The following is a 72,089-nucleotide window of genomic DNA, read 5'->3' as shown; positions in this document are numbered from 1 at the left end:
GTCAGATATTCGTTAAATATGTTTACTTTAACGTCAATGTCGTCAACTGTTAGTATATGGTGTCATGGAACATCTAGTGCGTCTTCAGTGAACATACTGTAGTCAATTTTAGAGAGATCTCTGAATGTAATAGTCCTTGGTTTTGTCTTTCGGGTCTTTAAGGAGTAGGATATGTATATTAGGTCATGAGCTGAAATTCCTGGTACAGATGTCTGTCCGTGTTGTAGTACTTTGTCTGTATTCTTGACAATCATTAAGTCGATAGTCGTGTGTGACGTGGCGGTGTGGTGAGTAGGGAGTGTTTGCAAAATGCTCATATCGCAAGATGTAGTCATGTTTAAAAGCTGCCGACATTCGGCATTGTTGTTTCCGGTGTCTGTGTTAAAGTCGCCCATGACAATTACATGTTCATATTGCGGGAGTACGCGTAACAAAGCATTTTCTACGTCCTCCAAATGTCCAATCGCAGGTGGCTTGTACACCACACAGACAGCACATTTCTGATGGGCTACGATTATTTCCAAGAGCAGGAACTCCGGTCTTCTATTGTATTCGCTATCTGAACATGCAATTATCGTAGGCTTTAAACTGGTTTTGACTATCGCTGCTACACCTCCTCCCCTCTTTCCAGCTCTGTCGTTCCGAAGTAAACAGTAGCCGGGTATGTTGAAAGTCTTCGAAGGGATCAGATCATGAAGCCAGGTTTCAGTGAGAAGGCAAACATCAAATACGTCCGGGACAAGTTCTTTAAGTTCGTGGAAATGGGCAGACAATGAATGTACATTTAGATGGGCTATATGGAGACCTTTCGGGAAAGAGGAAACTTTAGCTAGTAGCAGGTCTCTAGTTGAGTGAGAAGGAAGGGGGGTAATTCCAGGAGGGGTCAGTGGACAGTTGTCACAAGGTCGTGTTCTGTTTGTGGAGAGTGGAGGGGTGAGTGAGGCCTTAAACGGGATTGTGGCTGGGAAGGAATGTCCGGTACTGTCAGAGGAGAGTAACCCATTAGTTCTTGTAGCCACCTTATGAAAAAGTAATAATTATGCGAATGAGATAATCTAACTAAAGTGAGCTAATCTAATTACCTTATGAAAAATTAATAATTATGTGAATGAAATAATCTAAGTACAGTGAGCTAATCTAATTAAATTACACTAAGGTGGTATTTAAATAAAATGAAATATAGTAAATAGAGATCAGAACAGTCAAGTGAATTGTCCGTTTAGTTGCTATCTCTATCCTCCGGTAAGTCACACAGCCGGTTAATGCGCACTTTGCCCCCATCGGGTTTCTTAATGATGATATCGCCGTCTGCAGTCCAACAGTTCGCTACATGGAAACGGTGAATGGCAGCCTTCAGTATGGAGAGTCTAGCGGACGTGAGATCTTCGCGGATGGTAACATGAGTGCCTTTTAGTCTCCTTTTGTTACGGAATACTTCTTGTCGTGTACGATAGGAAGTAAACTTGACAATGATAGGCCGAGTTTTCCCTACTGATTTAGGCCCAACACGGTGACTTCTATCAATATCATTGATGTTTATATTCACGCCTATATCTCTGAAGACGTTTACAGCAAGTTCGTCAGTATTTTCTTGTGAGCTCTCCTGCACTCCAAAGATTCTAAGGTTATTTCTCCTACTATATTGTTCGAGAGAGTCGCTTCTAGCTTCGTATTCTGACCTAAGTGCCTGGATTTCCTTGTCCCGACACTCAAGTTTCTTCTTTAAATCCGCTACAAGTTCAGCATTGAACTGGAGAGATTTCTCTAGTTCCTTAACGACAAGTGTGGTCACTCGCTCCGATATCGCCTCTATAATTCTGTCCAGAAACTTACCCGAGCTGAGGGTCTCATTCAGGATCCTCGTGACGGTCTCTTCCACGAGGTTGGCACTACCGTTCGCTTCCTTGCTGTTGCGCTTGTTACTCCTGGTCATCTTGTTTTACAATGGAATATTTTAATGAACTGATAAAAATATGACCACAACAGGGAGACACTTTCAAACTATGTTTGCACACTTTAACACAACGTTTGATTATATAACACCTGCTAATTCACTTTGACTGAGGAGCTGATCTCAGCCATTATGGAAGTTCTATGTAAATCTCGCTACTGCACACATCACCGAGCAACTGGCCGCGAGCTTGTAACTGGTCTCGAACCCCACTGTCGGCAGGCGGTTTTCCACTTTCACACCATGCAACTGCTGGGCCTGTACCATAATTAAGACCACGGCCGCTTCCTTCCCCCACTCCTAGCCCTTTCCTATACCATTGTCGGTGAGACGTAAAGCAGATTGTAAACATTCACTTCTCTTAGGTTTCTTTCATCATTTCGATCTTAGAAAGGCTAAATTTATTATCATACTCTTTGTAGGGGAAGATTATAGAGGGAAAAATTATTGTAATGATGTTTGTGGATGACATGATCTGGGGAGAAAATGAGATGAAGGTACAAAAACAGCTGAATGTACTGAATGGAAAGACTGAACAATGCGGACTGGAGAAGAGAAAAACAATGGTGATGAGCAGAGGAAGTAAATAAGGAAAAGGGGATATCAAATTTTAGACAAGGGACTGGAAAAAGTAGAACATTCCAAATACTTTGGGAGTGAACTGAAAAAAATGGAAGAATGTATATGGAAATTAGTGAAAGGATACAACTGGGGAGTACGGAGATTAATATGGAATAAGGTTGTGCGAATGGAGGACAAAAAAGAAATGTACAAGAGATATTACTTACCTATAATTACATATGCAAAAGAAACCTGGACAGTGACTCAGGGGCAGCTGATATGAAATTCTAGAGGAGTGTGGTACAGAATACAAGGAGGGACGGAGTAAGAAATGATGATATATGAAAAGAGCTAAATGTTCAAGAACTGGAAAAGAACAGGTTGAAATGGTTGGGACACTTCAAGCGGGTGAAAGAAGAAATGCAGGTGACAGGAAAGGGAGGACGAGGAAAAACAAGATTACGAAGAACAACGGAACACAGTGTTAGACGAAGATAGGACTATGTACAGCTCGAAAAGGGGAAATGATGACCATGATGATGCATCATTGCACCTGTCTTCAAGTTCCGAGATATCAGATACCAGGCTTTCACCACAGTTTCCCATTAAGTCGGAGTAGTCGGCGTAGGCCAAGCTGCTTACTACATTTCCACCAAACTTAATAGATAATAATATTAATAATGATCATCATAATGGGAAAACATGAAAAATACACCATCTCCCGTACGCAAGCTTACACGGATCATGTCGCACATGTCACTTCCGTCTGTTCTCAAATTCTCTTCGACCTAAAATAAATGTAAGGTTACACTTACTTACCTGGGCTCGATTCCCGGTACGGCCAGATATTTAGGAATGGTACATATGTTGGGGTGCTCCTAGGGCCCTGATTGGTTGGGTATTTTAAGGTTCATCTGGTCCAGGAGCTGTGATAATAGGTAGGGCCCCATCCTGACAGACGCGCAGATCGTGTATAGGAGCTGCACTAGGCTAAACGGCAAGAAAAAAATGAGAGATGTGTGAGGACCTTTAGGCTCTTGTTCGTCTTTTTCCCTTGCATTCTGATAACATAATAGCTTTCAGTTTGAGCATTGAAAATGAGTTTCAGAAACAGTCGCTGTAGACAAGCCAATTTCCTCTGTTAATGAAAGAGACAGCAAGGAGCAGTCTCATAGATGAAACAATGCTCAGTTATTACTACAATATGTCAAAATATCGCTTTGCAGTAGTCAGGCATGGCCGTGCTTTGAACCCCACCCAGAGCCCGGTTTGGATTTCACCACGATATCTAGCCCCAGGAGCACTATATTCTCGCGTGGCCGCTACAGTCCTACGAGTAGTTCTCGGAAGTTGAGGGAAACATCCTTTTCTTTTCTTGGGTGTGCGAAAATGATGTTCATTGTAGGCCAGAAAATGGTGGATATTGAAATTTTCTGCCTTTTCTTTGCGTTTTCTGCTTTACTAGAACATTTTAGCCTTGTTTACAACTAAACGAGTTCTTTTACAAATACATCTCCTTTCGACTAAATGTTTATTGCCCATCATCATCCATCACGTCTAGTAAATACAAATATTTGAGCCAGAGGAAATGAAATGAAATGATACTAATGCTTAAAAACAGGGGTATGTGCAAGATAAGTGAAATGTTGAGTGCTTTTCGAAAGAAGATGTCACATACTTTAAGTATTTAAGGGTTCTATTATTATTAATATTATTATTATTATTATTATTATTATTATTATTATTATTACTGCAATTAGTATTACTATTTACATTTGTGTTTGTATTTATGTACATGTATGTTCTTCTATTGGTTAAGTGCAAGAGAGGGCCTTCGCCACCAATGAAGGTATTATCTATCTTAACATGTGGCGAGAGTACTGTCTGATGCTTCACACCTGAGAACCTGGAGATGACTGTTGTGATACACTACAAGGCCAACAAGGAAGTTTCCGAATTCCATTTTCTGTAACCCTAGTGGGGTTAAGCCAAATTTGATTCCAATTATAATTATTTCAATTTCTTCGCTCAATTAATTCTAGGTGGAATAAATATTTCATTCTAAATTCTGCAAGTAGGCCTACTGTTTGTAACAAGCACAGAATTCCTTCTTTAAATTATGTTAATCTAAAAATATATAAAGACAAGACCCATTTCACTGATATACCACAAGAACTGTTAAATATATTCCTTCACTGAATATGTAATTTAGACTTTTTCACGTCCGTTTTGCTAGTTTTAGGTCCTCTTTAGTATATTTTATGAATTGTATAGGTCTTTTTTGGGCAATTTCTAGATCTTCAAGCTCCGAGCCCGGGAATGCCGGGGCATCAGACATTCCCAGTTCCGCAGCCAAGAAAATGTACTTTTTATGATTAAAATCCTACAGCCTAGCCGGGAATAGAAACAGAGCCTTATCTCCCAGCCATGGAGTTTGGCCCTATGCTTTACGGTTCATTTTCCAACCATGCAAAAGTATGACAGGTAACCTGAAACGCACTTTTCTTCTATTACTGATGTCGATCTTAAGGACAGTACTGCATCTCATTTCTACCTACTCCTATACACTTCCCAAGATATGAATCAATGTTGAAACCAGAGTTTAAAAGCTTTGCAGTGAAATTGCAGGTGAAGTGCCTGATTCTGCTCCAACTCTCCGCCTCCCTGCTTCTCACCACAGATTCTGATAACATGGGTAACGTTAAGCCCTTTTTCTCCCTGAGACGTCCATTGTTGACATACTCTTCAGATTTACTTTGAATAAAATGTATTCTACTTTCATCATAAATTGAAGTTGCGTAGATTGATTTAAAAGTAGTAAAACATGAACTTATCTCTGAGTAGGAGAGCCTGGGGTTACTTGAAATTGACCGCAGACCTACAGCACTCTCAAAGATCCCGGGAGGGTGTGATGTGTGTGATACTGTATAAAAGTGTGTGTCCCCCAGAGAGGCCTGATGCAGGTCTATAGGCAACCTTCGCGTCTGTGAGGATGGATGAAGTCTTAACATTGAAGCCAGCTCCCGGACCAGAAAATTAACCGATGAAGGTTAAAAACCACTGACCCATCCGGGGATCGAACCAAGGACCAGTTTGAGCGAAGGTCAGCATGATAACCATTTAGCCATCGAGCTGTGTTTCGTGTGGTAAAGAAATTCCACTTCGTTTGCATCTGGTGAAGTACAGGTAAGTCATTCTTGATACACCTCACCAATATAGCCTCAGATATTCACTGCTAGTGTGTGTGGTGATGTGGTTTCTCCTGTTCCTCTAGTTTAGGCAACTTAATTAATTAATTGCCGGTACAATTTCAGTGCGTTTATAACATTCATTTTCTTAATTCATGCAAACTTATCAACAGCATGAGCTAAGCTCAACTCAAACAATATGGAAAATCATTCATGAAATGAATTAACTAATTAACTATGGCTAGTATTAAATGAGGTGGCCCCGCGGTGTAGGGGTAGCGTACTTCTGACCCGGAGGCCGCGGATTCGATAACCCGGCCAGGTCAGTGAGTTTTACCTGGATCAGATGCTGGATCGAGGTCTACCCACACAACGTGATTTCAACTGAGGAGCTAGCTGACGGTAACATAGCGGTCCCGGTCTAGAAAGCCAAGAATAACGGCGAAAGGATTCGTCGTGCTGACCACATGACACCTCGTAGTCTGCAGGCCTTCGGTCTGAGCAGCGGTCACTTGGTAGGCCATGGCCCTGCGGGGCCTCTCTGCCATTCCGTTTGGTTTATTAAACCTTAATATTAATTCACAGAACAGGCGCTGTTGTTAAGGTCATCAGTCCACAGACTGGTGTTCTTACCGCCTAGAAAACTATCTCTTCTTCAGGTCAAATTTAGCCTGATTTATCTCCTGTCACCAATTTGATTTACTACCTCTTTATTTGGGATTCGATCTATCCCTGTCACCTTCAACATTCATCTGTAACACCACATTTCAAAAGCTTTTATTCTCTTTCAAAGTTAGAAAATTAACTTGAACTCCCATATGAGAACCCAGACTGTTCCTGTGATTATTACCAACGCATTTTTACTCGTAGGTGCTGTTCTCTTTCTATGTTTTTATTTTTTCTGAAAATATTTCAGTATAGCAAAAGTTTACATCAATTTATTACGAGGAAATCTTTAACCGGGTGTTAACCACACGCCCAGGGCTTCTACGAGAGGTGGCTTTCTACTTGATGCCAGGTTTCCAGGTTTCCAGGTGGCCAGGTTGCCAGGATGCCAGGAATGCCGACGCTGCCACCCAGACGTCACAGGAGTCATCTACGAATGATATGCAGACTGCCAGAACAATAGGTGGGCACGAAGCCACGCTTTTGGCTGCCCCAGTGCAGAGGACTGAGCATGACGGTGACGTTCCCGAGCGACGACCCCGGTCGAACTGCGGTACTATTCGAAGTACAAGCAGACCAACAAAGCCGCGAACCAGTAACGTCCGCTGTCTGCCAGGGCTACGCAGGGAAGATCCACCATCCGGGCGCAGACCAGGAAGGCAACCCGCCCCCGGCCCGGCCTGCTAGCGCCTCATTCATGGCACAGACATCCACGTGAGCCCCACAGAACAGGGAATGCATTTAGTTGCCAGGGAGCAGGGCCGCCAGGACGAAGCAACATCCCCTGACGAGAAGAGACCGCCACCGTCAAGAAGTAGAAACCGCCTCCAGACCAGGAGGAAGAAGATGACGCCGGACCATCAGTAGGTGGCCAGCACTGCACCCAGGACAGCAGTCGACTGACGAGCCAATCATGATAGGACATCAGCGTGTAGCGGCAATCAGGTGAGATCTGAACATCCCCCTCATCAGCTCTTTTAGTGTTTCCACTGTTTGAATTGGGGCCACCGTCAGGATAAATGTGGGCTCCTAGTGAGGTGCCCACATTGTGGGGCTGATCATCACTACGCGGCCTGCGTAGCACTCAAGGAGGCGCCAGTGAGAGCCGACTACGCGGGGAGCTACCCGTCCTTTAATCGTAGTTGCCCGGTTTACCAGTCCATGGCCCGAGCAGAGAAGGAGGAGGCCAGGCGTCATGTTCCACCCCCATCCAGGACGCCCCCGCCTTGGTGAACTTGGCCTCTTTCTTCGGTATTGGACATTGCGTACGAAGGACCCCAAGGCCGTCGGGTGATGCGACAGGTCCTAGTGACTATTGCTGCACTGGTTTGGGAACCTCAAAAGTCCGCGCTAGTCACAGCAGTGCTCGGAAGGACTGATCCCGTGAATAACTGAACAGGCAAGGAATAGGCTAATGACTTCTGCATGATACACATTCTCAACTAAAGTATTTACCTGGACCTTTCCAGAACCACATCCTTGCATGTGCTACTTACAATATGTCATGTTTTACATTTAGCCATCTTTCTATTTCCGCTTATGTGGTCTTGTCCTGGCCCTTATTACCCGATTTAACCGCTATTGTTACCCACCACCACATCTGGCCTGGTAGCATACTGAGCATGGGGACAGGCAGACACTCCTGTAGTACCACACTCCCACTCGTCTCTGCTATTTATCTCTTCTTAGAATTCATAGCATGTCGGAGGCGTTCTAGAATAGAGTCGATCGCCGCGCGGGGGGCACGAGCTTCGGGGGTCCCCCAAAAACAAGAACTCGCACTCTCAATTGGAGGTTAGTTTTCGTTGTGAATACATCGTGGTCAGTTATATAGAATAATAAATTTAAATTTGATAACGGGAAAAAAAATTTGATTAGGATTCAGCATATTACAAATAGGTAATTCTACGTGAACCTCGGAACGCTGCGACCGTTACAATAAAAGACAGCCTACCGTCAAATGTTTTAATCGAAGCGAAAAGCAAGTTCGAGTATGAGAGAAGTCTCAAGTAGGATTTCATACCGTTTTATTATTAATAGAGTTGGCTTACTCGGGGAGAGGAATTCGCGTCTTATGTGACATCAATAGGTACGGATATTCCTGGAGTAAATATTTTGGTAGTACAGCTAAACGATCGGACACCGTACACTTAGCGTGGAGCCTTGCAATGCAGTCATGGCAGGTGTCAGCCCGCGGGCCACTAGTGTGTGTATGTTCGGAACGCTGTAATAAGGGGCAGTTAAGATCACAGATAAGGGAATGCAGTGTGTCACGCGTGGTAAATTTAATGAACCTGGCCGTGCTTTAAATGTTTCTGGCACGGACTTACACCCGAATACGGGAAATATACTTTTTTGTCCTACTTCTTCAATTACTAGGAACATTGCAAGTCATAAATCCCATGTTTGAATCCAGAACGGTGGTTATGCCGTGTGAAATAATCCCAGGTTTTTCACACTCCATCCAGAAAAAAAACTTTAAATAATATTTTAATGAATTTGCCTGGGAGGATGAGAAAGGTCCTACATAATTTAAATGGACTTGAAATCATCAATTATGATTGTGCCTATTATTATTTTGACTATTATTGTTATTAAAACTAATAATACACATGTCTAGGAATATGCTTACTAAATTAAGATGCTAATACTTCAAGGTAGTAGGTGTGGTGAAATTAGTCAAAAAGTGACATTTTCCAAAATTTATCTCTGATATATGGTCTCTCTTCAAAAATTTGATGTATTATTTGTTGAATAATTTGCATTAGAGAGCATCATTTACCATTTAGAATTTAATAGTGCAAATATAATCAAATCCAGTCGTTCTGCACTGCCTTACATAAATATCTCTTTCTCTGGAAGTGCTGGTATTCAATCCAGAAGGCTGTGGTTTTCAGCTATTTATTCACTGATTTCCTGTTCATCTTCTCGTTAAGAGATTGGAAGGGCATGGCACATTCATCTCGTGGTTCTAGCGCCTTGTCGGATTTGAATTGTAAACAGAGTAATTTGGCGTTCAACATGACAAAAAGGAAGGCTTGTTTTAAGAAACGACGTTTTCATGGAAATCAGTATACAAGTACATGATACTTGTGCTTCGAAGACGGAACTAGGAAAACATTAAGATTTATTTATACATGAAGAGGATCATACCGTAGTTTAGGAAATATTATATTAAATTTGAGAGTGTTATAAAACGTTTTACAAGATACTGTGTCTGTGGTGTACAAATTAGCACTCTGAAGGCACACGGGTATCATTTAATGAAAACGCCTTTTTTTTCATTTGACACATCTTCTCAGGAACTATTGCACATACAGTATACAGTATACTGCATTCTTTCTTTCTGCCTTTCCTTCCTTCATAATCAGTTTACCCTCCAGGGTTCGTTTTTCCCTAGGACTCAGCGAGGGATCCCACCTCTACCGCCTCAAGGACGGTCTCCTGGAGAGTGAAATTTGAGTTGGGGGATACAACTGGGGAGGAAGATGGGCCTTGTGGGGCTGGGGGATAGACAAGGAGACGGGCGGTATACCACCATGGCTGAGGTGGGAATCGACGCCCCCGTCCCTCCTTCTAGTCAGTTGACCTTCTAAGGCAGAGTGTATCCCGTTGCAGCCCTCGCACCACTTTATAAATTTCGTGGCAGAGCCAGGAATCGAACCCGGGCCTCCGGGGGTGACAGCTACCCACACTAACCACTGTACCACAGAGGCCGACATATACAGTATGTACGTTATTTTACACCGTGTTAGTAGGAGAACAAGGGGATTCTAAACCATGGCGTCAGCATTTTTCTGTTGAGCCAGCACCCGAGGTCATTGACCCCTAGTACGATACTAGTAGTAGACAGTCACCATCTTGGTGGGACCTGACCTCACAGGGTGTAGTTTTACGGGAAGATGCCCTTCCCGACGTGACCAGTCACCATCTTGGATGGGCCAAACCTTACTTTAATGGCTAGATGCCCTTCCCGGCGCCATTATGAGTGGTAGGGCAATGAGGATTCTCGCGACGCCATTTTTAGTAGCGGGGCAATATGGATTCGCTATCTCCCGAATACTGGATACTGCATCTATCGAGCTCGGTGATTAGCGATGTTACTATGCAAATGCTATCTCTTTGTGTTAAGGAGATTGAGTTGCTACTATTTACGGTATGAATAATAATAATCACAGATATGAAACACACGTAACACTATCTTCTAACTTAGTGAACGGCTTTTATCTTCCACCTCTGTGTACTCACCTTCTTACGGTAATCTTTGCACTGAGATGCTCTAGTCTTGTTTTATCAAGTGAATGCGCGTGGCTCCGTCCCAGCTTGCAGGCGTTCCCAACAGGAAACGAGGCTTTTCTAAAATTGCTCTAGGGACAGCGGTTACGCACTGTCCGCTACACCTCACTCCAGGCAGCTATTATTATTATTATTATTATTATTATTATTATTATTATTATTATTATTATTATTATTATTATTATTATTAATTAATTAATAATAATAATAACAGTATATATATTTGGGAAGTCTAGAATGACCTTCAATTTCGTGGCTGTTCAGCCCTGAACTGGTTCTTAGGGTAAGAGGTGGGCAATAATAATAATAATAGTATTATATTTGTGATTCTATCCCCCAACTAAATACCGCACCGTTACAGCCATCTAGCCCGACTATTATCATTATTATTCGACTCGTAGCTCATTAGACAGCATTGTGGCATGCGCTTCAGATCATCCCTGGTGCAGGTCGCCTACGTGAGTCACTTCAGATATAAAAATTAAGTTATAGTCTCAACATATTTTGTCTGATGAGAAAATGCGCAACCAAGTAAACTATCTTTACGGCTTCTAACATGGCGAGGTTTCTATAGGGTGTAGCTCTATAGGTAAATCGTTGGTTTTTAGATGTTTTTATTATCTCAACCCCTACACCACTAACTTACACTGACTGACAGAGCAAATGCAACACCAAGAAGGAGTGGTCAGAACTTTATGCCAATTGCAGGGTAGACTGACGTCACTGAGGTATGCTCATGATGTGAAATGCGCCGCTGTGCTGTGCACGTAGCGAACGATAAATGGGACATGGCGTTGGCGAATGGCCCACTTCCTACCGTGATTTCTCAGCCGACAGTCATTGTAGAACGTGTTGTCGTGTGCCACAGGACACGTGTATAGCTAAGAATGCCAGGCCGCCGTCAACGGAGGCATTTCCAGCAGACAGACGACTTTACGAGGGGTATGGTGATCGGGCTGAGAAGGGCAGGTTGGTCGCTTCGTCAAATCACAGCCGATACCCATAGGGATGTGTCCACGGTGCAGCGCCTGTGGCGAAGATGGTTGGCGCAGGGACATGTGGCACGTGCGAGGGGTCCAGGCGCAGCCCGAGTGACGTCAGCACGCGAGGATCGGCGCATCCGCCGCCAAGCGGTGGCAGCCCCGCACGCCACGTCAACCGCCATTCTTCAGCATGTGCAAGACACCCTGGCTGTTCCATTATCCACCAGAACAATTTCCCGTCGATTGGTTGAAGGAGGCCTGCACACCCGACGTCCGCTCAGAAGACTACCATTGACTCCACAGCATAGACGTGCACGCCTGGCATGGTGCCGGGCTAGAGCGACTTGGATGAGGGAATGGCGGAACGTCGTGTTCTCCGATGAGTCACGCTTCTGTTCTGTCAGTGATAGTCACCGCAGACGAGTGTGGCGTCGGCGTGGGGAAAGGTCAAATTCGGCAGTAACTGTGGACCGCCCTACCGCTAGACAACGCGGCATCATGGTTTGGGGCGCTATTGCGTATGATTCCACGTCACCTCTAGTGCGTATTCAAGGCACGTTAAATGCCCACCGCTACGTGCAGCATCTGCTGCGGCCGGTGGCACTCCCGTACCTTCAGGGGCTGCCCAATGCTCTGTTTCAGCAGGATAATGCCCGCCCACACACTGCTCGCATCTCCCAACAGGCTCTACGAGGTGTACAGATGCTTCCGTGGCCAGCGTACTCTCCGGATCTCTCACCAATCGAACACGTGTGGGATCTCATCGGACGCCGTTTGCAAACTCTGCCCCAGCCCCGAACGGACGACCAACTGTGGCAAATGGTTGACAGAGAATGGAGAACCATCCCTCAGGACACGATCCGCACTCTTATTGACTCTGTACCTCGACGTGTTTCTGCGTGCATCGCCGCTCGCGGTGGTCCTACATCCTACTGAGTCGATGCCGTGCGCATTGTGTAACCTGCATATCAGTTTGAAATAAACATCAATTATTCATCCGTGCCGTCTCTGTTTTTTCCCCAACTTTCATCCCTTTCGAACCACTCCTCCTTGGTGTTGCATTGTCACTGTCAGTCAGTGTATATGTGATAAATATTTTCTTATAATTCTCAGTTCTGTATAGAACTGTATGGTAAGTGTAAAAGTGTTTCGTATGCTAAGTCACATCCAGTTATGCTAGCGACGTGCAGGCAGAAACTTGCGGTGTAGCTTGTTCATTTCTTTCTTTCGCTTCATGCCGACTACACATACATCCCTACATACAAAAATATTAATTAATCTTTTCCCTCTTTTCACATGTCAGTATATCAGGTAATCGAAATTAAATACTAAATATGTAATTGATATATCTATAAATAAAGAGTGCAGAGAATTACAGCTCATGTGTTTCCACGTAATGATTAAATAACCGAGCTCGATAGCTGCAGTCGGTTAAATGCGGCCAGTATCCAGTAATCGGGAGATAGTGGGCTCGAGCCTCACTGTCGGCAGCCCTGAAGATGGTTTTCCGTGGTTTCCCATTTTCACACCAGGCAAATGCCGGGGCTGTACCTTAGTTAAGGCCACGGCCGCTTCCTTCCACTCCCTAGGCCTCTCCTATCCTACGTCGCCATAAGACCTATCTGAGTCGGTGCGACGTAAAGCAAATAGCAAAAAAATGATTAAGTATACTTGTGTAAGGGGCACAGCATTTGCTTGTCCTACTGATTGTTGTCTTAAGAGAAAGTACAACTGTACTTCTCCGTTTCCTTATACTTACAATATAACATTCAATTACGTTTTAAAGTGAGTACTGTGATGCGTCTTACATCTATCTACTATTTAGGTGGTAGTGATTATAGTTTTCTACAAAGATAAGTGCATGTATGTATATTTACTGCATTATAATCTGCGATTAAAATGGGTTCCGTGATCATAGTATTTTTATGCTGTGTACCTTTCGAGTTATAGCCATGTCAGAGTTTCTTTTTCACGGTATGCTATTCTAACTCACCTCTACCGAGCGAACTGTATACGCGGTTAGAGATGTGGAGCTGTAAGCTTGGCAATTAGAGTAATATTATTCATATTTTTATAATGTAAAGTTCAACTAGCATTATGTGTTAATGCCACTCCAACCCACGTATACCGAGCGAATTGGCTACGCGGTTAGGTCCTCCATTATTGTATGTTTCAATTTTGATAATGTGTTTCCGTTTTTTTCAATTCACACTTCAGGGATTTTTCCCTACAGATTTATCAATGGGAATGTCGAGAAGGGTTTCCTCTTCTTTTATCAAACGAAAAGGGTAAAGGGAAAAAGTGAGTAAAACTTATGCGGCATATCTTATCAGGAGGTAAAAGGAACACCAGTTTAATAACGTAAGTATATCTGCACTTTAACATAATATATTTTTGTGATGTGACGTTCAATTCTATATTTCATGTACTGTAATATTTTATGTAAGCTTTGATTGGTTGATGTTGGAGGGGACTTCCGTAAGCCGGGCCTAACAATCCCCGCAGTTTTCTTACCCTTTAACGTTCACACAATGTTACTGTTACGATATGAAAAATTATATTTTACACATACTAGAAGCCATCTAGCGCAGGAGGGCATCTGTCGGTAAAACTGAGGTTAGGCTCCTCCAATATGGCGACTGTGAGGTAAGGCTCGCTCTCTTATGTAAAATCCGCGTCAGGATGGGCAACTAGCCGTAAAAGTGATGTTAGGCCCCTCCAAGATGGCATCTGTGATGTTAGGCTCACTCTCTTATGCAAAATCCGCGAATCGACATTGCACAACCAATATACTACGGGTCAATGACCTCGGGTGCTGACTCAGCAGAAGAAATGCTGACGCCATGTTTTAGAATCCCCCTTGTTCTCCTACTCGTGTTACCTCTTAGTATAGTGCAGCTACTTAACCACGAACACATTTATACGTCTAGTGTTTTTATTACCGACAGAAGAACGGACTTTTTAGAAAATAGAACATAATTTTATAATTCATTAGTAATTAAAAATTTGTCTCTAGGTTCTGTTTGCAGTTCAGTAATAAGAAAAGAACTGATAAAATATTATTTTCCATCTTTTTTCTACCGCTTTGACCACATATGTGTGGTCGTGGGTACTAACTGAGTCGTACATGTCAATTTGGTCCTGTTCTACGGCCGGATGCCCTTCCTCATGCAACACTATATGGAGGGATGTAACTACTATTGCGCATTTCTGTGGTGATTGGTAGTGTAGTGTGTTGTCTGCATATAAGATGAAAGTGTTGGTACAAACACCCAGTCCCCGAGCCAGAGAAACTATTCCGACACGATTAAAATCAAGTACGCTGCCGGGAATCGAACTCAGGACACTCTGACCATTTAGCAAATGACGCAGACCAAAAGAAGTGGTGCAGTTGTCTACTCTATAAAATTTCAGATATCTTTCATCGACGTTTCTCAGCTAATGTGACTGTATGTCATCATCGTCATGCTCGTCCTTTACTTAGCTTTTGTGGCGGTCCCTAGTGCCCGCTCAATCTCCCGCAAAGCGTAATGTTGGGCTATTGGAAATATTTCAGTTATGTTTTCAGTGAATTCCTGAGAGATTGTCTTATGCTACATGCAAGCGAATACTATAGATTCCTTGCTGTAAATTTCGTGTGAATTCCCCCGCGTTTACTTATAATTATTATGTTACTCAATACGTAAGATATTTGTTCCAAGAGTACGCCGTCCGTATGTTTTCTGTGATTACCCGGGAAATAACATTCGAACACCTATGATAATAAACAAATAAACCTGATGACGCTACAGCGACGGGCCTTGGCCTACCAAGCGACCGCTGCAGATTACGAGGTGATGTGTGGTCAGAGAGATGAATCCTCACGGATCTTTGGCTTTCTAGAGTGGCATCACTATCTTACTGTCAGATACCTCCTCATGTAGGCTCGCTGCCCGCGTACTGAAACTTACGGCGGATGGAAGCTGTCTGAGCTGAGGAAATGAACACATCAAAGGTGTGAAAATGGGAAGCCAGGATTCGAACCAACCATCTTCCGAATAGAAGCTCACAGCTCTGTGCTGTGTGAACGATGGTTTAACAACGGACTTCTGAACAGAGTCATCTCGCACATTCTTAAAGCTGGAAGAGAAAGATGGAATATAAAAAATTGAGAATAAATTCCAACATTTTGTTTCGGTGATATATCAGAAACAACAGAGCTAACGGATGAAAAGTTCCAAGTTAAATCCCCGAGGAAGAGACACGCGCAATAAGCTCAGAGAGCAGAGAGAAAACTGAAATGTACGAAATGCCTCTGTGGTGTAGTGCCGGCTGGAACGGGGTCCACTTAGCCCTCGGAGGTCAACTGAACAGAGGTTGGTCCGATTGCCAACTCAGCCATCCTGGAAATGGTTTTCCGTAGTTTCCCACTTCTCCTGCAGACAACTGCCGGGATGGTACCTAACTTAAGGGCACAGGCGCTTCCCTCCCTCTTTTTTGTCTATCCCAACCAAACTTTCCATTCACCTTAGAAGACCCCTGTTCAGCATAGCAGGTGAAGCCACCTGGGCGAGGTACTGGTCCTGCTCCACAGTTTTATGCCCCGACCCAAAGTCTCGCGCTCCAAGGCACTGGCCTTGAGGTGGTAGAGGTGGGATCCCTTGCTGAGTCCGAGGGAAAAACCAACTGATTAAGGAAGGGGATACCGAGCTCGATAGCTGCAGTCGCTTCAGTGCGGCCAGTATCCAGTAATCGGGAGATAGTGGGTTCGAGCCCTACTGTCGGCAGCCCTGAAGATGGCTTTCCCGTGGTTTTCCATTTTCATACCAGGCAAATGCTGGGGCAGTACCCTAATTAAGGCCACGGCCACTTCCTTCCAATTCCTAGACCTTTCCTCTCCTATCGTCGCCATAAGACCTATCTGTGTCGGCGCGACTTAAAGCAAAAAAATGGAAGGGGAAAGAAAGAAAGAATGAAAGAAAGAAAGAAAGAAAGAAAGAAAGAAAGAAAGAAAGAAAGAAAGATTAAGTACTGTAACACTAGAACACGCTAGTTCCTGCAGTCAGTGAACAGTGGTGATATAAACCCTGCATTGGTACTGTTTTCTGATGAGGCATGTTTTAATTCGAACGGGGGAGTAAATGCACGAAATAACCAGAACTAGTCCTGCGAAATCCCATGGTCGATTCTTTTTCAAACATTGTGACTTTTGTTGATTCTGACCACAGCTAACTCAACAGTGTACAGGTCACATGATGCAGTGTGTCACGTTTAAAGGGGACGAGTAATGAGCACAATCCCTATTTAATGACCTGCGACGGGCTGTTTGAAAATAATCCGCACACAACAAAAGAACTGAAAGACTCAATCCGTAGTGAAATTCTCAGAATTCCTGTTCCTGAGTTACAAAGGATAAACATTGCCTGTCTGCAGGCTAACGGAGGGCATTTCCAGCATTCGCACTGATATGGTAAATAGTTGGCCATTTTATTCTAAGTTTCTTTTTTCCACGCCTGTTTACAATGTGTCAGCCGCAGTTCTCGAGAGCTCCATGGCTGCTCCTTGTTTCAAAAGGTCCCGGGATCGATTCCCAGTTAATTTTGGTGGTTATGCATATGCCGTTATTTTAATCATATATGGGGACCCATTCTTACAGACTCGCACATCGCCTCTCCGGTGTCATCTCAAAAGACCTGCACCAGCCTCTGCGGAAACCACACGCTATTAAATTAAATTATACTCTGCATGAGCGATGTTAAAGCAGCCGGCTTGCTTTAAGCAGCTAGTCCCCATCAGAGAATTCCTTTTACGATCAGTGGGATGCTTGGTTGGTTAGTTGATTCGTATCCAGAATACCTGCCACAATTATAGTATTGTATCTCTAATAATAATAATAATAATAATATTATTATTATTATTATTATTATTATTATTATTATTATTATTATTATTATTATTATTATTATTATTATTATTATTATTATTATTATTATAGTTTCTTAGGGAGGAGGGTTGCTGGTTTAGCTTTGTAGTTTCTATTGCTTCCTGATTCAAAGTTATTTTCATCACTATAAGTGGTGTGTTGGTAAAGCTGACCGTGATTCAAACAGAAGATAGAAATGATGTGATTGAAATGTTTATACTTGGAGAATTGGTACAAAGATTGTCAGACAGACTTTGAGCGTACTGACTGCGATATCACCACCAACAACAATGCCTTGGAGACAATATAGACCAGTAGAAAGACGTGACTCCGCAAAATCTTCCAAGTGAGTTAACATTCAGCAATGTGGTGGCTGAGTGGTCAATGTAAAAGACTGGTTATCCTGCTCAGGATTATTGTCTAGTGCTCCTTGACTTAGGTGAGTCAGTAAATAGAGTTATTAAAAAACCGTGATTGGATGTTTATCGTACCTCCCATTGCTCTACGGAACTGTCTTAGTAGCGGTAAACCTCAGGCAGGTGAAGGTTGAAAGCCTTCCCAAACAGGAAAACAACTTCAGGACACTTAGTGTGTCTCGTGCTAGCCAGACGAACATTATGCAAACTGTCCTCCACCTGCTAACTGACGCAGAAATTGCCTTCACGTTAATTTCTATCATCCTAACGTAATTTTCAAAGTTCATGAGCATAGCGTTCAGCTGGAAAAATCAATTTATCATTGTACAAGTGGATGCAGAGTCCTTTTTATTATGTTCTTAATTCACTGACTGCAAATGTGAAGCTCTAGTTGGAGTACTGAGAACTGTCACGGAGCGAAACCAGCAGTAGTGACTCTGTGTGCGAGTGACATCACTCTTTACTTCACCGAGCTCGATAGCTGCAGTCGCTTAAGTGCGGCCAGTATCCAGTAATCGGGAGATAGTGGGTTCGAGCCCCACTGTCGGCAGCCCTGAAGATGGTTTTCCGTGGTTTCCCATTTTCACACCAGGCAAATGCCGGGGCTGTACCTTAATTAAGGCCACGGCCGCTTCCTTCCACTTCCTAGGCCTTTCCTATCTCATCGTCGCCAAAGACCTATCTGTGTCGGTGCGACGTAAACAAATAGCAAAAAACCTCTTTACTTCACGTACGATCGTATTCGGTTATTAAAATGGCTTCCCCCTCACTGATCTCTAAAAGGAGAAAATTGTATGTGTACGCGTCATAACTCACCCATGAAATACTTAGGCAAATAATATGCGTTTGACCATGTTCGAAATCTATATACACTATTAAAGTTACAACTTGGTAAGAGCGTTGTTTTCTTTTGTCTATGGAAGTTCGAACGTGAAGAGTTTTTTTTTTTTTTTTTGCTAGTTGCTTTACGTCGCACCGACACAGATAGGTCTTATGGCGACGATGGGACAGGAAAAGCCTAGGAGTTGGAAGGAAGCGGCCGTGGCCTTCATTAAGGTACAGCCCCAGCATTTGCCTGGTGTGAAAATGGGAAACCACGGAAAACCATCTACAGGGCAGCCGATAGTGGGATTCGAACCTACTATCTCCCGGATGCAAGCTCACAGCCGCGCGCCTCTACGCGCACGGCCAACTCGCCCCGTGCGTAAAGAGTTAAACATAGAATGAACAATATGAACAATTGAAACAAGAATAGGCTTACACCCTCACAATGCATATACCTTAATAAAGAAGTCATGTCAACGTTATTCTACACATAACTAATACTGATATACCTAAAATAATAAAAGTATTTTGTGAAAAGTCGTCGAGCTGCTGTGGGTCGAGGCAAAGAATCCATGGACGTCTTCCTGGGTAAGTATCGATCATATCCCATGTCTGGCGAACAGGCTGGCCGCAGATGAAGCCGTATCCACTGTGCTTCGAAGTAGGATTTCCCATTTCTACCAATTTATGCTCAGGAGTTGTCTTGCTAGAATATAGCACGCTGAAGGAGTACACAATTAATATTTACTAAATTAGTTTATAATTACACGCATGCAAAATGTTAACACGTATTACTTACAGAAGAATGGAAAGGGAAGTTAAAGCTGAGTTGGAAGAAGATGAATTTTGCTTCCGAAGAAATGCAGGAAGAACTGAGCAGGCCTCACTTTATGTTTGATCTTGGAGGATCGAATTAAGGACGACAAGCCAACGTAGATGGCATTCATTGATATAGAAAAGGCATTCGATAATGTTGATTGGAACAAGATATTTGGGATTCTGAAGCCGAGCGGGATCGGATGGCAAGAAAGGAGTGAGGAAATGCTGCAGTTTGTCCCATCTCCTTTCCAATGTTTATAGAATGAGCCACCCGCCACCCCTGGAGAATTCATGTAACCCCGCCTCTGGACTTGATAACCGCCTTTATTCGGTTAGAAAGTGATAATCGCACAATTCCACCAATGTGCTGATGTTGGCGTTTTACAACATGTCCCGCAGATGTTTAATGGAGTTCAAGTCAGCCAATATGGTGGGGGTGTGTTCATAAAACCATTCACATATGAAGTTTGCTGTTGCCATCTTGAAAAATCGGGGTATCAATAGCATGCAGATGTTAACCGAAAGGCAGCAGCTGGTATTTAAATAAAAGTGCTGGTCACCGCACATCACATCGGGCTTGAACCTGGCCTTGCACACATGCAGGATGAAATGCTTCACGTTCGCGCACCTTTATGTGCCTGTGACTGCAGCAATTCCTGTCGTATTTGGAAGCGATTTTTATTCACAAGCCGTAAAACGCGTCAGTATATACTTGAGACGTCGTGGCCAAACACCAACAAATCACGCACCGTATGTCCGCTTCAAACATCGCTACTCGTGTGCGTCACTAATTTTCTTACGATGAGCTTAGTTTGTTGAGAAGGTAAAGTTACATGTTTATATAGAACAGACGGTGAGAAAAATCAAAAGGGATACACAATCCAAGGAGACGAACTAAAAATTCTAAGATTTGCCAAAGATATTATTTTATTTGAGTGTGCAGTAGATGTGGAGAATGTTATGAAGCACAAGATGGAGTGCAGTCAGATATTGTTACTTGAGTAGTAAAAGAAGTAAGTAGGACATAAAGTGCACAGATAGGTGCTATAGCGTCGATGGGCTTAGGAGTAGGAAGGAGCGGCCGTAGCGTTAATTGCCCCAACATTTGCCTGGTGTGAAAACAGGAAACCACGCAAAGCCATTTTCAGGCCTGCAGACAGTGGGGTTCGAACCCACTGTCTTCCGAATGCGAGGACACAGCTGCGGGCACGTAACCGCACGGCCAACTCACCCGGGAAAATTGAACAAGCAAGGAGGGCCTTTCTTAAGGAACTTTCGTCGGGGGCGTGGCAATGTATGAAACGTGGACGATAATTTGCTGAGAAAGAGAATTGTATCTTTTGAAATGTGGTGTGCTCAAGGTGAGATGGGTAAATCGAATCATGAATGAAGTGATACAGATTGGAATTGGTGAGAGGGGAACGATTTGGCGAAATTTGACGAGAAGAAGAGACAGAATGATAGGACACATCTTCAAACTTGTTCCGTTGGTTTCTGACGGAAGTGTAGGAGCAGTGGAGGTGTGAATATGGCTTAAGATTTCAATAGGTGAAGGATGTAGTAGTTCCGTACACGAGCACAGGGGAGGTATATGGACTGATGACCCAAACAACTACAACAATATGCTTATTAAATAATAACTTTGATTACAGATTAATTAGTCACTTTATTGTAGGAAGTCGAAAAATTTAAGAAACGATATTTCCACTTCGGGAGCAGCTGGCCCCTGGTCCTGTGGTTCACTCAACCTATATCAAAAATGAGTATCAGGGGGTAAAGACTGTACCCTTTACTTTCCACTCCTCCAAGGGCCTTCATGGCCTGTTAGGAGACGACTCTGCCCTCATTTACAGCCGAATGCCCTTCGTGACGCCAACCCTGTTGCATGATTCTGTGGTGGTTGGTAGTGTGATGTGTTGTATATAGATGAAGACAAATGGAGCCACCCAGTCCTCGAGCCAGAAGTATTAACCATAAGCAGTTAAAATCCTCGACTCGGCCCGGAGTCGAACCGAAGGTCGTTCAGCCAACGAGTCTCACTCATCAAAGAAATAATATATCAGAGCCTATATATTATGCACGAATGATGGAGATAGAGTATAGGCTAACTGGAGCTTCCGTAGTTATTACTTTGGGTCGTGCTTTCCCTTAACTGAGGTGGGGGCGTCAATTTAAAGACACGTGTAAGCCTTACCAGACTACGTTCTTCCTAAGCTTTTATCACCCCAGATCCAAACAGCAACTATGGCCTGGGCCGAATGAATTTATCCCCCCTGAGCTTGAATGGCCCATTTTTGTGGGCGGAACGAAGTGTAATTTTTAAAGAACACCAGTTCGCAGTAGAGAACACTCAAGTCATAACACAGCCTATTTCTCTCTTGAGCAACACGAGGGAGCACTTTTCTTTGTCAATTGCTGGAATTTGCATCTCTTTGGGAGCAGAACAGCTGGGGCGCCACGAGCTCGGCGACAATGACGCGAGGGTGCTCTCAGCGCTAATTAAGCCAGGCTGTAAACATATCAAAACTAATATGTGCCACTGTTCTGCACACTAGAGAGTCCAGCACAAGGCTCCTCTCGTCCCAGCCAGAATATTTGGGCCCATTGTCTTTCGAGGGATATTCCTCTCGAACTTCTCTCAAAGAAATCTCTAGAGTTTCTCTCCTCTACAGACACCTTGTTGTAATGTCTGAATTTAGCTGGCAGGTCGCGGCCATCCTATCTTCACGTACTTCAGACTTTTCTGCTTGGCGTTTCAAAAACTGATTCTTCTTCTTCTTCTTATTATTATTATTGTACTAGTTAAACATTATTTACGGTTTTCAAAGATACCGACGTGCTGAAATTAATTTGCCGAGAAGTTCTTTCACGTAGGCCACGGACTGAGACATCCTTCATCCCATCATTTTGGGCTCAGAAATAATAATAAAATAATAATACTATTAATAATAATAATAATAATAATAATAATAATAATAATAATAATAATAATAATAATATGTTGCACATTTAATAGAGAACAACTCGATGAGGCTGTTGAAATGTCATTACACCATCTTTTTCCGTTCAGCAATATTCTGTGTTGATAGTGTGCCTAGCACGGAAAGACGTTGCTTTCATGTCGTAATTCGACTCGAGAACTCATGTTGAACAGTTAATTACCGGGCTCGATAGCTGCAGTCGCTTAAGTACGGCCAGTATCCAGTAATCGGGAGATCGTGGGTTCGAACCCCACTGTCGGCAGCCCTGAAGATGGTTTTGCGTGGTTTCCCATTTTCACACCAGGCACATGCCCGGGCTGTACCTCAATTAAAGCCACGGCGGCATCCTTCCACTTCCTAGGCATTTCCGATCCCATCGTCGCCATAAGACCTATCTGTGTCGGTGCGACGTAAAGCAAATAGCAAAAATAGAATAGTTCATTAACAACTTACCTCCTTTTGTTGAACATATTATACTGTATGTTGATGGTATGCTTCTGCTGTTCAAAATGTGGTATAAGTTATTATTGTCTTGCAGTGTACTCAGTGGTGAGCTCGCTGTAGGTCTACCATCGCTTTTACGTCTCACCGACACAGGTAGGTCTTATCGCGACGACAGGACAGGAAAGGGCTAGGAGTGAAAAGAAAGTGGTCGTGGCCTTATTAATGGTACAGTCCGAACATGTTCCTAGTGTGAAAATGGGGAACCACGTTAAACCATCTTCAGGGCTGCCGAAATTGGGGTTCGAACCCACTATCTCCCGAATTCAAGCTCACAGCTGTGCGTCCCTAACCGCATGGATAACTTGCTCGGCCACGGCACTTATAATATAATTACCAAGCTGCATTAACTTGGCAAATGTTTGTGCCTAAACTGAGTTCATAGCACAATGCACTGTGGAACGGTTCAAGTAAGTTTAATGTGATGTTTACTTTTGTTCATATTTTGATTTAAACTGAACAGTTATTTTTCTCTTATGTGGGGACGAAAATTCCCTTTTTAAAACAGAGGAACGGAAGAGTTTGTACCAGACAAACAGTCACACTAGAAGCAACAAAACTGAACTACTGGCTAGACTGACCGGCACGTTCCAATACTACTTTTTTTTCAAAAGGAAAAGGTTGAAACATTAATATTGTGAACTTCTAAAATCATCTGTAATTGTAGCAAATGTGACCTCTAGCTGGGTTTTATAATTCATATTACCGAGATCCCCCTTAGCCACTGTGAAGTTGGCGAGTTTGATCCCTGCTGCTCAAATACGCCAGCTTCGTGTCCGTAGATTTATCGACAGGTCAAATCAAAGAATCTCTTGCGAGCGACAAAAAATAACTTGGCGCCTTGGTGTGTCCAAATTGCCTCGTACCCAGTCACCCCGGAGTTTGAGAGGTTTAGTATCGCAGCCTGACACACTACGGATCTTCAATGGTGTAGCAGGACGCCACTACATTTCCTAACTACCACCACAGAACCTGGCACGTACACGGCCAGAAAACGCAATAGGCAGAGTGGCAAGGGGCCCCATATAGTGGTTGTGTGAACTGAACTACAATACGTACTTTAAATTAATGATTGTCGTCCGAATATCACAGGTCATGAAGTGTAGATATGAAAGGTAAGGAGATTGTCACTGTCATCATATTGATGTCCAAATGTCCTTCAACGTCATACACCCTCATTTTTAAAAGCAAAGTGCAATAAATATTTCAAAATGTCATGTCAGATTTGAGGATTTGAAGGAGTCACATGATATTTTTTCAATGAAAGCTACTTATAAGTGGCACAAGAACAAATAAATTCTCTGGTCATTATTTCTAGTGCATACGACATCTTGCACTACAGCCTCCGTGGCTTGGGCGACACCGCTGAGTTCCGTGGTTCAAATCTCGCTCGCTCGCTGTGAGATTTGTGCTGGAAAAGTAGAGGCGGGACAGGTTTTTCAGCGGGTACCCCGGTTTTCCCTGTCATATTTCATCATAGCAACATTCCCCAATATGATTTCACTTCGTCAGTCATTATTCATTATCCCAGAGGAGTGCGACAGACTTCGGCAGCCGCTGGATGGGGGCCTGATTCATTCCATTCCTGACTCGGTTTAATGACTGGAAACAGGTTGTGGATTTTAATTTTTTCATAACGTCTTGCAAAAAATCAAGATAATCTAAGAAAGTAAGGAAAGAGAATTTTTAAAGTGATGTTTGTTTTGATTTAACATATTTCTAGTGTAGTGTTCTGTTAACCACGATAGTGTTACCTAATACTCTTTTCCTCTGAAGTAACTGGAATGTTAATGTAAACTTAATGATTGGGTTATATTTGCTTTATTAACTGATTTTGTTTTTCATTTGGGGATGGAATACTTAAGTAGGAAGCGTTGCGATCAATGGCTGAGAATAAGGTGGATGTTGTTTCAGCCCACGATGGGGCTCTGAGGATCGGAGTTTCAATATGGATAAGGGCGTACTGGGGGACTATGGGATTAAGGGTTGGTTATTAAAAGCAATCAAAGGCATTTATGTTGATCGATGGGCTACAGTGAGAATGGCTGGTAGAATGAGTTCTTGGTTCAATGTAATTACAGGGGTTAGACAAGGCTGTAATCTTTCACCATTGTCGTTCATAGTTTACACGGATCATCCATCGAAAGGTATAAAGTAACAGGGAGGGCTTCCGTTACATGGAGGTGTAATAAACAGTTTGGCCCCTGCCGATTGAACTCAAACCATGCAGTGTAATATCTTGGAACTTGGAAATAGATGCAGAGAGTATGATGAGAGAATTGGCGTTTCGACGACTAAAGAGATGTCAGTAGAGAAGAAACTTCAGGTCAGGAATACAACAGGTAGGTAATTTCAAGTATTTAGAATTGATGGCAGTACAGTAAGTCAGATTTAACGAAGCTGTGGCAAATCTCACGCTGACCAAATTTGCTTTACGGGAGTGGAAGCTGGGTGGACTCCCGATATCTTATTCATAAGGTAGAAGTAACCGACATGAAAGTAGTACGAATGATCGTTAGTACAGCAAAGGGGAAGAATTTTAAGGGGGTGCTGAGAATGAGGGGTTAAAGGAACTAACGGTAAGCATAAAGCGGCTACTATGAGGCTAATGGAGGAGGACAGGTTACCTACGGGAATAAAGGAGTCGATCTTGGAGAGTAAGAGAAGTAGAGGCGTCAATACTTGTACTCAATACGTAATTACACATTTGAAAAAACAGGGGAACATGTTTTGTAACGTCTGGTATGTGAACAATAATTTGATAGATGGGGTTCCAATAGTCGCGAACTTAGCTACTCAGCGTATGTCAAATCGAAGTTATACTCCATCCGTAGGCGTAGCCATGCATTAAACTGACAGGTGACCCCTCAAATCAAAGTGAACAGCGGTGCGTCCGTGTGTGGTTGTGAGGTAAACAGACTACTGTAGACCAGCACATCCCATGAGCAATCTTAACGAGGTTCAAGTCGCAAGGGCCGTCACTTTGATCCAGGGAGGATGGACTTCTCGTCACGTTGCTGTGGATCTCAATGTCTCGGTCAGTCATTTACTGCTTCTGGATTCACTACACTGAGACAGGCCAGTTCACAAGGAGGGTTGGACAAGGTCGTGGACGCACAGAATGACCGATATCTGACCGTCTGTTCGCTGCGACGTCGTTCATCAACTGCCAAAGAACTGCAACAAGGCACCAGGAGGGTCTCTGCAGTCACTGTGTCTGACGAGACGTGTCCTTACAAGCCAGATGTTCTGTTTGCCAGTACCCACGTCAATTTGGAGACCTGTCTTGTTCCCCTGACATGAACGTGTATCGGGACGCTGTGGTGAGAAGCGCATGCCAAATGTCTTGGAAGGCGATCGATTCGGACAAGTTTTGGTGATGGTATGGGGTGGCATCAGTATTGATGGTCGTACGGATTTTGTCGTCGTCCGTGTAATCTTGACGCTGCGGGGTACATCGAGCAGATACTGCTGCAACATGTGTTGGTTGCTGCATGCGGTGTTGGCCCTGAATTCGTACTCATGCCCGACAATGCCAGGCCTCATGTTGCTCGCATCACCGAAGCTGTCTTGCGAGAACTGGACATTGAAGAGATGGAATGGCCAGCAGTGAGTCCCGACCTTAATCTCATCGTGCATGTGTGGGATAGGATTGACAGAAGTGTTCGTGGGTGTCCTGCTCCATCACAGATTCCCCAAGACCTCGAACAGTGGAATGGGACCTGATATCGAATGTGACCTCCGTCGACTTATACGGAGCATGCCAAGGAGGTGCCAAGCTCTGATAAATGCTCGTGGAAGACATACACCATACTGATGCTCTCCAACTGTGATAACAATCCACCCTGGAGGACTGTTATCACTTTCTTTCAACCCTACTTGGACATTTCCGTTTGTGTTCTGAAAATGAACCCGAATCCATCGATGTTCTCTGGTATACTTCAAAGGTAAAGAATAAAGGTTTAGTTGGTAATATACCTAGGTTTGAGGTATTGTTTTGTGTAGCATGGCATGTTCCACTAATATTCTTGAACTGTGTATTTAAATCTAAGAGGTATGGAAATAAATGAGGCCTTACAGCTTGTTAAACACAGACGATTGTTATGGTGTGTAGCGAATTAACAGAAGCTTGCAGACTGAACTCAGAAAAACATAACAGTCTATAACGAACAATGGATACACGTATAATAATAATAATAATAATAATAATAATAATAATAATAATAATAATAATAATAATAATAATAATAATAATAATAATAATAATAATAATAATAATAATAACGTGAATTTTTTAACATGCCTTCAGCCGTAATAGTTTTATGGGACATCCATATGCACGACGCTGACAAAGGCGAGATATAATTAGGGCCAGGTGGCCTTCGCATACAGGTCATGTATATTCATATTCCTGTGATTCCTGGAATCAAACCCAATCGAATGCTACCTTCCTTCATGCGTGGTGCGAAATCAAAAGGACATCCGTTTGAAATTGCTACGGTCTTAAAAAGTTATTAGCAACTGCATGGACCGGGCAAGCAGCCACGTAACTATCAGCAGCGTGGTATCCCATTTTCATAGCCGGCACGTACCTTAAATAACGTTACGGTGAATTCCTTCCCATTCGTAGCACGTAGCACAATTCGCTGCAAGTTGATCAGCACCATGTTTCAAAATGCAGAGTTCCTTATTTAAATGCTGACATATAATTCTGTCTCCCACACACCGTTACACAATGTCCACATGAGCCAGATTCACCGGCCGAGTTGTGAGCTTGCATCCGGGTGATAGTGGATTCGAATCCCTCTGCCGGCAGCCCTCAAGATGATTTTCCGTGGTTTCCCATTTTCGCACCATGCAAATGCTGGGGCTGTACCAGAATTAATGCCACGTAGACATTTTCTATCCCATCGTCACCATAAGACATATCTGTGTCGGTGCGACGTAAAGCCACTTGCAAAAAATGCCAGATTCAAGAAAATTAAGCGATACGGTACCTCAGCTTTAAATATTAATGACACATTTTTCAGCACGTCCTGAAATCGCCATCACATTTTCAAACAGAGTTGATAAAACGGGGATTTAATTTCATCCACAGGAATTTCCCAAACTTCAGGTTTACGTGAATGCTTATGCATGCGAGCAGAACTTTTTCAATTGTATATTTAGATGAAAGTAAAACCACGATTTCTGTGTCTGATGCTGCTTAGAAACTGTACTATACATAAGATTTAAGTCGATCGTACGCAAAACGATGTCGGACAAATGTACACGAAAGCAATAAAAAAGCATACAGAGTTTGTGTGCGAGTGGACTTGGTGACGTGAGGCGAGACATAAAACAAATTGTAATGTGATTGCATTACGCGGCTTTCTTACTTTTTAAACGTATGAATTGTTTGCTAAAGACGATTAAAATGGAAAATGAAAGAAGTACTCCTAAATTTGGAAATATTTCATACAGCCATTGAGATATACAAACTGCAACTCCTGACACTGTGGGTAGCATCCGATTTCTTCAAGCAGTACCCCTTTCGTAATCCGTTTACTGTCCAGGGTTGGATTTTCCCTCGGACTCAGCCAGGGATCACACCTCTACCGCAGCAAGGGCAGTGTTCTGGAGCGTGGGACTTTGGGTCAGGGTTATACAACTGGGACGGGGACCAGTATCACGCTCAGGTGTCTGCATCTGCTATGCTGAACAGGGCCTTGCAGGGGAATGGAAAGTTTGAAAGGGATAGCCATGGAAGAGGAAAGTCTTCAGTTAGGTACCATCTCGGCAATTGCCTGGAGGAGAAGAGGGAAAGCACGGAAAACCATTTCGAGGATTGCAGATGAGCAAATAAAACCCCATCAACTCAGTTGGCCAGCCGAGGCTGAGTAATCCCATTTCCAACCCTCGTTCAACATTTTAAATTTCGTGGCAGGGCCGGGAATCTAACCCGAGTCTCCGGGAGTGGCAGGTAATACCACAAACCACTACGCCCCATGCAATAAAGGCCCGATATCGGTCCACTTCTGGCCTTGTAATACCTCCTGAGTCTCATTACCGTCTCCAAAGGCTGGCGGCATATTAAAGGTAGCTGACACGTCAGGCTGAATCTTAATAATTCTAGACATTCGATGATTTTACACAGCGAAAAAGGATCAAACGGACGTCACTGTGCTATGAGCATGAGCAGTATACCGCACTCTACTATGAACATGAGCAATATACCACACTCTGCTGGCAGTACGCCTATGAGCATGAGCAGTATACCACACTGTGCTATGAGCAAGAGCAGTATACCACACTGTGCTATAAGCATGAGCATTATACCACACTGTGCTATGAGCAAGAGCAGTATACCACACTGTGCTATGAGCATGAGCATTATACCACCCTGTGATGGTATTACGCCTATGAGCATGAGCAGTATACCACACTGTGCTATGAGCAAGAGCAGTATACCACACTGTGCTATGAGCATGAGCATTATACCACCCTGTGATGATATTACGCCTATGAGCATGAGCAGTATACCACACTGTGCTATGAGCATGAGCAGTAAACCACACTGTGCTATGAGCATGAGCAGTAAACCACACTGTGCTATGAGCATGAGCAGTATACCACACTGTGCTATGAGCAAGAGCAGTATACCACACTGTGCTATGAGCATGAGCATTATACCACCCTGTGATGGTATTACGCCTATGAGCATGAGCAGTATACCACACTGTGCTATGAGCAAGAGCAGTATACCACACTGTGCTATGAGCATGAGCATTATACCACCCTGTGATGGTATTACGCCTATGAGCATGAGCAGTATACCACACTGTGCTATGAGCATGAGCAGTATACCACACTGTGCTATGAGCAAGAGCAGTATACCACACTGTGCTATGAGCATGAGCAGTATACCACACTGTGCTATGAGCAAGAGCAGTATACCACACTGTGCAACTCACCGCGATGTGTTCCACGTTTCACTGTCAGTGTCATGATGACGAGCTGGTGCTACATACCGCGATGTGTTCCACGTTTCACTGTCAGTGTCATGATGACGAACCAGTGCAACATACCGCGATGTGTTCCACGTTTCACTGTCAGTGTCATGATGACGAGCTGGTGCAACATACCGCGATGTGTTCCACGTGTTACTGTCAGTGTCATGATGACGAGCTGGTGCTACATACCGCGATGTGTTCCACGTGTTACTGTCAGTGTCATGATGACGAACCAGTGCAACATACCGCGATGTGTTCCACGTGTTACTGTCAGTGTCATGATGACGAACCAGTGCAACATACCGCGATGTGTTCCACGTTTCACTGTCAGTGTCATGATGACGAACCAGTGCTACATACCGCGATGTGTTCCACGTGTTACTGTCAGTGTCATGATGACGAACCAGTGCAACATACCGCGATGTGTTCCACGTGTTACTGTCAGTGTCATGATGACGAGCTGGTGCTACATACCGCGATGTGTTCCACGTTTCACTGTCAGTGTCATGATGACGAGCTGGTGCAACATACCGCGATGTGTTCCACGTGTTACTGTCAGTGTCATGATGACGAACCAGTGCTACATACCGCGATGTGTTCCAAGTTTCACTGTCAGTGTCATGATGACGAGCTGGTGCAACATACCGCGATGTGTTACATGTGTTACTGTCAGTGTCATGATGACGAGCTGGTGCAGCATACCGCGATGTGTTCCACGTGTTACTGTCAGTGTCATGATGACGAGCTGGTGCTACATACCGCGATGTGTTCCACGTTTCACTGTCAGTGTCATGATGACGAGCTGGTGCAACATACCGCGATGTGTTCCAAGTTTCACTGTCAGTGTCATGATGACGAGCTGGTGCAACATACCGCGATGTGTTCCACGTGTTACTGTCAGTGTCATGATGACGAGCTGGTGCAACATACCGCGATGTGTTCCACGTTTCACTGTCAGTGAGTAGTATAATGGGAGAGTTCTGGCCCCTCCTCCGCCGCACGCCTCCGCCCGCCTCCTCCTCCGCCGCCGCCGCCGCCGCCCGCGGGAAATTTGAATTTTGGCGGGAAATTTGAATTTTGGCGCGAGATTTGAATTTGTAAACAAAGCCACGTGCTTTTTGACAGCTGTCATCGACAACAACGCAACGCTAACCTCACTGCTGCCATCTTGACGGGCCTAAACCTCACTAGTGCCAACTTAACCTAACTAGCATGAGGTAAACAAAGCCACGTGTTTTTTGACAGCCACGTGCTTTTTGACAGACAACAACGCATCGCTAACCTCAGTACTGCCATCTTGACGGGCCTAAACCTCAGTAGTGCCAACTTAACCTAACTAGCGCGGGGTAAACAAAGCCACGTGCTTTTTGACAGCCACGTGCTTTTTGACAGATTTGTAAACAAAGCCACGTGCTTTTTGACAGACAACAACGCATCGCTAACCTCAGTACTGCCATCTTGACGGGTCTAAACCTTAGTGGTACCAACTTAACCTAACTAGCATGAGGTAAACAAAGCCACGTGCTTTTTTGACAGCTGTCATCCGCCATCTTTGAGCACAGTGCTGCCCTCTAAACAAAGCTACGTGCTTTTTGACAGCTGTCATCCGCCATCTTTAATCCAGAGAGAACAGTGCCGCCCTCTATGTGGTGACGGTAAATTCCACGTGCTCTTGTTTGTAAACAAAGCCACGTGCTTTTTCAACTTAACCTAACTAGCGCGAGGTAAACAAAGCCACGTGCTTTCTTTGACAGCTGTCATCCGCCATCTTTAAACTACAAAGCACTGTGCTGCCCTCTATATCGCAGTAGCTGCAAAATTCGTCACTTGTCATCGGCAGTGCTGCCATCTTGACGGGTCTAAACCTTAGTGCTACCAACTTAACCTAACTAGCGCGAGGTAAACAAAGCCACGTGCAGCTGTCATCCGCCATCTTTGAGCACAGTGCAGCCCTCTTTAGCTACTTACCTTTGAAATGTGGTGGCGGATAATTTGAAAAATGCTTTTTGACAGCAGCCATCTTGCATCGCAAACCTCAGTGCTGCCCTCTATGTAGACAAATCCACGTGCTTTTTGACAGCTACGTGCAGCAGTCATCCACCATCTTTGAGCATAGTGCTGCCCTCTTTAGCTACTTACCTTTGAAATGTGGTACGTCATCTGCTATCTTGCATCGCGAACCTCAGTGCTGCCATCTTGGCGGGCCTAAACCTCAGTGCTACCAACTTAACCTCACTAGCTCGAGATAAACAAATCCACGTGCTTTTTTGACAGCTGTCATCCGCCATCTTTGAGCATCGTGCTGCCCTCTTTAGCTACTTACCTTTGACAGCTGTCATCCGCCATCTTGCATCGCAAACCTCAGTGCCGCCCTCTATGTAGACAAATCCACGTGCTTTTTGACAGTCACGTGCAGCTGTCATCCGCTATCTTTGAGCATAGTGCTGCCCTCTTTAGCTACTTACCTTTGAAATGTGGTACGTCATCTGCCATCTTACATCGCGAACCTCAGTGCTACCCTCTACCTGTGGTGGCAGACAATTCTACGTGACAGCAGTCATCTTTGAACACAGTGCTACCCCTCTTTGTAGCGGCGGGAAATTCCACGTGCTCTACGAATTCACGTGCAGCTGTCATCCGCCATCTTGCATCACAAACCTCAGTGCTACACTCTATGTGGTGGCGGCAAATTCTAAATGCTTTACAAACCTATGCGCTTCAGCTATCATCCGTCATCTTTAATCACCGTGCTACCCGGTGGTGGTAAATTCCACGTGCTCTTGTTTGGAAACAAAGCTTTTAATCCAGAGAGAACAGTGCTGCCCTGGTGGCGGTGGCAAATTCTACGTGCTCTTGTTTGGAAACAAAGCTTTTAATCTAGAGAGAACAGTGCTGCCCTGGTGGCGGCAAATTCGACGTGCTTTACAAACTTATATGCTTTTCTGACAGCTGTCATCAGCCCAGCAATTCTCTTTCTATATAATAATTTCGTGTGGCTATTTCTAGCTAAGTGCAGTCCTAGTCTTGTTACATCAGGAAGGGTAACTGGCTAAATCCTGGTCTTTCAGCGTTAGAAAGGGCAACCGGTCGAAAACCATAGTGTAAGAGGCTAGATACTGCTAGTTTTGCGTCAGGAAGGACAACTCAACAAATTCTTGCGATTTAAAAATCTTAGTCAGGAAGGGCATCCGGCTGTGAAACAATAGTTCGTGATTTACAATCTAAGAAGTACATCTAGCTGTAAATCCCCCGATACTCGACAGATTCTTAATCTGAATTGTCAGGAAGGACAACCGGTCGAAAACCATAGTGTAAGAGGCTAGATACTGCCAGTTTTGCGTCAGGAAGGGCAACTCAACAAATTCTTGCAATTTAAAATCTTAGTCAGGAAGGGCATCCAGCAGTAAAACAATAGTTCGTGATTTAAAATCTAAGCTAGCTGTAAAACCCCCGATTCTCGACAGATTCTTAATCCGAGTTCTTTGACGTCAGGAAGGGCAACCGTTTGAAAACAATAGTGTAAGAGCTTAGATACTACTAGTTTTGCATCAGGAAGGGCGACTCAACAAATTCCTGTGATTTTAAAAATCTTAGTCAGGAAGGGCATCCGGCTGTAAAACAATAGTTCGTGATACAGCGAATTAAAATCTTAGTTCTTGCACTAATATCGAACATGCATCGCAAAAGCGAGTGTGTTCAGGTTTAGACTTGAATACATACTACTGTTTATAGTACGATGTTGTAGAACACTGCATTGCAATCAAAACACTGTTTAGAAAAAGAAAAAAAATTATTTCTGAACATGAGCTAGACAATAACATACTTATGAATTTAATCAACACCTACTCTTATTTCTTCTTCTCGAGGAAGGAGTAGGAGGAGGGGAATGTCATACCTAAACTAGAATCGAATACCGCACTCGATACTACATATGATCAGAACATTAATTGATGTTCAAAACACTAGATAAGTGATCAAGACTAGATTCGAACACTGTACTCGATACTACATATGATCAGAACATCAGTAGATGTGTTTACAACATGTCTAGGGTATACCTTTGTTCTAAGAAAAAAATTAGGTTTAGACTTGAATACATACTACTGTTTATAGTACGATGTTGTAGAACACTGCATTGCAATCAAACACTGTTTAGAAAAAAAATCTTTCTGAACATGAGCTAGACAATAACATACTTACGAATTTAATCAACACTTACTCTTATTTCTTCTTCGAGAGGAAGGAGTAGGAGGAGGAGGAGAATGTGATACCTAAACTAGAATCGAATACCGCACTCGATACTACATATGATCAGAACATTAATTGATGTTCAAAACACTAGATAAGTGTTCAAGACTAGATTCGAACACTGTACCCGATACCACATATGATCAGAACATCAGTAGATGTGTTTAAACATGTCTGGGGTATACCTTTGTTCTAAGAAAAAATTAGGTTTAGACTTGAATACATACTACTGTTTATAGTACGATGTTGTAGAACGCTGCATTGCAATCAAACACTGTTTAGAAAAAAAAATTATTTCTGAACATGAGCTAGACAATAACATACTTACGAATTTATTCAACACTTACTCTTATTTCTTCTTCGAGAGGAAGGAGTAGGAGGAGGAGGAGGAGGAGAATGTAATACCTAAACTAGAATCGAGCACTGCACTCAATACTACATATGATCAGAACATTAATTGATGTGTTCAAAACACTAGATAAGTGATCGAGACTAGATTCGAACACTGTACTCGATACTACATATGATCAGAACATCGGTAGATGTGTTTAAAACATGTCTAGGGTATTCCTTTGTTACTGCATTGCAATCAAAACACTGTTTAGAAAAAGAAAAAAATTATTTCTGAACATGAGCTAGACAATAGCATACTTACGAATTTAATCAACACCTACTCTTATTTCTTCTTCTAGAGGAAGGAGTCGGAGGAAGAGGAGAATGTGATACCTAAACTAGAATCGAGCACTGCACTCGATACTACATATGATCAGAACATTAATTGATGTGTTCAAAACACTAGATAAGTGATCAAGACTAGATTCGAACACTGTACCCGATACTACATATGATCAGAACATCAGTAGATGTGTTTACAACATGTCTGGGGTATACCTTTGTTCTAAGAAAAAAATTAGGTTTAGACTTGAAAACATACTACTGTTTATAGTGCGATGTCGTAGAACACTGCATTGCGATCAAACACTGTTTAGAAAAAAATTCTTTCTGAACATAAGCTAGACAATAACATACTTTCAAATTTAATCAACACCTAATCTTATTTCTTCTTCGAGAGGAAGGAGTAGGAGGAGGAGAATGTAATACCTAAACTAAAATAAAAGAATATGTAAATTCTACATTATTTATTTTATATTATTTATTCCTTCTTAGATCTTCACATCGGACATCGCAACAGTATAATCATCTACTTCTTGAGATGTCGATGTGCCTATTTTTTTACAATTGGCTTTACATCGCACCTACACAGATAGGTCTTATAGTGATGATAGGGTATGTAAGGGCTAGGAGTGGGAAGGAAGTAACCGTGACCTTAATGAAGGTACAGCCCCAGCATTTGCCTGGTGTATTTATTCCTTCTTAGATCTTCACATCCGACATTGCAACAGTATATTCATCTACTTCTTGAGATGTCGATGTGCCTAAAAAGAACGAAAATATATAGATGTAGCGTGGAAGTACTTGTGATGATAGGATATAGAAAAGTAAGTTAATTTGTTAACAGGTAACCCAGCTGAAGACCTTTACTGCCTAGCGTAAAAGCAAATGTGATAAAAGGAATCGAAAGGACAAGTCACCTAGCCTAGAGTTGCAACGTGTAGAAGAAACCAAGTTTCAGCCTATTAAGGCCAGCATGTAAGATTAAAGAGAGCAACTATTCATCAATAGAGATTAGCCTAAATTCGCGATGCTAGGAAGAAACTGAGTTTCAGCTGATTAAGGTCAGACATGGTCGTGAGTTTTTAAAAGCAAACAGAAAGCGATAAATGTTCTATACCTAACAAAGTCGAAGCACTCGTGTTGTTAAAAAATATAGTAACTCAATATCCTTTCCTCTAGTCACAAAGAAAAAACGAAAATTTAATTACTAACGATTAACCAGCATGTGAGATTAAAGAGAGCAACTATTTATCAATAGACTAAATTCGCGATGCTCGGAAGAAACCAAGTTTCAGCCCGTTGAGGATAGACATAGCTATGTGCGTGTGTTTGAAATTATACCACGTCTACAGTATGAGGATTGAAGAGAACAACTATTTATCAATTGCTTAAAGTTACGATGTTTTAGAAGAAACCAAGTTTCAGCCTGTTGAGGGTAGACATAGCTACGTGCGCGTGTTTGAAATTATACCACGTCTATAGTATGAGGATTAAAGAGAACAACTATTTATCAATAGACTAAAGTTACGATGTTTTAGAAGAAACCAAGTTTCAGCCCGTTGAGGGTAGACATAGCTACGTGCGCGTGTTTGAAATTATACCTCGTCTATAGCGTGAGGATTAAAGAGAAGAACTATTTATCAATTGCTTAAAGTTACGATGTTCGGAAGAAACCAAGTTTCAGCCCGTTGAGGATAGACATAGCTATGTGCGCGTGTTTGAAATTATACCACGTCTATAGTATGCGGGTTGAAGAGAACAACTATTTATGATTAGCTTAAAGTTATAATGTTTTAGAAGAAACCAAGTTTCAGCCCGTTGAGGTCAGACATACCTATGTGCACACCTCGTCTTTAGCGTGAGGATTAAAGAGAACAACTATTTATCAATTGCTTAAAGTTACGATGTTTTAGAAGAAACCAAGTTTCAACCCGAGTAGTATAATATACGGGTTCTGCCGCCACCTCCACCTCAGGCTCCCAGTGGCCACCTCCACCTCCACCTCAGCCAGAGGCCTCCCAGTGGCCACCTCCACCTCCACCTCAGCCAGAGGCCTCCCAGTGGCCACCTCCACCTCCACCTCAGCCAGAGGCCTCCCAGATGCCTCCTCCACCTCCCGCGGGAAATTTGAATTTGTAAACAAAGCCACGTGCTTTTTGACAGACAACAACGCATCGCAAACCTCAGTACTGCCATCTTGACGGGCCTAAACCTCAGTAGTGCCAACTTAACCTAACTAGCGCGAGGTAAACAAAGCCACGTGCTTTTTGACAGCCACGTGCTTTTTGACAGATTTGTAAACAAAGCCACGTGCTTTTTGACAGCTCTCATCAACAACAACGCATCGCAAACCTCAGTACTACCATCTTGACGGGCCTAAACCTTAGTGGTACCAACTTAACCTAACTAGCATGAGGTAAACAAAGCCACGTGTTTTTTTGACAGCCACGTGCTTTTTGACAGATTTGTAAACAAAGCCACGTGCTTTTTGACAGCTCTCATCAACAACAACGCATCGCAAACCTCAGTACTACCATCTTGACGGGCCTAAACCTTAGTGGTACCAACTTAACCTAACTAGCATGAGGTAAACAAAGCCACGTGTTTTTTTGACAGCCACGTGCTTTTCGACAGATTTGTAAACAAAGCCACGTGCTTTTTGACAGCTGTCATCGACAACAACGCATCGCTAACCCCAGTACTGCCATCTTGACGGGCCTAAACCTCAGTAGTACCAACTTAACCTAACTAGCACGAGATAAACAAAGCCACGTGCTTTTTGACAGCCACGTGCTTTTTTGACAGCTGTCATCCGCCATCTTTAAACCACAGAGCACTGTGCTGCCCTCTTGCGTCACCTGTCATCGGCAGTGCTGCCATCTTGACGGGCCTAAACCTTAGTGCTACCAACTCAACCTCACTAGCTCGAGATAAACAAATCCACGTGCTTTTTGACAGCCACGTGCTTTTTTGATAGCTGTCATCCACCATCTTTAATCTATAGAGCACAGTGCTGCCCTCTTTAGCTACTTACCTTTGAAATGTGGTGGCGGATAATTTGAAAAATGCTTTTCGACAAGCAGCCATCTTTAATCCAGAGAGAACAGTGCTGCCCTCTATGTGGTGGCGGCAAATTGAAAAATTCCACGTGCACTTGTTTGAAAACAAACTCACGTGCTTTTTTGACAGCTGTCATCTGCCATCTTTAATCTATAGAGCACAGTGCTGCCCTCTTTAGTTTGAAACGTGGTGGCGGTAAATTCCACGTGCTCTTGTTTGGAAACAAAGCCATGTGCAGCTGTCATCCGCCATCTTTAATCAACAGAGCACCGTGCTGCTATCATGCGGGCAATTTCATCACCTGTCATCCGCCATCTTTAATCCACACAACACCGTGCTGCCCTCTTTATGGCTACTACCTTAAGCATGTAGTAGCGGGCAATTTGAAAAGTTCTGTTAGCTATCATCCACCATCTTTAATCAAGAGAGCACCGTGCTGCCATCTTTAGTTGAAATGTGGTGGCGGCAAATTCCACGTGCTCTTGTTTGGAAACAAAGCTATGTGCTTTTCTGACAGCTGTCATCCACCATCTTTAATCAACAGAGCACCGTGCTGCTATCATGTGGGCAATTTCATCACCTATCACCCGCCATCTTTAATCTACAGAACACCGTGCTGCCCTCTTTATGGCTACTACCTTAAGCATGTAGTAGCGGGCAATTTGAAAAGTTCTGTTAGCTATCATCTACCATCTTTAATCAAGAGAGCACCGTGCTGCCATCTTTAGCTAGATACCTTTGAAGTGTGGTAGCGGCAAATTGAAAAATTCCACGTGCTCTTGTTTGGAAACAAACTCACGTGCTTTTTTGTCAGCTACCATCCGCCATCTTTAATCAACAGAGCATAGTGCTGCCCTCTTTAGTTTGAAATGTGGTGGCGGCAAATTCCACAAGCTCTTGTTTGGTAAACATAGCTACGTGCTTTTTTGACAGCTATCATCCGCCATCTTTGAGCACCGTGCTGCCCTCTTTATCGCAGTAGATGTAAATTCGTCACCTGTCATACGCAGTGCTGCTATCTTTAGCTAGATACCTTTGAAATGTGGTGGTGGATAATTTAAAAAGAAAAATTCTACAGCAGTCCTCTCTCAACGCTAATTGCATAAGATGGCGGCTATACATGACTCCTTAAGGGTGCTTACGCAAGATGGCTGCTATACACAGGTTCTTATGAGACGCCCTTGGGATGCTTGCGCAAGATGGTGGTTATACAAGGCTCCTTATGAGACGCCCTAGTGATGCTTGTGCAAGATGGCGGTTGCTCTTATGAGGCGGCTTAAGGGTCCTTGCACAAGATGGCTAGAGACGCCCTAAGGATACTTGCGCAAGATGGCGGACACAAGATGGCGGCTATACACGTCTCCTTATGAGACGCCTTAAGGGTGCTTGCGCAAGATGGCTGCTGCTCTTAGCTTAGAGACTAACGTGTCGTGCTAGTTCGATTCATTAAATTTAGGGCTTAAATGCAAAATGTTAAATATCTCGAAAGCAGTGCATCGTAGAGCAAAACGGACAAAAAATTTTCCGCCCAATACCTCGGTTCGCAGTACGAGGATCAAGTAAAACATAGTCTAATGATGAGATCAACGGTTCGGTTCCTACTTAGGCCCTTTGGCATTCACTCTGTTTTAGCTTGTATTGAAGTAAGTCTTCGTAACATGATCAGGTCTAGCTATGGTAGAGAGTATAACGTGCCGTGCAGGTTCGATTCATTAAATTTGGGGCTTAAATGCAAAATGTTAAATATCTCTAAAACGGATAAAATTTTTCTACCTGATACCTAGGTTTGCAGTATCAGGAACATGAAAAAAACATAGTCTAATGATGAGATCGACGGTTCGATCCTTACTTAGGCCCTTTGGCATTGGCAGCTATCTATTTCTACAAGATGGTGACTATACATAGCTTCTTATGAGGCAGCTTAAGAGCACTTGCACAAGATGGCTGCTACTCTTATGAGACGCCCTAGGGGTGCTTGCGGGAGTTAGCAGCGACAAGACGGTGACTATACACAGCTGCTTATGATACGGCCTAGAGGTGCTCACACAAGATGGTGGCTGCTCTGATGAAGAAAGTTAGCTTTGCATCGTGCAGGTATCTTTACAGCACTAAACCTCATACCTTTGAAATGTGGTAGCAGGTAATTTGAAAAATTCGACGTGCTTTTTCTTCACAGCAGCTATCTTTAAACAATAGCGGCTATACATAAGTTGTTAAGGCCTCCTCTTATGTCAAGGTATAGCTCTATCGAACAAGTTTAAACCTGCATCGGGATAGCTAGAGTAAGCATGTGCTGCAGTGATGACGTCATTATGCATGTTTAGACTTGCAAATCACTAAAGAAACATAACAAGACTAGAATCGAACACCGCACTCTATGCCGTTAACTTTATCATGTGATCGGAACATTGATTGAAGTGTTTAGAACACTAAATAAGTGATCAAGACTATAATAGAACACTGTACTCGATACAACATGTGTTTAGAACATGTCAGGGGATACCTTTGTTCTAAGAAGATTAGATTACCGCACATTCCTTGGCTAAAGGGCTAATGGGCTAAAGGGCTAAAGGGCTAAAGGGCTAAAGGGCTAATGGGCTAATGGGCTAAAGGGCTAGGGCGCCTCTCCTCTCTTTATCCGGGCTTGAGACCGGCTCTACAACTAGAGGCGGAGTTAACACCCTAAGGAAGGGAGAATGTTGGGAAATAATCTATACGAATATAGCTACTCGATCCACTATATACTACAGATGGATGACTTAGGTGAGGGTAAGCGCTTACTTAATAATACCAACACGACGTAATTCATGCTCTATTTCAAAAATATCTTCTTTGTACTGTGTGTAACCAGCATCATGATAGGCTCTTAGCAGTTGTAAACGTTTTACCAGTACGTTGGGGTCTTTACAGTAGCTTATATCTACATAGGGTAACATAGGCTTGTTGTGAACTTTGAGTCTATATGCAGACAGTTGATGTGCAGGGACTTGTTTTGATATAATACGTGCTTCAGCAGTAGCGTTTCTACGTACAAACATAACTTGTTTCGATAGCGATGAAGCGTTGAAATTTCCTTCTTCTTTACCTTGCATCTCTTCTTGAGATGTTTGCACTTCGACAGAACGTGTAGTAGGCTTAGGAAATGAAGTAAAATCATCAAGCTGTAATGGCAATGAATTTTCTTCTTCTTCTACTTTCCCTTTACTACTGTTTTGATCAACATCATTATCCCTATTATCATAATCATGATCTTGCCTCTCTTTATCTTGAAGTTTGTGCTCAGTAACAGAACTTGCAGCAGGCCTAGACAGCAAGGGAGAATTAAAAATCTCTCGCAGAGGTGTACTTTTTAAACATAAATCAGTGTTCGCTGGAATATGGTTGAGCTCTTTGTATTTTGTTCCCGATGAAGCTACATTACACGCAGCTTCATGACGTTGAGCGTTGTATGCGTTCTTGAACTCTCTTCTACAATGTTTGCATTGAAAAATCATCCTACATGATATCTCATGACGTCTCCTGTGATAGCTTCGGGAAAATGCTTTTCCACACTCTTCGCAAATATACCTAGAAATAGGTTTTTCCATGACGGACTTTTATCTTCTGCTAACAGATTCTTCTTTAAATCTACTCGACATTTGTTACTCTCTACTTCGATGATGCGAACAGCTTAGCGATTAATAGTAAACTAACACAAAAGCGTATAACCAAGGTAGCAACAGTAAGGTTTAAGCCCATCAAGATGGCATGAGTGAGGTTAGCGACGTTCTGCTGTTGGATTTTAAATTCCGCGCTGTAACATGCATAAGGTGGCAGCCTTGAGGTTTACTGCCGTAAAGATGGCAGCAGTGGGGTTAGCGACGCTCTATTGTCCTTCAAAGTGAGATTAGGGTTCGTCAAGAAGACAGCTGTCAAAAAAGCACGTGGTTATGTTTACCAAACAAGAGCACGTAGTCGTGACGTCACGGTCACTTCATCAATCCTTAGCTCTACGTTGTTAAGAGCAGCATTAGGATTAGCTATGTTTAAAAATCATAGGAACAGAGCAGCAGTATGAATAGCCATGTTTTAAAGCGTGTAGACATCACCTATCGATTTTACATGCATCGACTCTCGTACTAAACTTCTTCCGCTAGATCGTGCTGCTATCTTAGCATAACCTATACGCATGACCTTAAAGTACAATGAATAGTCATGTTTCAAAGCGTGTACGCATCAACTATCGATTTTGCATGTATCGAATCTCGTACTGAACTTCTTCAGGTAGATTGTGCAGGTATCTTAGCATGAACTTAAAGTACAAAGAATAGCCATGTTTCAAAGCGTGTACACAACACCTATCGATTTCGCATTCATCGAGTCTCGTACTAAACTTCTTGCGCTAGATTGCGCTGCTATCTTAGCATAACCTATACCCATGAACTTAAAGTACAAAGAATAGCCATGTTTCAAAGCGTGTACATATTACTTATCGATTTTGCAAGCATCGACTCTCGTACTAAACTTCTTCCTCTAGATTGTGCTGCTATCTTAGCATAACCTATGTGCATGAACTTAAAGTACAAAGAATAATCATGTTTCAAAGCGTGTACAGATCACCCTGAACTTCTTCCGCTAGATTGTACTCCTATCTTAGCATAGCCTATACGCACGAACTTAAAGCACAAAAATAACGATGTTTAACAGCGTGTACACATCACCTATTGATTTTGCATGCATCGACTATTTTTACCGCCAGAGTGTACAACGATCGCATATGTGTATTGCTAACGTATGTGTATAAAGTTAAAGCACAAAGAATAGCTATGCTCCAAAGCGTGTACACATCACCTATCAATTTTGCATGCATCAACTATCGTACTAAACTTCTACCGCTAGAGTGTACAACGTTCGCAATTGTGCGCTGCTACCTATGTGCGTGAACTTAAAGCACAAAGAATAGCGTGTACACAACACGAGACAATTTTGCACGCATTAACTCTTGTACTAAACTTCTGTCACAACAGCGTGCGATCATCGCTTGTGTGTGCTGCAATCTTAACATAACCTATGTGCACGAAGTTAAAGCACAAAAAATACCCAAGTTCAAAGCGTGTACACATCACCTATCGATTTTGCATGCATCGTCTTTCTTACTAAACTTTTCCACTAGAGCGTGCAACAACCTTATAAGTATGCTGCTAACTTAGTATAACTTATACGCATGAACTTAAAGCATAAAGAATAGCGATGTATAAAAATCTTGTGAACATAGCAGCAGCAGTAAGAATAGCAATGTTTTAAAAGCGTGTACGCATTGCCTATCGATTATACATGCATCAACTAGAGTACTAAACTTCTCCCGCTAGAGTGTGCTGCTATCTTAGCATAACCTATGTGCACGGATTTAAAGCACGAAGAATAGTTAAGTTTCAAAGCGTGTACACAACACCTATCGATTTTGCATGCATCAACTATCGTACTAAACACATTCCGCTAGAATGTACAACGTTCGCATGTGTTTGCTCTGCTACATTAGCATGACCTATGCGAACGAACTTAAAGCACAAAGAATAGTGATCTTTGAAAATCTTGCGAACATAGTAGCAGTAAGAATAGCAAGGTTTAAAAGCGTGTACGTATCACCTTTTGATAATGCATGCATCTTCTACTAGAGCACGTGACCATCACTTGTACGTGTGCTGCTATCTTAACATAACCTATGTGCACGAACTTAAAGCATGAAAAATAGTTGTGAGTAAAAATTTTGTGAACATAGCAGAGTGTTTACTACGTAGGTGTAGACATTGAACATTGCATGCTGAAGCAGCATACTACGTGACCGTGACGTTACGACCACGTGCTCTTGTTTGGTAAACATAACCACGTGCTTTTTTGACAGCTGTCTTCTTGACGAACCCTAACCTCACTTTGAAGGACAATAGAGCGTCGCTAACCTCACTGCTGCCATCTTTACGGCAGTAAACCTCAAGGCTGCCACCTTATGCATGTTACAGCGCGGAATTTAAAATCCAACAGCAGAACGTCGCTAACCTCACTCTTGCCATCTTGATGGGCTTAAACCGTACTGTTGCTACCTTGGTTATACGCTTTTGTGTTAGTTTACTATTAATCGCTAAGCTGTTCGCATCATCGAAGTAGAGAGTAACAAATGTCGAGTAGATTTAAAGAAGAATCTGTTAGCAGAAGATAAAAGTCCGTCATGGAAAAACCTATTTCTAGGTATATTTGCGAAGAGTGTGGAAAAGCATTTTCCCGAAGCTATCACAGGAGACGTCATGAGATATCATGTAGGATGATTTTTCAATGCAAACATTGTAGAAGAGAGTTCAAGAACGCATACAACGCTCAACGTCATGAAGCCGCGTGTAATGTAGCTTCATCGGGAACAAAATACAAAGAGCTCAACCATATTCAAGCGAACACTGATTTATGTTTAAAAAGTACACCTCTGCGGGAGATTTTTAATTCTCCCTTGCTGTCTAGGCCTGCTGCAAGTTCTGTTACTGAGCACAAACTTCAAGATAAAGAGAGGCAAGATCATGATTATGATAATAGGGATAATGATGTTGATCAAAACAGTAGTAAAGGGAAAGTAGAAGAAGAAGAAAATTCATTGCCATTACAGCTTGATGATTTTACTTCATTTCCTAAGCCTACTACACGTTCTGTCGAAGTGCAAACATCTCAAGAAGAGATGCAAGGTAAAGAAGAAGGAAATTTCAACGCTTCATCGCTATCGAAACAAGTTATGTTTGTACGTAGAAACGCTACTGCTGAAGCACGTATTATATCAAAACAAGTCCCTGCACATCAACTGTCTGCATATAGACTCAAAGTTCACAACAAGCCTATGTTACCCTATGTAGATATAAGCTACTGTAAAGACCCCAACGTACTGGTAAAACGTTTACAACTGCTAAGAGCCTATCATGATGCTGGTTACACACAGTACAAAGAAGATATTTTTGAAATAGAGCATGAATTACGTCGTGTTGGTATTATTAAGTAAGCGCTTACCCTCACCTAAGTCATCCATCTGTAGTATATAGTCGATCGAGTAGCTATATTCGTATAGATTATTTCCCAACATTCTCCCTTCCTTAGGGTGTTAACTCCGCCTCTAGTTGTAGAGCCGGTCTCAAGCCCGGATAAAGAGAGGAGAGGCGCCCTAGCCCTTTAGCCCATTAGCCTGCAACCTTACCAATTAGTAAACCAAACATTCAAAAGAAAAGCACAAACATCAAGAAGAAAACAAGCACAATACTTACCGATAGGCAGTAGCATAAAATGTGAAGCGTGGAAGGCAAAGCGAGAATTAAAAAGGCCAGGATCTTACATAACTTTGACAGGTTGCCAGGTAAATACTGCTAGCTACTAAATGACACACCAGATAAATTTGAAATGAAGAAAATTTACTAAGCAAATGTAATTTGAAAATGGTATAAAATAAGAACAATAAAAAAAAATATAATTCTTTTTCTGAAATTTAAAAATGCAATCAAGCTAGACGAGGAAAACAGTATTTTAAAATAAAGTATAAATTAAGGAAAAATGAAGCTCACATAAACATAGGCTTCCGCCGAAATTAAGGTTTGAAAATTCATTAATCACTCATTACCTTACATACAGAAAATAATATTATTTAAAGATTGGTTGCAACCGATATGCGGGCCCGCGATATAAAAACACTTTAAAACTGAAATTTGCTACACTACAAAATTCTAAGTTACAAGACGCACATAAGGACACACGAAAAAGAAGAAAATTTAGTGGCTCCAACCGCGAATAAACATTACACAAAAAAAAACGAGCTAGATGAAAACACAATAAAATACTAGTGCACAGCAATCCGAACAAAATGAAGTATATTAAAGGAAATTTACAATTAACGGTGCACTCATAAAAATAATAAAGGACACGGAAAACCAAACAGAAGCTACCCGTTACCGACGCGAAGCCAAGATCCCCTAATAATCATCAAAGCCACCCAAAATATTAACGTATCATCAGATAAGATAAGAAGGGGTGACATGACGTAATAAAGACAAAAGCAAGGAACCCAAACAATGGGAGAAAAGATAATAAGACAACGAAAGAAAAGTCCCATAATTAAACTTAATTTCGACCAGCAAATTTCAATTTTAAGATTTTAAGTTATTAAAATAATAGTAATAATAATTATCATTTATCCAAGAGGTGATAGTGCCAGTTTACATTAGCCTTACTTAATTAAATCACCAGCGATTTACATACTTTAGAACAGAGGGGGCCGTGGAATGCGCTACGATGCGAATATGAGGTGTCCTTAATTGAGGCCCGTAACAATGCGATAATCATTACATACAGATAACCAGCCACGAAGGCAATAGGACAAAATTAGACAGCAATATCAACCAAACAGGACAACACAAAGGGAGAAAACACGCACCGAAATGAATTACCAAAAAAATAAAAGTAATAATAATAATAATAATAATAATAATAATAATAATAATAATCGCCATCATAATGAATATCAAGAAACACAGTTGGCAAAAATGCACCCCGACAAAAACGTAAGATAAAATCACTTACACAAAATATCACCTCATAGATGCATAACTAGCGATCCTCGAGCTCCCTACATTACATTAAATTTTCTTTTTCAAATGCATTCACTTCAAATATATATCAGATTTTGCTTACAAGGTTAACCAATACCAAAATAGTCGTTTATAATGTTGCTCATGTCCAAGATGAAATTACTCACATAGGTGCCTGAACGACTGGGATCCCTTCAATAAATTATAATTTTCAGTACTTACTTGGAGTAAAGATATCCAAACTTACAAGACACTTGAAACTTTAAATTCCGATAACGGATAACTCACTGCACCAAGATTACATGTTACATTAAGAACAAAAAAGGGTTGGAGCACACTGGATAACTTTGAAGGGATAATAGGGCCTAGCCCTCACATTACTCCTTAACCGATGGAGTCAAGCTCCATTATAATAGCTTTCCCCTTTCGCCAAGCCGTCTGCTTGGGAACTCCATACATCACAGCCATCTTGGAGAGTAACGGCAAGCTGACTACTGCAGACTGCTGAGCTCACACCGAGCTACCCGAGAGGCAGTCCCATAATTCAATGCGTGCACCGCGAAAATGCGCAGAAGTTACAAATGATAATTCGGCGCACTACAGAATTCAGTCAAATGCCTGACAATAATGGATAGATAACTTGAATTAAATTGGTCTGGTAACTTCCACAGTTAGGAAACAGTTCCAACAATGACCGATAATACAGATAACGGCTGGATACACAAGTCGACATGACAGATGAATAAATAAATACACTTAGATGCTTTGATGTAATAATTCAGTTATGTCCAGTAAATATTAGTTCCCATTTTCACATTACAGTTCTCCCCTCCCGAAGCTAGAACACAGGGGAGGCGCAAGTCCAAAACAATGGATAGCATGCCACAGGTATAATTTCAATGTCCAAACAAATCTTCATACGTTGGATACAGGAAGAGAGACACCAAATTTTTTTTCCAGGTTCAAATAACAAGGAATGGTCTTACTTGGTTGCAGGAATGTTGACCTTCACACAATACTAGCAGACAAACATGCTGAGTGTGAACAGAATGGGATGCAACGGGGCCAGCGTCTCATCACGCACCACACAAGTTGACAGTACATTATTCAGCACATTGATCACACCAGTACCGAGCGCAGTAGGGAACCGTAGATATCACACACATTAGATCTCCAATCAGCAGATGCATGGGTGGTCGCGCGCGCAAATAACTGGAACACCACACACAGGAGCAGAAAGAGAGGGTCCAAGTGTACATAGCAGACCATAATAAACGGAAATGATTCAACCACTAATGTTAGGGACCACAAAGTTTTTCCAACTAGGCTTCCAGGACACCTTAGTAATATTTCATTATGCTTCGAGGAGTTACACAAGTTCCACATGTCCAAATTTACCAGCGATAATAGTTCAAATTTTGCACCCGAGTTTAACATATAAGTAACACCGTTAACGTCATTATACCAGACCACATAGTTTGCATCGGCATTTGAAGAATTACCCAAAATAATTTAGTTATTTTACATCTTTTGTTGGCTAGTAAGCAAATATACACAAATTTTTGAATTACCAATTCATGAGTTATAGTATTACCCATCCAATCTTTGAATAAGATTTACATATTAAGAAAAGGGAGAAAATAACTGAAATATCCCAAGACTTTAATATACTAGTATCGAGACTGATCACAAGAGATCAGAAATGTAATTTTGAATATTTAAGGTGGCTCATGGAATCCAGTGGCAAGTTACAGTGGTTTTAGTCCCAGCTAGTTAAGTAAAATTCAATAGACTCAACAATTTGATAGGTCGAAGACCATTATAGTTTACACATTCTTTTACATGTAATACTAGCATACTTCCACACATTACATAATTCTACAGGACAGAGCAGATACCAGAAAGATCGTTAAGACCAAGAGCAGGAAAGATAAATGACCAGGGTGTACAGGGAGGTAACAGAGCAAAAAGATATTACTAAATGCAGGCAGCAGAGCACATACTGACAAACCATCTATAGAAATCAGGTAACCCAGAACACAAAATTAGGAAAACAGGTAACGAAGAGGCAGAAAATTTTACATTAAACACAACCATCCGCAACCGTAACGTAGCAATCACACAGATAATCGACCCAGAATAAGGAGCAAGCAATGGCAATAACTGGAGACTTCGTCGACAATATAATAGGTAGAGGGGTGTACACAATGTGTGTCCGCAAGAGATCACCATGCAACCATTACCGAGGCCAACAACCACATGACAGCCAACAATTACAGTCAGGACGATAGAGAACAACTGAGAAAAACATGGAAAAGATATTACGTCCACCAGAACCAGCTCAACGCAGCATAATAAGGGCCAAAATTCAGGGAAAGTTACCTCTCCATATAAATAATCCTTGAATATACTGAGCACAGGTGTATTATCACAACCATCAAGTGTTCAGAAGAACCTCTGGATAACCCAGGACTAATAATATGGTGGCAAAACAACAGTCCACCCTGTGTGATTAGGCCAATCACCACAGACACCCTACCAGCCAGTCGGAATACACGGGATATAATAAAATATAAATGATGAAGAAGTGATAGGTTACACGATGACAAAGCGCATAAGTTGATGGAGAAGGACCTTCAGTCAATCAGTTGGGTCCCATACCCCAACGACGGACAAGGAATCTTAGCGACAGTGCCGGATTTACCCCAAATGATCCCATACTCATTGGAATAGAACCTAGAACAGTCAGATGACAACCAGGCAACAATATAGTGTTGCAAAAACATGCAGGGTAGAGCCAGAAGTGACAGAGTTACCAGGGGTTACCTTACTAAACCAGATGAGGAACTACGGAAGGCACCAACAAAGGAATACCTTATGTAAATAAGATAAAACGGAAGACGTTACACAGTGACAAGCACCAGATGCAAGGAAAATTTCTCGTACACAAATTTTTCACAATAACAGCAGATCACATACAGCATCTGATCCACGGATACAAATCAAAAGAGACATAAGCGCTCATACCACTAGACATCAAATGAAGACATGATCAGGACAGTGTACATTCACAAAATGACAAGATTTACCAATTACACTCCCATAACCCACAGAAAATGAACAGGAAGGAAGATTTACTACAGAAGGTTAATTTCAGAACAGATTCCACCATAATTAGATAAAGAACGCCACCAGTAACAACACAACAACTGCGAAACTCACAACCAAAACCCCAACATGAAGACACAGTAAAAACGAAGGGTCGTTTAAGCGATAAGCCAGCTGTACTCCACACCAGAACTCAGAAATGAACCCACACAACTGCCATGAAGTACCAGTAACAACACATGGGTAAAGCGACAAGAGATAAGGATGACCAAGAATCAACACATGCAGCAACCAACTAGGACTAGCAATGAAAAATCAGGAAGAATGAAAATTCACTCAAGCACATGGCCAAAACTGATATCATTAACCAGCACCAGAAGATCACACACATGCGTGACACTAGTCACACATAATCAGCAGCAGAGAATGAAACCTAGAGCAAGAGTTTAGTACACAGACACCTGACAGTAAATATGCAAGGGGAAGAAGCTAATACACAATGACTACAATTAACCAGGACAAATAAACCACAGATTCACAAAGAAATTAAGACCACACCTCATTACAACAAGACCACATGAGTGAAGTACATGCACACAGCAGGAGAAGGTGAATAACAGGTGATGAGTAGTACCCAAAAGACTAAGACATGCATAACATCAGGTACTGAAATTAATCACTCCACAACAGAACTGACAGAGCTACCTGACATGGACACATCAAATTAAAAAGATAATACCATCTCAGATGAACCATACAGACGTAGCCTATCACCGTTCAATCAGGAAAAGCTTTTCAGAGTATATGACAATAAGAAGACTGCCCAAGGTTACACAAATAGCATTAAACACTACAGTTCCAAGTGCGATTCCCATCAATACACCATAATCACATGACATAATCATACACGAGTTCAATACAGACCTACAACAACACCATATCAAGAACGGGAACATGCACAAGACCACATAAGGTAAAATAGGAAGAAATCCCACAGCACATGACCCAGATACGAACCAATATAGGCCTACATAAGCAAGAATCACCAACACATGAGAACTCACCACATTAAATAAACTCAGAATAATAACACATGACACATCGTAACCTGGACAAGGCAGAAGGGTAAAAATAAAAGTGGAAGGAGAGAGTCACCATGGGTCAAGATTGTAAATCAATTTCACATGTTCAGGCCAAACAGCGAGGTGGGTACACAGTCACTGCAAGAGAAAATTTTATTACAATACAATTTCATATCACACACTCTGGACCATGGATGAAACTGGAATAAAAACATCACTTAGAGATTAAACCAGGGTTACAACAGCAGTTCCAAAACCCAACACAAATTAATCCAAGTAAATCCCACCAAGGACAGGTACTGCAATTCCAGCAAGACCAATAGTATACCAAGAAGCTGCAGATAACAAGGTCAAAGAACTTCACATCATTAAGGTAAAATGTGGAAGAAACTTTCAATTATTAAAATCAGAAAGCAGATTAAGTAAATACTTCAAATTCATTATTAATAAAGGTGAGAATGGTCTTCAACTTACCCCTACATGGCAGGTATAGAATAAGCAGACCCCAAACCCAACAGGATTCCATGACCACAGAACATGGTAAACAAAACAAGCAGCCAGTGCATAGATACAGAGCCACGCCATACTCCAAGGCCAAGAAAGCAGCGACAAGCAAGTCTCGATCAAACATGAAACACATATTAAGCACAATTACTTGGATCCAATTCAGTTTTAAAATTTTTAAGTTTAAAAGGTTGGTTACTTTTAGCAGCCAGCAATACTGACCCAGGCAACTTATAAGGTTGTTAGAACAACAACAACAACCACAGCGAATTGCTACCACTCACTACTGCAACCTTACCAATTAGTAAACCAAACATTCAAAAGAAAAGCACAAACATCAAGAAGAAAACAAGCACAATACTTACCGATAGGCAGTAGCATAAAATGTGAAGCGTGGAAGGCAAAGCGAGAATTAAAAAGGCCAGGATCTTACATAACTTTGACAGGTTGCCAGGTAAATACTGCTAGCTACTAAATGACACACCAGATAAATTTGAAATGAAGAAAATTTACTAAGCAAATGTAATTTGAAAATGGTATAAAATAAGAACAATAAAAAAAAATATAATTCTTTTTCTGAAATTTAAAAATGCAATCAAGCTAGACGAGGAAAACAGTATTTTAAAATAAAGTATAAATTAAGGAAAAATGAAGCTCACATAAACATAGGCTTCCGCCGAAATTAAGGTTTGAAAATTCATTAATCACTCATTACCTTACATACAGAAAATAATATTATTTAAAGATTGGTTGCAACCGATATGCGGGCCCGCGATATAAAAACACTTTAAAACTGAAATTTGCTACACTACAAAATTCTAAGTTACAAGACGCACATAAGGACACACGAAAAAGAAGAAAATTTAGTGGCTCCAACCGCGAATAAACATTACACAAAAAAAAACGAGCTAGATGAAAACACAATAAAATACTAGTGCACAGCAATCCGAACAAAATGAAGTATATTAAAGGAAATTTACAATTAACGGTGCACTCATAAAAATAATAAAGGACACGGAAAACCAAACAGAAGCTACCCGTTACCGACGCGAAGCCAAGATCCCCTAATAATCATCAAAGCCACCCAAAATATTAACGTATCATCAGATAAGATAAGAAGGGGTGACATGACGTAATAAAGACAAAAGCAAGGAACCCAAACAATGGGAGAAAAGATAATAAGACAACGAAAGAAAAGTCCCATAATTAAACTTAATTTCGACCAGCAAATTTCAATTTTAAGATTTTAAGTTATTAAAATAATAGTAATAATAATTATCATTTATCCAAGAGGTGATAGTGCCAGTTTACATTAGCCTTACTTAATTAAATCACCAGCGATTTACATACTTTAGAACAGAGGGGGCCGTGGAATGCGCTACGATGCGAATATGAGGTGTCCTTAATTGAGGCCCGTAACAATGCGATAATCATTACATACAGATAACCAGCCACGAAGGCAATAGGACAAAATTAGACAGCAATATCAACCAAACAGGACAACACAAAGGGAGAAAACACGCACCGAAATGAATTACCAAAAAAATAAAAGTAATAATAATAATAATAATAATAATAATAATAATAATAATAATCGCCATCATAATGAATATCAAGAAACACAGTTGGCAAAAATGCACCCCGACAAAAACGTAAGATAAAATCACTTACACAAAATATCACCTCATAGATGCATAACTAGCGATCCTCGAGCTCCCTACATTACATTAAATTTTCTTTTTCAAATGCATTCACTTCAAATATATATCAGATTTTGCTTACAAGGTTAACCAATACCAAAATAGTCGTTTATAATGTTGCTCATGTCCAAGATGAAATTACTCACATAGGTGCCTGAACGACTGGGATCCCTTCAATAAATTATAATTTTCAGTACTTACTTGGAGTAAAGATATCCAAACTTACAAGACACTTGAAACTTTAAATTCCGATAACGGATAACTCACTGCACCAAGATTACATGTTACATTAAGAACAAAAAGGGTTGGAGCACACTGGATAACTTTGAAGGGATAATAGGGCCTAGCCCTCACATTACTCCTTAACCGATGGAGTCAAGCTCCATTATAATAGCTTTCCCCTTTCGCCAAGCCGTCTGCTTGGGAACTCCATACAACACAGCCATCTTGGAGAGTTGACTACTGCAGACTGCTGAGCTCACACCGAGCTACCCGAGAGGCAGTCCCATAATTCAATGCGTGCACCGCGAAAATGCGCAGAAGTTACAAATGATAATTCGGCGCACTACAGAATTCAGTCAAATGCCTGACAATAATGGATAGATAACTTGAATTAAATTGGTCTGGTAACTTCCACAGTTAGGAAACAGTTCCAACAATGACCGATAATACAGATAACGGCTGGATACACAAGTCGACATGACAGATGAATAAATAAATACACTTAGATGCTTTGATGTAATAATTCAGTTATGTCCAGTAAATATTAGTTCCCATTTTCACATTACAAGCCCATTAGCCCTTTAGCCCTTTAGCCCATTAGCCCTTTAGCCAAGGAATGTGCGGTAATCTAATCTTCTTAGAACAAAGGTATCCCCTGACATGTTCTAAACACATGTTGTATCGAGTACAGTGTTCTATTATAGTCTTGATCACTTATTTAGTGTTCTAAACACTTCAATCAATGTTCCGATCACATGATAAAGTTAACGGCATAGAGTGCGGTGTTCGATTCTAGTCTTGTTATGTTTCTTTAGTGATTTGCAAGTCTAAACATGCATGCATAATGACGTCATCACTGCAGCACATGCTTACTCTAGCTATCCCGATGCAGGTTTAAACTTGTTCGATAGAGCTATACCTTGACATAAGAGGAGGCCTTAACAGCTTATGTATAGCCGCTATTGTTTAAAGATAGCTGCTGTGAAGAAAAAGCACGTCGAATTTTTCAAATTACCTGCTACCACATTTCAAAGGTATGAGGTTTAGTGCTGTAAAGATACCTGCACGATGCAAAGCTAACTTTCTTCATCAGAGCAGCCACCATCTTGTGTGAGCACCTCTAGGCCGTATCATAAGCAGCTGTGTATAGTCACCGTCTTGTCGCTGCTACCTCCCGCAAGCACCCCTAGGGCGTCTCATAAGTGTAGCAGCCATCTTGTGCAAGCGCTCTTAAGCTGTCTCATAAGAAGCTATGTATAGTCACCATCTTGTAGAAATAGATAGCTGCCAATGCCAAAGGGCCTAAGTAAGGATCGAACCGTCGATCTCATCATTAGACTATGTTTTTTTCATGTTCCTGATACTGCAAACCTAGGTATCAGGTAGAAAAATTTTATCCGTTTTCGAGATATTTAACATTTTGCATTTAAGCCCCAAATTTAATGAATCGTACCTGCACGGCACGTTATACTCTCTACCATAGCTAGACCTGATCATGTTACGAAGACTTACTTCAATACAAGCTAAAACAGAGTGAATGCCAAAGGGCCTAAGTAGGAACCGAACCGTTGATCTCATCATTAGACTATGTTTTACTTGATCCTCGTACTGCGAACCGAGGTATTGGGCGGAAAATTTTTTGTCCGTTTTGCTCTACGATGCACTGCTTTCGAGATATTTAACATTTTGCATTTAAGCCCTAAATTTAATGAATCGAACTAGCACGACACGTTAGTCTCTAAGCTAAGAGCAGCAGCCATCTTGCGCAAGCACCCTTAAGGCGTCTCATAAGGAGACGTGTATAGCCGCCATCTTGTGTCCGCCATCTTGCGCAAGTATCTTTAGGGCGTCTCTAGCCATCTTGTGCAAGGACCCTTAAGCCGCCTCATAAGAGCAACCGCCATCTTGCACAAGCATCACTAGGGCGTCTCATAAGGAGCCTTGTATAACCACCATCTTGCGCAAGCATCCCAAGGGCGTCTCATAAGAACCTGTGTATAGCAGCCATCTTGCGTAAGCACCCTTAAGGAGTCATGTATAGCCGCCATCTTATGCAATTAGCGTTGAGAGAGGACTGCTGTAGAATTTTTCTTTTTAAATTATCCACCACCACATTTCAAAGGTATCTAGCTAAAGATAGCAGCACTGCGCATGACAGGTGACGAATTTACATCTACTGCGATAAAGAGGGCAGCACGGTGCTCAAAGATGGCTGTCAAAAAAGCACGTAGCTATGTTTACCAAACAAGAGCATGTGGAATTTGCCGCCACCACATTTCAAACTAAAGAGGGCAGCACTATGCTCTGTTGATTAAAGATGGCGGATGGTAGCTGACAAAAAAGCACGTGAGTTTGTTTCCAAACAAGAGCACGTGGAATTTTTCAATTTGCCGCTACCACATTTCAAAGGTATCTAGCTAAAGATGGCAGCACGGTGCTCTCTTGATTAAAGATGGTAGATGATAGCTAACAGAACTTTTCAAATTGCCCGCTACTACATGCTTAAGGTAGTAGCCATAAAGAGGGCAGCACGGTGTTCTGTAGATTAAAGATGGCGGGTGATAGGTGATGAAATTGCCCGCATGATAGCAGCACGGTGCTCTGTTGATTAAAGATGGTGGATGACAGCTGTCAGAAAAGCACATAGCTTTGTTTCCAAACAAGAGCACGTGGAATTTGCCGCCACCACATTTCAAATAAAGATGGCAGCACGGTGCTCTCTTGATTAAAGATGGTGGATGATAGCTAACAGAACTTTTCAAATTGCCCGCTACTACATGCTTAAGGTAGTAGCCATAAAGAGGGCAGCACGGTGTTCTGTGGATTAAAGATGGCGGATGACAGGTGATGAAATTGCCCGCATGATAGCAGCACGGTGCTCTGTTGATTAAAGATGGCGGATGACAGCTGCACATGGCTTTGTTTCCAAACAAGAGCACGTGGAATTTACCGCCACCAAGTTTCAAACTAAAGAGGGCAGCACTGTGCTCTATAGATTAAAGATGGCAGATGACAGCTGTCAAAAAAGCACGTGAGTTTGTTTTCAAACAAGAGCACGTGGAATTTTTCAATTTGCCGCCACCACATAGAGGGCAGCACTGTTCTCTCTGGATTAAAGATGGCTGCTTGTCGAAAAGCATTTTTCAAATTATCCGCCACCAAATTTCAAAGGTAAGTAGCTAAAGAGGGCAGCACTGTGCTCTATAGATTAAAGATGGTGGATGACAGCTATCAAAAAAGCACGTGGCTGTCAAAAAGCACGTGGATTTGTTTATCTCGAGCTAGTGAGGTTAAGTTGGTAGCACTAAGGTTTAGGCCCGTCAAGATGGCAGCACTGCCGATGACAGGTGACGCAAGAGGGCAGCACAGTGCTCTGTGGTTTAAAGATGGCGGATGACAGCTGTCAAAAAAGCACGTGGCAGTCAAAAAGCACGTGGCTTTGTTTATCTCGCGCTAGTTAGGTTAAGTTGGTACTACTGAGGTTTAGGCCCGTCAAGATGGCAGTACTGGGGTTAGCGATGCGTTGTTGTCGATGACAGCTGTCAAGAAGCACGTGGCTTTGTTTACAAATCTGTCGAAAAGCACGTGGCTGCCAAAAAAACACGTGGCTTTGTTTACCTCATGCTAGTTAGGTTAAGTTGGTACCACTAAGGTTTAGGCCCGTCAAGATGGTAGTACTGAGGTTTGCGATGCGTTGTTGTTGTTGATGAGAGCTGTCAAAAAGCACGTGGCTTTGTTTACAAATCTGTCAAAAAGCACGTGGCTGTCAAAAAAACACGTGGCTTTGTTTACCTCATGCTAGTTAGGTTAAGTTGGTACCACTAAGGTTTAGGCCCGTCAAGATGGTAGTACTGAGGTTTGCGATGCGTTGTTGTTGATGAGAGCTGTCAAAAAGCACGTGGCTTTGTTTACAAATCTGTCAAAAAGCACGTGGCTGTCAAAAAGCACGTGGCTTTGTTTACCTCGCGCTAGTTAGGTTAAGTTGGCACTACTGAGGTTTAGGGCCGTCAAGATGGCAGTACTGAGGTTTGCGATGCGTTGTTGTCTGTCAAAAAGCACGTGGCTTTGTTTACAAATTCACATTTCCCGCGGGAGGTGGAGGAGGCATCTGGGAGGCCTCTGGCTGAGGTGGAGGTGGAGGTGGCCACTGGGAGGCCTCTGGCTGAGGTGGAGGTGGAGGTGGCCACTGGGAGGCCTCTGGCTGAGGTGGAGGTGGAGGTGGCCACTGGGAGCCTGAGGTGGAGGTGGCGGCAGAACCCGTATATTATACTACTAACCCGTTGAGGTCAGACATAGCTATGTGTGCGTGTTTGAAATTATACCTCGTCTATAGCATGATGATTGAAGAGAACAACTATTTATCAATTCTCTAAAGTTACGATGTTCGGAAGAAACCGAGTTTCAGCCTGTTGAGGGTAGACATAGCTATGTGTGCGTGTTTGAAATTATACCTCGTCTATAGCGTGAGGATTAAAGAGAACAACTATTTATGATTAGCTTAAAGTTACAGAAGAAACCAAGTTTCAGCCTGTTGAGGGCAGACATAGCCATGTGTGCCTGTTTGAAATTATACCCCGTCTATAGCGTGAGGATTAAAGAGAACAACTATTTTTCAATACTCTAAAGTTACGGTGTTTTAGAAGAAACCAAGTTTCAGCCTGTTGAGGTCAGACATAGCTATGTGTACGTGTTTGAAATTATACCACGTCTAGAGTATGAGGATTGAAGAGAACAATTATTTATGATTAGCTTAAAGTTACGATGTTTTAGAAGAAACCAAGTTTCAGCCTGTTGAGGGCGGACATAGCTATGTGTGCGTATTTGAAATTATACCTTTTCGATAGCGTGAGGATTGAAGAGAACAATATTTATCAATAGACTAAAGTTACGATGTTCGGAAGAAACCAACTTTCAACCCATTGAGGTCAGACATAGCTATGTATGCGTGTTTGAAATTATACCCCGTCTATAGCGTGAGGATTAAAGAGAACAACTATTTATCAATTGCTTAAAGTTACGATGTTTTAGAAGAAACCAAGTTTCAACCCGTTGAGGTCAGATATAGCTATGTGTGCGTGTTTGAAATTATACCTCGTCTATAGCGTGAGGATTAAAGAGAACAAATATTTATCAATTCTCTAAAGTTACGATGTTCGGAAGAAACCGAGTTTCAGCCTGTTGAGGACAGACATAGCTATGTGTACGTGTGTTTGAAATTATACCACGTCTATAGTATGTAGATTAAAGAGAACGACTATTTATCAATAGCTTAAAGTTACGATGTTTTAGAAGAAACCAAGTTTCAGCCCGTTGAGGATAGACATAGCTATGTACGCGTGTTTGAAATTATACCACGTCTATAGTATGAGGATTGAAGAGAACGACTATTTATCAATACTCTAAAGTTACGATGTTTTAGAAGAAACCAAGTTTCAGCCCGTTGAGGGCAGACATAGCTATGTGCATGTGTTTGAAATTATACCACGTCTATAGCGTGAGGATTAAAGAGAACAACTATTTATCAATAGACTAAAGTTACGATGTTCGGAAGAAACCAAGTTTAAGCCTGTTGAGGACAGACATAGCTATGTGTGCGTGTTTGAAATTATACCTCGTCTATAGTATGTAGGTTGAAGAGAACAATTATTTATGAATAGCTTAAAGTTATGATGTTTTAGAAGAAACCAAGTTTCAGCCTGTTGAGGGCAGGCATAGCCATGTGTGCCTGTTTGAAATTATACCCTGTCTATAGCGTGAGGATTAAAGAGAACAACTATTTATCAATACTCTAAAGTTACGATGTTTTAGAAGAAACTAATTTTCAGCCTGTTAAGGATAGACATAGCTATGTACGCACCTCGTCTATAGCGTGAGGATTAAAGAGAAAAACTATTTATCAATAGACTAAAGTTACCATGTTTTAGAAGAAACCAAGTTTCAATGAATAGAGGTCAGACATACCTTAAAATCTTCGCGCTGCAGACTGTTACTCGGATAAATAAAATTGCATACTTTCGAACGGTACCTAAAAAAGAACAAACATATATGAATGTAGATGTCTAGCGTAGAAGTTGCTTTGCAAATAAAAAAAGTAACTAACAGTTCTACCTTACCTTAAGATAAAGGCTGAAGAATAATATTCACTGCAGACGGGAGATGTGTGCATGTAGTAAACGCATACAGAGAACTGTGAGGAGCACTTCGCGCAGACTGTAGCGACTAAATATGCTCCTTATCACCAAGCGGATGTAATAATCGCTGACAAACTGCGGGTACACTCAGAACGAAGTGTTTATGCAAACAAGAGCTCCTACCTGCAGGCTGACGTATTCGAATCTCCTGTTAATGCCGAGGTGTCAGAATTTAAGAGTTCGAGCCTTGGAAAGTTAGCGCGCGATCCTCGACTTCTCGAGGGTACATCCGCGGTATTCCTTACCTGTAGGTATTGAGCTAAAGCTAGATCATGTAATGACGACCGCGCAGACCCCTCGCCTAGCATTTACGGCTTCTAGTTCGAACCCGCTATCCCTCGAAGTAGTGAGAATGATTGAAGAGTGTTGAGGGTGATTCATTTGTCGGATGGAGGCGTTAAGCTATGTGCAGGCTTCTTCTAGTCGGGGTACGCGATTCAAATCCTAGCAACTTATACCGTCGGGAAGGGCATCCAGCTAGATCATGCAATGACGATCACGCAGGTCCCTCACCTAGCATTTGCGGCTTCCAGTTCGAACCCGCTATCTTCCGAAGTAGCGAGAATGATTGAAGAGTGTTGAGGGTGATTCATTTGTCAGATGGAGGCGTTAAGCTGGCTTCTCCGGTAGGAGTAGGCTATGTTGTAATGTTCGGAAGAAACCAAGTTTCAGCCTAATGAGGTCGGACATTGTCGTGAGTTTTACTAAGCTAAGTCTACATCTACCGTACCCCCTACCTGCTAGCAATAACACGAAACGCTGAGGTACCGAAATATACAAGTTCTACAAGCTGACGTACTTGTACTATGATTGAACTGGGGGGAGGTTTGAGCTCAACTCGAGAAGCTGCTAATAATTTTAATGCGAACTGTACACGTGTAGTGGACTCTGTACCCTGCTGAGGTAAACGCATTCCAGCGAGGAGCTAGCGAGCCGGATGCAGCTTGCGTGCGCGTGTGTGTGTAGGCACGCTATCCCAGAATATTTTTTCCTCGTTCTAGAGCCTGTTACATTCCTGATGTAACAAGACTAGGATTTATTTTTTAGACTACACTTAGCTAGAAATAGCTACATGAAATATCGCAAGAATTTGTTGAGTTGCCCTTCCTGATGCAAACTACGAAGCTACGTATTAGGCGGAAAAATTTTGTCCGTTTTGCTCTACGATGCATCGTTTTCGAGATATTTAACATTTTGCATTTAAGCCTCCAAATTTAATGAATCGAACCTGCACGGTACGTTATACTCTCTACCATAGCTAGACCTGATCATGTTACGAAGACTCGCTTCAATACAAGCTAAAACAGAGCAAATGCCAAAGGGCCTAAGTAGGAACCGAACCGTTGATCCTATCATTAGACTATGATTTTCTTGTTCTTTATACTGCGAACCTAGGTATTAGGCAGAAAAATGTTGTCCGTTTTGCTCTACGGTGCACCGTTTTCGATATATTTAACATTTTGCATTTAAGCCCTAAATTTAATGAATCGAACTATCACGACACGTTAGCCTCTAAGCTAAGAGTAGCAACCATCTTGCGCAAGCACCCTTAAAGCGTCTCATAAGGAGTTATGTATAGCCGCCATCTTGTGTCCGCCATCTTCGGCAAGCATCCTTAGGGCGTCTCAAGCCATCTTGTGCAAGGACACTTAAGCCGTCCCATAAGAGCAGTCGCTATCTTGAGCAAGCATCCCTAGGGCATCACATAAGGAGCCATGTATAACTACCATCTTGAGCAAGCATCCCAAGGGCGTCTCATAAGAACCTGTGTATAGCAGCCATCTTGCGTAAGCACCCTTAAGGAGTCATGTATAGCCACCATCTTATGCAATTAGCGTCGAGAGAGGGCTGCTGTAGAATTTTTCTTTTTAAATTATCCGCCACCACATTTCAAAGGTATCTAGCTAAAGATGGCAGCACTGCGGATGACAGGTGACGAATTTACATCTAAAGAGGGTAGCACGGTGCTCAAAGATGGTGGATGACAGCTGCACATAGCTATGTTTACCAAACAAGAGCACGTAGAATTTGCCACCGCCACCAGGGCAGCGCTGTTCTCTCTGGATTAAAAGCTTTGTTTCCAAACAAGAGCACGTGGAATTTACCACCACCGGGTAGCACGGTGATTAAAGATGACGGATGATAGCTGAAGCGCATAGGTTTGTAAAGCATTTAGAATTTGCCGCCACCACATAGAGTGTAGCACTGAGGTTTGTGATGCAAGATGGCGGATGACAGCTGCACGTGAATTCGTAGAGCACGTGGAATTTCCCGCCGCTACAAAGAGGGGTAGCACTGTGCTCGAAGATGACTGCAGTCACGTAGAATTGTCTGCCACCACAGGTAGAGGGTAGCACTGAGGTTCGCGATGCAAGATGGCAGATGACGTACCACATTTCAAAGGTAAGTAGCTAAAGAGGGCAGCACTATGCTCAACGATAGCGGATGACAGCTGCACGTGACTGTCAAAAAGCACGTGGATTTGTCTACATAGAGGGCGGCACTGAGGTTTGCGATGCAAGATGGCGGATGACAGCTGTCAAAGGTAAGTAGCTAAAGAGGGCAGCACGATGCTCAAAGATGGCGGATGACAGCTGTCAAAAAAAACGTAGATTTGCTTATCTCGAGCTAGTGAGGTTAAGTTGGTAGCACTGAGGTTTAGGCCCGCCAAGATGGCAGCACTGAGGTTCGCGATGCAAGATAGCAGATGACGTACCACATTTCAAAGGTAAGTAGCTAAAGAGGGCAGCACTATGCTCAAAGATGGTGGATGACAGCTGCACGTAGCTGTCAAAAAGCACGTGGATTTGTCTACATAGAGGGCAGCACTGAGGTTTGCGATGCAAGATGGCTGCTGTCAAAAAGCATTTTTCAAATTATCCGCCACCACATTTCAAAGGTAAGTAGCTAAAGAGGGCTGCACTGTGCTCAAAGATGGCGGATGACAGCTGCACGTGGCTTTGTTTACCTCGCGCTAGTTAGGTTAAGTTGGTAGCACTAAGGTTTAGACCCGTCAAGATGGCAGCACTGCCGATGACAAGTGACGAATTTTGCAGCTACTGCGATATAGAGGGCAGCACAGTGCTTTGTAGTTTAAAGATGGCGGATGACAGCTGTCAAAAAAAGCACGTGGCTTTGTTTACCTCGCGCTAGTTAGGTTAAGTTGAAAAAGCACGTGGCTTTGTTTACAAACAAGAGCACGTGGAATTTACCGTCACCACATAGAGGGCGGCACTGTTCTCTCTGGATTAAAGATGGCGGATGACAGCTGTCAAAAAGCACGTAGCTTTGTTTAGAGGGCAGCACTGTGCTCAAAGATGGCGGATGACAGCTGTCAAAAAAGCACGTGGCTTTGTTTACCTCATGCTAGTTAGGTTAAGTTGGTACCACTAAGGTTTAGACCCGTCAAGATGGCAGTACTGAGGTTAGCGATGCGTTGTTGTCTGTCAAAAAGCACGTGGCTTTGTTTACAAATCTGTCAAAAAGCACGTGGCTGTCAAAAAGCACGTGGCTTTGTTTACCTCGCGCTAGTTAGGTTAAGTTGGCACTACTGAGGTTTAGGCCCGTCAAGATGGCAGTACTGGGGTTAGCGATGCGTTGTTGTCTGTCAAAAAGCACGTGGCTGTCAAAAAACACGTGGCTTTGTTTACCTCATGCTAGTTAGGTTAAGTTGGCACTAGTGAGGTTTAGGCCCGTCAAGATGGCAGCAGTGAGGTTAGCGTTGCGTTGTTGTCGATGACAGCTGTCAAAAAGCACGTGGCTTTGTTTACAAATTCAAATCTCGCGCCAAAATTCAAATTTCCCGCCAAAATTCAAATTTCCCGCGGGCGGCGGCGGCGGAGGAGGAGGCGGGCGGAGGCGTGCGGCGGAGGAGGCGCCAGAACTCTCCCATTATACTACTTCAGTGTCATGATGACGAGCTGGTGCAACATACCGCGATGTGTTCCACGTGTTACTGTCAGTGTCATGATGACGAACCAGTGCAACATACCACGATGTGTTACACGTGTTACTGTCAGTGTCATGATGACGGGCTGGTGCAACATACCGCGATGTGTTACACATGTTACTGTCAGTGTCATGATGACGAGCTGGTGCAACATACCGCGATGTGTTCCACGTGTTACTGTCAGTGTCATGATGAAGAGCTGGTGCAACATACCGCGATGTGATCCACGTGTTACTGTCAGTGTCATGATGACGAACCAGTGCAACATACCGCGATGTGTTCCCAGTTTCACTGTCAGTGTCATGATGACGAACCAGTGCTACATACCGCGATGTGTTCCAAGTTTCACTGTCAGTGTCATGATGACGAGCTGGTGCAACATACCGCGATGTGATCCACGTGTTACTGTCAGTGTCATGATGACGAACCAGTGCAACATACCGCGATGTGTTACACGTGTTACTGTCAGTGTCATGATGACGAGCTGGTGCAACATACCGCGATGTGTTCCACGTTTCACTGTCAGTGTCATGATGACGGACCAGTGCAACATACCGCGATGTGTTACACGTGTTACTGTCAGTGTCATGATGAAGAGCTGGTGCAACATACCGCGATGTGTTCCACGTTTCACTGTCAGTGTCATGATGACGAGCTGGTGCAACATACCGCGATGTGTTCCATGTGTTACTGTCAGTGTCATGATGACGAACCAGTGCTACATACCGCGATGTGTTCCACGTTTCACTGTCAGTGTCATGATGACGGGCTGGTGCAACATACCGCGATGTGTTACACGTGTTACTGTCAGTGTCATGATGACGAGCTGGTGCAACATACCGCGATGGGTTCCACGTTTCACTGTCAGTGTCATGATGACGAACCAGTGCTACATACCGCGATGTGTTACACGTTTCACTGTCAGTGTCATGATGACGAGCTGGTGCAACATACCACGATGTGTTCCACGTTTCACTGTCAGTGTCATGATGACGAGCTGGTGCAACATACCGCGATGTGTTCCACGTTTCACTGTCAGTGTCATGATGACAAGCTGGTGCAACATACCGCGATGTGTTACACGTGTTACTGTCAGTGTCATGTTGACGAGCTGGTGCAACATACCGCGATGTGTTACACGTGTTACTGTCAGTGTCATGATGACGGGCAGGTGCAACATACCGCGATGTGTTACACGTGTTACTGTCAGTGTCATGATGACGAACCAGTGCAACATACCGCGATGTGTTACACGTGTTACTGTCAGTGTCATGATGACGAACCAGTGCAACATACCGCGATGTGTTCCACGTGTTACTGTCAGTGTCATGATGACGAGCTGGTGCAACATACCGCGATGTGTTACACGTGTTACTGTCAGTGTCATAATGACGAGCTGGTGCAACATACCGCGATGTGTTACATGTGTTACTGTCAGTGTCATGATGACGAGCTGGTGCAACATAGCGCGATGTGTTCCACGTTTCACTGTCAGTGTCATGATGACGAACCAGTGCAACATACCGCGATGTGTTCCACGTTTCACTCTCAGTGTCATGATGACGAACCAGTGCAACATACCGCGATGTGTTCCACGTGTTACTGTCAGTGTCATGATGACGAGCTGGTGCAACATACCGCGATGTGTTCCACGTGTTACTGTCAGTGTCATGATGACGAGCTGGTGCAACATACCGCGATGTGTTCCACGTGTTACTGTCAGTGTCATGATGACGGGCTGGTGCAACATACCGCGATGTGTTCCACGTGTTACTGTCAGTGTCATGATGACGAGCTGGTGCAACATACCGCGATGTGTTACACGTGTTACTGTCAGTGTCATGATGACGAACCAGTGCAACATACCGCGATGTGTTCCACGTGTTACTGTCAGTGTCATGATGACGGGCTGGTGCAACATACCGCGATGTGTTCCACGTGTTACTGTCAGTGTCATGATGACGAGCTGGTGCAACATACCGCGATGTGTTACACGTGTTACTGTCAGTGTCATGATGACGAACCAGTACAACATACCGCGATGTGTTCCACGTGTTACTGTCAGTGTCATGATGACGGGCTGGTGCAACATACCGCGATGTTCTACACGTGTTACTGTCAGTGTCAAGATGACGAGCTGGTGCAACATACCGCGATGTGTTCCACGTTTCACTGTCAGTGTCATGATGACGAGCTGGTGCAACATACCGCGATGTGTTCCACGTGTTACTGTCAGTGTCATGATGACGAACCAGTGCTACATACCGCGATGTGTTACACGTGTTACTGTCAGTGTCATGATGACGAGCTGGTGCAACATACCGCGATGTGTTCCACGTTTCACTGTCAGTGTCATGATGACGAGCTGGTGCAACATACCGCGATGTGTTCCACGTGTTACTGTCAGTGTCATGATGACGGGCTGGTGCAACATACCGCGATGTGTTACACGTGTTACTGTCAGTGTCATGATGACGAACCAGTGCTACATACCGCGATGTGTTCCACGTGTTACTGTCAGTGTCATGATGACGAGCTGGTGCAACATACCGCGGTGTGTTACATGTGTTACTGTCAGTGTCATGATGACGGGCTGGTGCAACATACCGCGATGTGTTACACGTGTTACTGTCAGTGTCATGATGACGAGCTGGTGCAACATACCGCGGTGTGTTACATGTGTTACTGTCAGTGTCATGATGACGAGCTGGTGCAACATACCGCGATGTGTTACACGTGTTACTGTCAGTGTCATGATGACGAGCTGGTGCAACATACCGCGATGTGTTCCACGTGTTACTGGCAGTGTCATGATGACGAACCAGTGCAACATACCGCGATGTGTTCCACGTGTTACTGTCAGTGTCATGATTACGGGCTGGTGCAACATACCGCGATGTGTTACACGTGTTACTGTCAGTGTCATGATGACGAGCTGGTGCAACATACCGCGATGTGTTACACGTGTTACTGGCAGTGTCATGATGACGAGCTGGTGCAACATACCGCGATGTGTTACACGTGTTACTGTCAGTGTCATGATGCCGGGCTGGTGCAACATACCGCGATGTGTTACACGTGTTACTGTCAGTGTCATGATGACGAGCTGGTGCAACATACCGCGATGTGTTCCACGTTTCACTCTCAGTGTCATGATGACGTACCAGTGCAACATACTGCGATGTGTTACACGTGTTACTGTCAGTGTCATGATGACGAGCTGGTGCAACATACCGCGATGTGTTCCACGTGTTACTGTCAGTGTCATGATGACGGGCTGGTGCAACATACCGCGATGTGTTACACGTGTTACTGTCAGTGTCATGATGACGAGCTGGTGCAACATACCGCGATGTGTTCCACGTTTCACTGTCAGTGTCATGATGACGAGCTGGTGCAACATACCGCGATGTGTTACATGTGTTACTGTCAGTGTCATGATGACGAACCAGTGCAACATACCGCGATGTGTTCCACGTGTTACTGTCAGTCTCATGATGACGAACCAGTGCAACATACCGCGATGTGTTCCACGTGTTACTGTCAGTGTCATGATGACGAGCTGGTGCAACATACCGCGATGTGTTCCACGTGTTACTGTCAGTGTCATGATGACGATCCAGTGCAACATACCGCGATGTGTTAAACGTGTTACTGTCAGTGTCATGATGACGAGCTGGTGCAACATACCGCGATGTGTTCCACGTGTTACTGTCAGTGTCATGATGACGGGCTGGTGCAACATACCGCGATGTGTTACACGTGTTACTGTCAGTGTCATGATGACGGGCTGGTGCTACATACCGCGATGTGTTACACGTGTTACTGTCAGTGTCATGATGACGAACCAGTGCTAATACCGCGATGTGTTCCACGTGTTACTGTCAGTGTCATGATGACGAGCTGGTGCTACATACCGCGATGTGTTACACGTGTTACTGTCAGTGTCATGATGACGAGCTGGTGCAACATACCGCGATGTGTTCCACGTTTCACTGTCAGTGTCATGATGACGAGCTGGTGCAACATACCGCGATGTGTTACACGTGTTACTGTCAGTGTCATGATGACGAGCTGGTGCAACATACCGCGATGTGTTCCACGTTTCACTGTCAGTGTCATGATGACGAGCTGGTGCAACATACCGCGATGTGTTACACGTTTCACTGTCAGTGTGATGATGACGAGCTGGTGCAACATACCGCGATGTGTTACACGTGTTACTGTCAGTGTTATGATGACGAACCAGTGCTAATACCGCGATGTGTTCCACGTGTTGCTGTCAGTGTCATGATGACGAGCTGGTGCTACATACCGCGATGTGTTACACGTTTTACTGTCAGTGTCATGATGACGAGCTGGTGCAACATACTGCGATGTGTTACACGTGTTACTGTCAGTGTCATGATGACGAGCTGGTGCAACATACCGCGATGTGTTCCACGTTTCACTGTCAGTGTCATGATGACTATCTGGTGCAAAATACCGCGATGGGTTCCACGTTTCACTGTCAGTGTCATGATGACGAACCAGTGCTACATACCGCGATGTGTTACACGTTTCACTGTCAGTGTCATGATGACGAGCTGGTGCAACATACCACGATGTGTTCCACGTTTCACTGTCAGTGTCATGATGACGAGCTGGTGCAACATACCGCGATGTGTTCCACGTTTCACTGTCAGTGTCATGATGACAAGCTGGTGCAACATACCGCGATGTGTTACACGTGTTACTGTCAGTGTCATGTTGACGAGCTGGTGCAACATACCGCGATGTGTTACACGTGTTACTGTCAGTGTCATGATGACGGGCAGGTGCAACATACCGCGATGTGTTACACGTGTTACTGTCAGTGTCATGATGACGAACCAGTGCAACATACCGCGATGTGTTACACGTGTTACTGTCAGTGTCATGATGACGAACCAGTGCAACATACCGCGATGCGTTCCACGTCTTACTGTCAGTGTCATGATGACGAGCTGGTGCAACATACCGCGATGTGTTACACGTGTTACTGTCAGTGTCATAATGACGAGCTGGTGCAACATACCGCGATGTGTTACATGTGTTACTGTCAGTGTCATGATGACGAGCTGGTGCAACATACCGCGATGTGTTCCACGTTTCACTGTCAGTGTCATGATGACGAACCAGTGCAACATACCGCGATGTGTTACACGTGTTACTGTCAGTGTCATGATGACGGGCTGGTGCAACATACCGCGATGTGTTCCACGTGTTACTGTCAGTGTCATGATGACGAGCTGGTGCAACATACCGCGATGTGTTCCACGTGTTACTGTCAGTGTCATGATGACGAGCTGGTGCAACATACCGCGATGTGTTCCACGTGTTACTGTCAGTGTCATGATGACGGGCTGGTGCAACATACCGCGATGTGTTCCACGTGTTACTGTCAGTGTCATGATGACGAGCTGGTGCAACATACCGCGATGTGTTACACGTGTTACTGTCAGTGTCATGATGACGAACCAGTGCAACATACCGCGATGTGTTCCACGTGTTACTGTCAGTGTCATGATGACGGGCTGGTGCAACATACCGCGATGTGTTCCACGTGTTACTGTCAGTGTCATGATGACGAGCTGGTGCAACATACCGCGATGTGTTACACGTGTTACTGTCAGTGTCATGATGACGAACCAGTACAACATACCGCGATGTGTTCCACGTGTTACTGTCAGTGTCATGATGACGGGCTGGTGCAACATACCGCGATGTGTTACACGTGTTACTGTCAGTGTCATGATGACGGGCTGGTGCTACATACCGCGATGTGTTACACGTGTTACTGTCAGTGTCATGATGACGAACCAGTGCTAATACCGCGATGTGTTCCACGTGTTACTGTCAGTGTCATGATGACGAGCTGGTGCTACATACCGCGATGTGTTACACGTGTTACTGTCAGTGTCATGATGACGAGCTGGTGCAACATACCGCGATGTGTTCCACGTTTCACTGTCAGTGTCATGATGACGAGCTGGTGCAACATACCGCGATGTTTTCCACGTGTTACTGTCAGTGTCATGATGACGGGCTGGTGCAACATACCGCGATGTGTTACACGTGTTACTGTCAGTGTCATGATGACGAACCAGTGCTACATACCGCGATGTGTTCCACGTGTTACTGTCAGTGTCATGATGACGAGCTGGTGCAACATACCGCGGTGTGTTACATGTGTTACTGTCAGTGTCATGATGACGGGCTGGTGCAACATACCGCGATGTGTTACACGTGTTACTGTCAGTGTCATGATGACGAGCTGGTGCAACATACCGCGGTGTGTTACATGTGTTACTGTCAGTGTCATGATGACGAGCTGGTGCAACATACCGCGATGTGTTACACGTGTTACTGTCAGTGTCATGATGACGAGCTGGTGCAACATACCGCGATGTGTTCCACGTGTTACTGGCAGTGTCATGATGACGAACCAGTGCAACATACCGCGATGTGTTCCACGTGTTACTGTCAGTGTCATGATTACGGGCTGGTGCAACATACCGCGATGTGTTACACGTGTTACTGTCAGTGTCATGATGACGAGCTGGTGCAACATACCGCGATGTGTTACACGTGTTACTGGCAGTGTCATGATGACGAGCTGGTGCAACATACCGCGATGTGTTACACGTGTTACTGTCAGTGTCATGATGCCGGGCTGGTGCAACATACCGCGATGTGTTACACGTGTTACTGTCAGTGTCATGATGACGAGCTGGTGCAACATACCGCGATGTGTTCCACGTTTCACTCTCAGTGTCATGATGACGAACCAGTGCAACATACTGCGATGTGTTACACGTGTTACTGTCAGTGTCATGATGACGAGCTGGTGCAACATACCGCGATGTGTTCCACGTGTTACTGTCAGTGTCATGATGACGGGCTGGTGCAACATACCGCGATGTGTTACACGTGTTACTGTCAGTGTCATGATGACGAGCTGGTGCAACATACCGCGATGTGTTCCACGTTTCACTGTCAGTGTCATGATGACGAGCTGGTGCAACATACCGCGATGTGTTACATGTGTTACTGTCAGTGTCATGATGACGAACCAGTGCAACATACCGCGATGTGTTCCACGTGTTACTGTCAGTCTCATGATGACGAACCAGTGCAACATACCGCGATGTGTTCCACGTGTTACTGTCAGTGTCATGATGACGAGCTGGTGCAACATACCGCGATGTGTTCCACGTGTTACTGTCAGTGTCATGATGACGATCCAGTGCAACATACCGCGATGTGTTAAACGTGTTACTGTCAGTGTCATGATGACGAGCTGGTGCAACATACCGCGATGTGTTCCACGTGTTACTGTCAGTGTCATGATGACGGGCTGGTGCAACATACCGCGATGTGTTACACGTGTTACTGTCAGTGTCATGATGACGGGCTGGTGCTACATACCGCGATGTGTTACACGTGTTACTGTCAGTGTCATGATGACGAACCAGTGCTAATACCGCGATGTGTTCCACGTGTTACTGTCAGTGTCATGATGACGAGCTGGTGCTACATACCGCGATGTGTTACACGTGTTACTGTCAGTGTCATGATGACGAGCTGGTGCAACATACTGCGATGTGTTCCACGTTTCACTGTCAGTGTCATGATGACGAGCTGGTGCAACATACCGCGATGTGTTACACGTGTTACTGTCAGTGTCATGATGACGAGCTGGTGCAACATACCGCGATGTGTTCCACGTTTCACTGTCAGTGTCATGATGACGAGCTGGTGCAACATACCGCGATGTGTTACACGTTTCACTGTCAGTGTGATGATGACGAGCTGGTGCAACATACCGCGATGTGTTACACGTGTTACTGTCAGTGTTATGATGACGAACCAGTGCTAATACCGCGATGTGTTCCACGTGTTGCTGTCAGTGTCATGATGACGAGCTGGTGCTACATACCGCGATGTGTTACACGTTTCACTGTCAGTGTCATGATGACGAGCTGGTGCAACATACTGCGATGTGTTACACGTGTTACTGTCAGTGTCATGATGACGAGCTGGTGCAACATACCGCGATGTGTTCCACGTTTCACTGTCAGTGTCATGATGACTATCTGGTGCAACATACCGCGATGTGTTACACGTGTTACTGTCAGTGTCATGATGACGAGCTGGTGCAACATACCGCGATGTGTTACACGTGTTACTGTCAGTGTCATGATGACGAGCTGGTGCAACATACCGCGATGTGTTACACGTGTTACTGTCAGTGTCATGATGACGAGCCAACTCCAGCCGGTTGCTGCTGGGCCGTGCATTGGAGCAGTGATCCAGATCTATTCAAGTTCGGCCATACGGATTTTAGATGGAAGTTTTTCCACTAGACTTCCCGTGTTCTGCAAGTCAAGGTTCGTTGCTAACCTAATTTCTTTCAGCGTGATCTAGAACCTGCAAGACTGGGTATGGCTTGGGAGAAAGAATCTAGTGAAGACACTCAACACATAAGTATCAACAGGTTCAGTTGCGCAGTCACCATGGAAGCGAAAAGGTAGCGAATTTCGGTGGGGTCTATGCCTTATTTTACGACTTACCTTACAGCAAAAATAGTGCTACCTCTCACAAAATTATGTTGAAGAGCGGTAGGGTAAAATTTGGGAAAGAACCAAGTTTTCCGCTGCCGT

At 43.2% G+C, this 72,089-nt stretch overlaps 1 long non-coding RNA gene across 1 annotated transcript; it reads right to left on the bottom strand.

The window, feature by feature from the left end:
- Positions 1-35,473: 35,473 nt before the first annotated feature.
- LOC137498429 (uncharacterized) lies at positions 35,474-59,469 on the bottom strand. Its single transcript, XR_011017804.1, has 3 exons — positions 59,379-59,469; positions 59,227-59,290; positions 35,474-35,765 (listed from the first exon to the last, which is right to left on the bottom strand). It is a non-coding gene; the product is annotated as an uncharacterized lncRNA (long non-coding RNA).
- Positions 59,470-72,089: the final 12,620 nt, after the last annotated feature.

The sequence above is a fragment of the Anabrus simplex genome, chromosome 2 (assembly GCF_040414725.1).
Source record: "Anabrus simplex isolate iqAnaSimp1 chromosome 2, ASM4041472v1, whole genome shotgun sequence".
Taxonomy (NCBI): Eukaryota; Metazoa; Arthropoda; class Insecta; order Orthoptera; family Tettigoniidae; genus Anabrus; species Anabrus simplex.
The sequence above is the reverse complement of the archived record's forward strand: the minus strand, read 5'-3'. Positions and strand labels throughout refer to the sequence as shown.